The 72,089-nt window shown below is 40.5% G+C and overlaps 2 protein-coding genes across 2 annotated transcripts; both read left to right on the forward strand.

Annotated features, from left to right (window-relative positions):
- Nucleotides 1–2,669: 2,669 nt before the first annotated feature.
- MRPL3 (mitochondrial ribosomal protein L3) lies at nucleotides 2,670–48,611 on the forward strand. Its single transcript, XM_059663966.1, has 10 exons — nucleotides 2,670–2,917; nucleotides 3,951–4,135; nucleotides 5,330–5,421; nucleotides 8,839–8,937; nucleotides 19,376–19,475; nucleotides 23,479–23,539; nucleotides 38,239–38,347; nucleotides 43,900–43,977; nucleotides 44,201–44,278; nucleotides 48,207–48,611. The coding sequence occupies exons 1-10, from the start codon at nucleotides 2,826–2,828 to the stop codon at nucleotides 48,357–48,359; spliced, it is 1,047 nt and encodes a 348-aa protein (XP_059519949.1). The 5' UTR covers nucleotides 2,670–2,825; the 3' UTR covers nucleotides 48,360–48,611.
- LOC132215568 (large ribosomal subunit protein uL15-like) lies at nucleotides 41,438–41,939 on the forward strand. Its single transcript, XM_059663967.1, has one exon. The coding sequence runs from the start codon at nucleotides 41,457–41,459 to the stop codon at nucleotides 41,898–41,900; it is 444 nt and encodes a 147-aa protein (XP_059519950.1). The 5' UTR covers nucleotides 41,438–41,456; the 3' UTR covers nucleotides 41,901–41,939.
- Nucleotides 48,612–72,089: the final 23,478 nt, after the last annotated feature.

Raw genomic sequence — 72,089 nt, forward strand, 5'->3', positions numbered from 1 at the left:
AAGAATCATGGAATTGCAGTACAGTAAGCCCTCAATGTCAGCAATAGGTTCTGCAATTTTAAGGGAAATGACATATAACAAAACCAATTCTGCCGTAAGCTAACTGATATAAACAAGAGTTACGTTCCTACAGCATCTCATCAATGTTACAACAAATGAATGAAAGGACATTATTTGAGGACCTGCTGTACTAGAAAAGTGACTATGGACGTTACCTTTCTTCCAATGAGGAGCTGAAGTCCCACAGAGACAAAGTGGTATCAGGGTCCCAGGGTCTAAGCCAGTCTCTGAAGGATGATATCAGAAATAATGGGAGACTCGAGGTCATACCTGAGGATATAAAAATAGCCTTGGCTGGGTCCCTCAAGAATTGGGCCTGGTCTTTGTCAATTAGCAGCACACTGCAGTGACAAAATTGACTATAATGATACTTCCCAGTCCCATCTGGCATTCAGGAAACATGTGCTGTATAACAGATGATGCACATTTTGCTTTGATTCAGCTCAGCAGTGGTGCCTGATGAGGGTTTCATTGACTCAAGGTCCCCATTATGGACTAAGGGAGATTTAGCACTAGGGGCAAATGTTAGACTGAATGGTTGCCTCCTCCATCCTCATTGACCACTATGTGTCATATGTTTGCCAGTTTTCTTCTTTAACCATAAAGAAATTCTAATGCGAGGACAGTAACAGATTTTTCATAGAGAGCCAAAGAAACAAAATGGGTAACAGTACAAGCTCTCTGGTCACATGGCTGAGATTTAAATCTCAGCTCTACCACTTACTAGCAGAATGATCTTATTTAAGTTATGTAATATCTCTGTACTTATTTTCTCGATTGTAAAATTAAGATAATTATAGTATATCACATGGGGTTATTTAGTGGAAAAGTATACTACAAGAGTAAACATTAATCCTGTTAGTAATCAGACTGCAGGGTAATTTATAATGGAATGTCAGCATACTATTTCTAACAGATCATACCCAACCCACACCACTGGTACAAAATGACGAACAGTTCCTTCTTCTGAATGATTTCTGCTTTCCTACCAACATCATCCCCGGTCTTATTTTGTCCTTCTTTCCTCTAGAACACAATTATCGAGATGCCCAATTGCTGAACTGTTCTTGCTTTTTGATAGCCTTTATTTCAAAACAAGTCCCTGCTTCATGTCTGCCCACCTTAAAATCACCCAGAATAAGTCCAAATCTTATAACAAGTCCCTCCTTTAGATGTAGGCACGTCTTGCTGCAACAAGCTAATTAAACTTAACCTTGTTTGAGTTCAGGTGTGGTCCTGGCGGTCTTTCAGTGTTGAGCTGCCATAATACTGAGCACATACTATAGCGCACTATATGCATAAGAAATGTTGACTATTGGCAATAGTAGGCAAGTACTTTTTTACCCCAGCTTCTTCATGTAGCACACCTCATGACATGTTTGTTCAATGAAGGGCAATTTTTATGTAATTGGGAAACCAGTTAGCATGGCTAGAATGAAGAGATATGATTTTTTTTTCTCCAAGTTTCAAAGTGTTATTTAAAAGTCCCCGGGGTGACTGCAACAGCAATAGGTGAAATGGAAGAGCAAGCAAGGCAAAGGTTTTGAGCCTACTGAAGTCCAAGCAGTAGCCCCGAATTGACCATATTCTGGACCTTTTAAGCCAGGCTAGCCAGATAGCTGTAAAAAAAAGGGGGGTGTTAAAATAGCTAAAATTTTAAGTTCTTATTTCCAAATGTCTACAAATACCCATTTGACAAATTTCGAAACAGACTTTGGAGTGGAATGAATGCCTATGGCACACACAGGGTGATTAGGCTGGGTCTGGAAACAAAGACAGAACTTTGTACAGAAGGCCTATTAGCTACTTATTGTTGTTACAAATTACCCTACAACTTAGTGACTCAAAATAAGAGTAATCACTTATTCTCTTTGGCAGTATCTTCTGTCAGGTACCCTTAAGTTCCTTGGCTGGGTAGATCAGGCTCAAGCTCCTTCATGAGTTGCAGTCTATGAAGGGTTGCTGGGGCTGGAGGATCCACTTGCTAGATAGCTCACTCCTGGCTAGAAAGTTGGTCCCTGTCACATGGGCCTCTCTACAGGGCTGCTGGAGTGTCTGCAGGACATAACCGCTGGCTTTCCCCATAGGTAACAATCCACTGGACAAAGACAGAAGTAGCAATACCTTTTATGACCCAGCCCTGGAAGTCACACACCATCACCTTGGCCATATTCTATTGCTAACACATGCCAGCCCTGTTTCAGGGCCGGCTCTATCCACCTGCCCGATGTGCTATCTGGGACCAGCACCAAATTCCGAGTCTGCATTCCTTCATGCATCATATAAAAATAACAACTTCGTTTTAGCCTGTTTTGAACATAAACCAGTATAAGAAAATCAAGCTCTGCTTAATACAATACTTACTAAGACGGCATTATTTAGAAGTGATTTCACTTTCTTAAGAATCCTGCACCTAATCCGCCCCCCTCATTCTTCTAAAGCTTAAACTCCGAACATACTTTCCCCCCCAACCCCCTGGAGAGAAAATCAGTGCCTGGACTCCCCACACCAACTCCTATCCAAAGTAGGACTATTCCGGAGGCAGAACTTTAGTTCCGGGGGCTGACCCTGGTGCCCGGAGCGCATATCAGGACGGACCGGAAGGGGGCTCCTGCGGCAATTTCCGTCCCGGAGGGCAAAGGCAGGCAGCCGGCGCGGGACGGCTCCGGGAGGATTGCGGTGCACGCGCGACAGCAGCGTGGGGACTCCCTGAAAGCAGAGCGGCCCCCGAAAGTGTAGCGACCCGAGCCCTGTCCGGCTCCTCCATGCTTGGCTGGAGGCGGCTGGCTCTGGCCGGCTCCCAGGCGCTGCGCCGCGGCGCCGGGGGCCTGGATGCTGCCGGGCGCTTCGGGGACAAGTGAGTGCGGGCGAGAGACGTGGCGTGTGTGTGCGTGTGTGTGTGTGGCGAGGGGGTGATCCCTGCAAAACTACGACTTTGAACAATGACAAGGCCGGGCACAGAGGGTTCTGCCCTGGGAGGGAGAGGAAGGGGCTGTGTCCAGACCTGAAGTATAGAAGAGTAAGGAGCGTTTCTCCAAGGAAGCCCGTGAAAGGACCCAAGGGGTGGTTTTGGTTTTTGTGGGTTTTTAATGCCTATGAGCGACTGGCCGCGAGCATTACCAACAGCAATAATCGTATCATCTGCCAGTTAGTGGGCGTTTTCTGTGTCCGAGATGCTCTGTTAAGTATATGAGGCGCCTAGGCCGCACGTGAGCTCCATCAGCCTCTTTTACAGAAGCTATCATTCCGTTTTGCAGGTAAAACGGAGGCTTGAACAGGAGCAGGAACTTGTCCCTGGCCATTCGATTAATAAGTGCAAATTGGGATGCTAACCTGAATAATCTTATCAGGCTACAAAAGGAAGATAGGCTACAGAGAGCTTTTCTTTTCTGACACTCCGTGCAGGACGTACACACCTGCTTACAGACTCAGTCCCTGAGGGCCTTCCTGGTGTGTGCAGCGGGCCAGAGGCCATGTCTCCACACACCCAGCTTCTTCAGATTCTGAGCCTGGGCCATGCCCTTGCAGGGAAGAGAGGAGCTGATCAGAGGAAGATCGGCATCCCGTACTCTGCCACTTCTGCTGGGTGTGAAATACCAAGGTTCACGTGCAGATGGCTTCTCCCGTGTCTAGGTAGGACCGCTTTGTTAGAAAGCTATCTATTTACCCCAGGAGAGAAGACGGAGAACTTCTCCTCCAGGGTAACTCTTCACAGTTAAGACGGGAGCCCCATTGTGACCATCAGGAATGTCCGGAGAAAGAGGCGCCCAGAATCCAAGCCCTTCCCTAAGGCCCCGATGACACTCTCCAAAGCATGTGACCTCCCTTCGCTGTGTTAACTAGAGAAACTTCTGAGTTGTGGTTTGTTCTCTCAATTTTTGTTTTTACAGGACAGACCTCTGGCTTTTAGTTAGAAGTCTCCATGGCAAGAGCAGTACTTGGTGGGATGAGCACCTTTCTGAAGAAAACGTTTCTTTCGTTAAGCAGTTGGCCTCCGATGAAGATAAAGCCCAGTTAGCGAGTAAACTGTGTCCTCTGAAAGATGAACCGTGGCCTATACATCCTTGGGAACCAGGTGGGTATTGTGTATATGATGAGTTCTCCTCATTCCTTGGTGGCTGGCACTTTCAAAATTACAGTGACTGCTTGATAGACTTACCATCTCTTCCACTTATTGTTCATGTCTTAGGTGCGTCTGTTTCATTGTGGCTTGGTTTGCATGTTTACTGCCAGCATCCTTTTCCGCTGTCAGTGAATGTCTGGTATTAATCAAGACTCACTAAGAAAAGCTGGTTTGTATGTGAAATGAGACTCATTCTGCATACATTTTCTTGTTTTCTTCAGATTTAAAAAAAAAAGACTATAAAGATAAATCGGGAGAAAAATCTGGAAGAGTATGATCTAAGTTGTGTTACACAGATGTCTCCAGTTGGGATGCTCTAGCATTCCAGGCTTGCCACGGGCAACGCCAGCATCAGCTGTGTGAGCCTGGTAGCGTGCTAAGCCCACCTGTGGACAGACCAGGAAGAATAAGGCCTTCCTGTTGAGAAAGCGCTCTCTGGGTGGGGTCTGTTATAAACAGTTGAATTGTACAGTGGAGCAACTTTATCAATTTATGCAACAAATCTAAGTGTCACGGGGAAGGCCAACGTATTTTAGCAATATGACCACTTGTGTCATCCTTATGAACCCTGCTAACTCTTTGGAATTAGATGTTTTCTAATTACTGAGGTTTGATATTTATACTAGGAAAGCAAAGCATAATAAGGGATTTATCCTGCCCTCTATTAATACCACAATTTTAAAACCAGAATTAGCCCAGCCGGTGTGCTGAGTGGTTGAGTGTTGACCAATGAACCAGGAAGTTGCCAGTTTGATTCCCAGTCAGGGCACATGCCTGGGTTTTGGGTTGTTCCCCAGTAGGGGGCATGCTGGAGGCAGCCCATAGATGTTTCCCTCTCTCCCTAAAACCAGTAAAAACTTACTTTAAAAAAAAACCCACCATATATCCATTTAACTGTTTTCTTTTTTGTGTGTCTTTTCTTATATTTGTTCAGTATATGGAAATTTATTGAGTACCAATGTCTTATGTTAGGCATGGTTGAAGACGCTTACATCTATAAGGAACATTTGTGTTTTATTCTGTGAATATATTAGCATGTTTATTTGCCCGCTCCTTATTTTGAAACCATGATTTAGGAAATACTGTTGCATCACATTGGCAAAGTTGAAAAAGCTGTGTTAACCTTCATTTGTTTTGAATTGCCAGGTTCCTCTCGAGTAGGCCTTGTCGCGGTGAAGCTGGGCATGATGCCTTTCTGGACCAAAGATGGTCAAAAGCATGTGGCCACATTACTCCAGGTCAGACACAGCAGTGACAGTAGATCTGTATGTGTGCCAGGATCTATTTGTGCCAACCTAAATGGGCAACGTTTGTGTCCTGAACTATTTAACTGTGTGGTGAAGAACAGGTTAATGTTGAGTATAAATAAATGCTATTAAAGAACTTTACTTCTGATGGCTTTGGTGAATGTTCTCACTCTGGCCTGGGTGGTGGCCTTCTTAGTAATGGCATAGGGTAACTGGGACAGTAAACAAAATGAGATTGTAACCTCGCTTCTCACAGATCTAGTTTAATTTATAATCAGAAAAAGTCTCAGTTCCATCTTGTTTTCATTATGAAGTTCTTTCAGCTCCACAATAATTTTTATCTCTTTGCTAACTCAGAATGTTATACACCTGTTAGGGGAAGCAGCGTATTGTTCTCTGAGATAAAGTAAACTCCTCTATTGTTTAATAATGTGGGCCCTGGAACCAGAATATCTGAATTCAGGTCTTGGTTCTGCCACTTCTTTTTTTTTTTTTTTTTTTAAATATATTTTATTGATTTTTTACAGAGAGAAAGGGAGAGAGATAGAGAGTCAGAAACATCGATGAGAGAGAAACATCGATCAGCTGCCTCCTGCACATCTCCCACTGGGGATGTGCCCGCAACCCAGGTACATGCCCTTGACCGGAATCGAACCTGGGACCTCTCAGTCCGCAGGCCGACGCTCTATCCACTGAGCCAAACCGGTTTCGGCGGTTCTGCCCCTTCTTAACTGTGTTCTTTGAAGCACTGTGTCTCATCAAAAAAATATATACTACTTTTTAAATTAAATAATTATGACCTACCTGAAAAGGTTATTGTGAGGATTACACAAGATATAAATGTTAAGCACTTAAAATGTAAAACAGTATTAAATGTTGGCTGCTGTTGTCTTTCTCATGACAGTGGGGCCTTGACTTAGGAGTTTAATTCGTTCCGAGACCGAGCTCGCTAAGGAGCTCGTTAACTTAAATTACTCTGTCAACTCAATGCAGAAAATCGGCTGAGAGACAGCTGTTATCTCAGAAAACTGGTTAGTCGGGACACTCGTAAGTCAAGGCCCCACTGTAATATTATAAAAAGATCACTGGAAGTTAGGAGACCATCATTCCCCAAATCACTTGGATAACTCAGTTTATCTGTGAGGCCCAGCCTTAGACAACTGATTAGGCAGGTGGTGGTAATTAAATAAGAGCTCATTCACCTAAGTCAGTGGTTCTCAACCTCGGCTGCACATTAACCCTAATTAAGTTAATAACAGTGTACCTACCTATAAAGTTTAAGTTTAAAAAATTTGGCTGTCAAAAGAAATTTCAATCGTTGTACTGTTGATTTTTGGCTCTGTTGACTAATCAGTTTGCTGACCACTGGTCTAAACCATGTCAAACAGGTGCAGCTAGGGCAGTGGTTCTCAACCTTGGCTGCACATTAGAATCACCTGGGAATCTTTTTAAAATCCTGATTTCTGGGCCTCATCCTCTGGAAATTCTGTTTCTTTGTTACTAATGTTGTGGCCCCACCCCATAACAAAGAAACAGAATTTCCGGAGGATGAGGCCCAGAAATCAGGATTTTAAAAAGATTCCCAGGTGATTCTAATGTGTAGCCAAGGTTGAGAACCACTGGACTAAATGATCAAGGATAAGATTATAGTTTCTAGAACTCTAAGGAACTTTGGGAGCTTTCAGTAATGACTGGTGGATTGTAAATCGGGATGATCACTTCAGAAAATAATTTAGCCTTATGTAGTAAAGTTGAGATAAGTGAACCTTGTAATCTATTCCATTTGTGAGGGTTACTAGTAGATTTAAACAAGTATGCACCAAGAAAACTGTACAACAGTGTTAATAGCATATTGCTCTTAATACTCCAAAACTAGAAATAACCCAAATGTCCATCAGCAGTAGAATGGGTAAATCATTGTGTATTTGCATGATGCAATGCTGGATAGCAGTGAGCTACATCCAACAACGTGGAGGAACCTTACAAATGTAATCTTGAGTGAAAGAAGTAAGACATGGAAGACTACATTCAGTCTGATTCCATTTATATAAAGTTTAAAGCAGACAGCACTAAGCAACAGCATTATTATGTAGTACTTTCAAAGGTAGTAATTATAAAGAAAAGCAAGTAAAGGATTACCATAAATGTCAAGGGTAGTGGTTATTTCTTGGGCAGCGCATCTCAGTGTGACTGAGAATCACCTGGACTGTAGGTCCTGGAGGGCTTTTAAATCGGCGGTTGGCGACCGCTGGTTTAAGGAAACCTTTGGAGCAGCGGTCACCAACTGGTGGTCCACAGGGTATGAAAGGTTGGCGACCGCTTTCTGAATCACAGAGGTTCTGATTTAGCAGGTCTCTGCTGAGGCCTGAGCCTGCATTTCCACTAGGTTCTCAGGGGATGCTGATGAGAGCCACTGCTCTAGAAGTTTGAAAAAGAAAAAAAGGGTGGGAGTTGATTGGGAAGAGACACACAGGTTTTAGGGATTCTGCTTCTTGTCATTGGTAGTGGTTATGTTAAGGCACCTCTCACCAACACCAGAGAGGTGTTACCGGACAGCCCCCTGAGCCAGTGGGCGAGGGCTGTCCCCAACCTCGATCCTTGTTTCCTCATATAAATGAATTTATACGAGAGACCTTGACTGCTTTGTGAAAAGCCAATTTATTAAAGCATGCGCCGTTATTGAAAAAGCAAAGCAAACAAGCAAACCTCTACATCTGGCTTAGCGCAAATGAGCTCTCAGCTAACCTGAAGAGCAAATTGGGTGGGGATCCAAGGCTTTATATCCCTACTGCCTGTGGGCTTCAAAATTCCTCTGCTGACTATTTTGGTATAGATTAATTCTCAAGGGCCCTCTTTTTACTTTATTGTGTCCTTCCCAGAATTTATGAAAGGCTTTTGGCAACTTTTATCTTGCCAAGCCTTGAGACTGCTGGCTTCTCTGTTAGAGAGTAAAACTGCCATTTTTTCCTTTCTCCTTTCGCCCTTCCTTTCTGCATTCTCTCATTAGGAAGGTGTTTTTTGTTTTGTTTTGATTTGGTTTAATCATTTGCTCTTTGTTCTTGGCTGGAGAAAATAATGGTTTGTTAGTTACAAGCTGGCTGCAATTTGCCCACACTGTTTGGCCTTGTTTTAACTTTCCTGTCTCAGTTTCCCTATTCCTCCTGCCCTGGAATCCTATAACAGTTATGTGCATATTTTCTTTAAAAATACTTATTTTGTTATATATTTGTGTTTTATGCACTTTTTTAAGGGTGTTGTATTTGACACTTTTTTCAAAGGTTATCTGTATTTTAAGATTGTGATTGATATTAGAGAAATAATGAAATAAGTAACTTTAGTGACTGGTGTGTAATGTTGAAATGTATCTTGGCACAGACTTAGCTTTTTTTTTTATGTTTGTGTTTTTAGGTACAAGACTGTCATGTCCTACGATATACTCCAAAGGAAAACAATGATGGAAAAATGGCAGCCCTCACTGTAGGAGGAAAAACCGTATCCCGTTTTTATGTAAGGATGTATTTTCATTCCTAGAATAGTACATTTTTTAGTTTTAGACCTGAATCTTTAAGTTTTGAGCATATTCCATTGCCACAAACTTGTTTTGTCCATGAGATAAATGGTGGATGGGGGAGAGTCAGTCTAGTAGAGCCATTGAGCCCAGGAGTCTGAGATTGAGTTTGTTCCAGTATCTCTCCTCACTATCTGGAACAAGTAACTACCCTGTAAGCTGCAGTATTTGCCCATCTGTAAAATGGGGATGATAATACTGCTGACATAAGAGGTTTGTTATCAGGATTACACGAGAATTTTCAAATGTGCCTGGTATGTAACAGACAATAATCCTTTTTTGTTATTTTGTTGTTGTTTTTTAATGGTTTTCTTTCTAAATTGTTTCACCAACAGCATGTAAAAGTTAATTTTGTATATGTTATTATTTTTTTAATCCTGACCCGAGATATGTTTTTATTGATTTGAGAGAGAGAGTGTGAAAGAGAGAGGGGTTAGAGAGAGAGAGAGAGACATTTATGTGAAAGAAATATCGATTGGTTGCCTCCTGTACACACCTGACCAGGTATCAAACCCACAACCTGGGTGTGTGCCATGACTAGGAATCGAACCCTGGACCTTTCAGTGTACAGGACAATGCTTCAACCAACTGAGCCACCCTGGCCAGGGCAATTTTCTATAGAATGAGCTTTCAGTATTTGGGGAAAAGTTGTATACAAACCCACATCAGAATTTTTCAAGTGAAGCATCTTTTCCAAAAAGAATACTAATAGAATGCTGAGTATGTCGCTTAAATTTGAAAAGTCTTTGCACAATTAGTATCCTTAATTGGATGACTGAAAGCCGGGAATACCTTTCTAGAAATAGTGATGGTTTTTGCTAGTGGATACTGAAACTCCTTTAGGTTTACTGAAACATTGCTTATCTTAAGATAAACATTTTTCCATTGTAAATTGTTTATGAAATGAACATGGATGGAAATTAGGATACAACCTATACCATGCAACTGTCAAAACTAGCAAGTGCTTGTTGTGTGCCTCCTGTTTCATTGTCATAGGTAACGTCTATTAAGCACTTACTACATGCCAGGTACATAAGCATTAAGCCTTTATGCTTATTAAGTGATCTTTTCAGCTTCTGAGGCTAAAGAGAGTTAGTAATTCATTCAGGGCTACCCACTGGTAAGAGGTAGAGTGACAAGCAAACTCCAGAGCCTTACTTTCTTAACTGGGACTTGATGTTCACCCTCTGGGAGCACATAAGTGAATTGGGAAAATGGACACATAAGTCTGCCATCTCAGTATAGTATTATAAATGCAACAAGCACAGAATGTGGATGGCCACTTCTGGTTGACAGATCCTCTGAGGTTTCACAACTAGGAGACCAGAAAGGAAGATGTGTTAAAGGCACACCAGAGGGAATGGTCTCTGTAGAATGTGGAAGCGTGTGTGTGCTTGGAAAGAGAAGTGTGTTGTGTCTCAATCTTAGTGTGTGGGTGTGGGCCAGTGGGTGCAGCTGTCAGGGTAGAAGGCTAAGGAGTTTAGACTTCATCCTGTAGACTTCAAGGAGCGCTCCTAATTCTTTAACCAGGGTAGATTCGTATCATTTATTTAACAAGATAACAATTCGATAAGAATCTTTATGGAGGGAGGACATTTAGGAGGTTGGTGTAAGCACTAGGGGAGAGTTGATAAAGGCTTTTGAAGCAGGGCAGTTGGAGCTGGGATATGTGAAAGACTGAGTGAGAATGTGTGGTTAGAGGGCCAGGCACAGAGCAGTTTCTAACTAAGCAACTAGGTCAGTGCTTATGCTGTAACCTGGATCAGGGACAAAGAAAGGGAAACAAGAGGAGAGAGATGTTTGAAGTGTTGAGAGAAAACCTAAGTGGAGTTGTCTCATAAGGATTAGAGAAATTGGCTATTTTTTGCATATTGTGGTAGTATTGTCTATTTTTCATTAAAGCTTTAGAACTATTAATTCTTGACAGTTTATTGACTAATAATGTCGGGGTTCAAATAATTCCACAGTAATTAAAAGCACAATGAGGTATTTATTGAAATTTCTTTTTAAATGTTTGAATTTTTAGCTGTGACATGTCAGCCTTCATGTCAATCATGTGATAATTATTGGGTTTAATAGATTCCACTGTTTTCTAATTGATTGTATTGCTGTAATGACTAGCACCATCATCTTTATTTTTAGTACCAATTATTGTAAATTCACATCTTTAAGGGCTTTATATTTGTAAATCAAGCTTCATGTTGGGATAATCCATTCTGCTTCAACAAATCTGTGGGCATTACTTCCTCACAACTACGAAATAGTGGAAAAATGAGTGAACATAGGATCAGAAGAACCAGTTCTAACCCTGATCTCTGCCATTAGCTCTTTCTCTCCACCTTTTTTGAACATTCTTTTTTTTTTTTTTTAATATATTTTTTATTGATTTTTTACAGAGAGGAAGGGAGAGAGATAGAGAGTTAGAAACATCGATGAGAGAGAAACATCGATCAGCTGCCTCCTGCACATCTCCTACTGGGGATATGCTCGCAACCCAGGTACATGCCCTTGACCGGAATCGAACCTGGGACCTTTCAGTCCGCAGGCCAACGCTCTATCCACTGAGCCAAACCGGTTTCGGCAACATTCTTTTTCTTAACATCCATTTTCTTATCCATGAGAACAGGATATTGGCCTTGATGGTCTCTAAATTCTCTCCCAGTTCTAAGTCTCACATTGGCTTTCTAATAGTTTAGTTTTCAAGAAAAAAAACAAAAGTTCTAAAATAAGAAAAGTACTTGCCAGCTCAGTTTACTGTCTTACTTGGTGACGATGTCTTACAAATACAATTTTGTAATGTAGTACTAATAACTAAAATATTACAGAAATGCTTGTATCCCACAATACAAACTTTTAAAATAACTTACTTGTCTAGTATAGAGAGTGCTACAGAGGCCCTTCTTATTCTTCAAGATATAAATTTTCTAGATCTAGGAGACATGTATTAGTATATTAAGGAAAAAACTTTGTCTTTGAACAACCTCTCTTCAGAATGGTATGTGAAAGAAAAGTTTTAGAATTCTTGATAAGTAAAGCATTTTGATTCAGAAAGGGAAAAAAATTATAAACTAAAAGTATATAAACTTCTTGAATATTATAACCCTTAGGGAAATTGCAAGTAGATTGATTATAGGTTTTTAAAGAGAGATAAAGACCTATGAATATAAAGTATCAAATAGTTAAGCATTCTAAAATAAATTGATTGAATCAGTTTGTTTATAATACGGCTAAAGCTGTTGTTTTTTTTAAGCTGTAAAAGATTTATGCCTCCAAGAACTTCGAGTCACTTTGCTTTTGTTATTTTTGTGTCTTAATATACATAAAAGCTGATGTGATACGTAGTATTTTTGAATAAGGAAGTTAAGTAGCCTCAGAGTTGATTAAACCAATTCATCTCGGGAGCAGAGAAGCATTTTCCTTGTGAGAGGATAATTGCAGAAAACTTTGAAGTGGGGGTGGAAATGCAGTTTCATAGATGGGATTATCCAAGTGTGACACTGCTGTCAGTCTTTTAAATTGCCTTTGAAATTATTTATTTGGAAGTTTAAAAAAAATACACCTCTGTTCCACTGCTGCTGGTTTCAACTCAACTTGAGCATTTGGTTTTTCTCATGGCTGACACCTAACTAGTTTTATGATATTTTGATGTTTAAAAGGAAAAAATTGAAGTATTCAATTTTAGTGAATTAGGAAGATAATCAAGAAGTACATATTACATTTTTTCTTTTTATGTTGGAGTCTACAGTTATTTAGATAAAAATGTTTATCTTGTCTATTTTGTATTACTGGAAAAAGGACAGAATTTTTCTCAGAAGCCACCTGGCATACTTAAAAACTGATATTGATAAAATAGTATGCTTTCTAAATTGCCAGGTGGAATATGTGAACATTAAAAATAAAACTAAAGTCTGTTTTAAAATTTGATATATCTGAATCTGATTCATCAGGAAAATAATTTCAAGGAGCCACATCCTATCTAATAAAAGAGAAAAATGGTAATTGGCGTACGACGATACCCTTTTCATTGGCTAATCAGGGCTATATGCAAATTAACTGCCAACTAAGATTGGCAGTTAACTGCCAACAAGATGACGGTTAATTTGCATATGTAGGCACAATGCAGGGAGGCGAAAGGGAAAGCAGGAAGAAGCCCCCTGCCACTGACAGTGATCGGAAACCCAGGGGGGAGCTAAGAGCTGGGGGGCAGGGCAAAGGCGGCCCTGGGGCCGCCTTTGCCCTGCCCCCCAGCCATGATTGGAGAATCAGGCGCCTTTGCCGCCCTGGCCAGTGATAGCAGGAAGTAGGGGTGGAGCCAGCGATGGGAGCTGGGCACGGTCGAAGCTGGCAGTCCCGGGAGCTAGGGGTCCCTTGCCTGGGCCTAAAGCGGAGCCCACGATCGCGGGGCTGCTGCCGCTGCGGGTCCCCGCTGCCCGGGCCGGACGCCTCAGCCAGAGGCCTCAGGCCTGGTCAAGGGGCCGATCCGGTGATTGGTGATCGGAGGGTGATGAGGGTCAACTCCTCTGGCCGAGGCATCAGGCCTGGGTGGGGGGCGGAGCCGGGGATTGGGGGGATATGATGGTCCCCTTGCCCAGGCCTGAAGCCTGGGTCAGAGGCGTCAGGCTTGGGCGGGGGGTGGAGCAAGCGATCAGAGGGAGATGGGGGTCCCCTGCCCAGGCATGATTCCTGGGCCAGAGGCCTCAGGCCTGGGCGGGGGCCAGAGCCAGTGATCGGGGGGATATGGGGGTCCCCTGTCCAAGCCTGACACCTCTGTCAGAGGCGTCAGGCCTGGGCAAGGGGCCGATCAGGCGATCGGAGGGTGATGGGGGTCTACGCCTCTGGCCGAGGCGTCAGGCCTGGGCAAGGGGCCGATCCTGCGATTGGAGGGTGATGGGGGTCAATGCCTGAGGGCTCCCAGTATGTGAGAGGGGGCAGGCTGGGCTGAGGGACACTCCCCTCCCCACACACACCCAGTGCACGAATTTCGTGCACTGGTCCCCTAGTTTTTAAATGAAAGCCCTTGTGTTTGCTTTTGTTATGGAACAAGTGAGTGTGATTAAGATGAAAAGCCAGGCCTTGGGAAGAGTGGTGCTGCATATTACTCTTAGGTTCCCGTGAGTGGGAAGTGAAAGCATAAAGAATGACTGGATGAGTTTATGTTATCACTCTTTTGGAGAAAAGGGTGGCTTCTTAAGGAAACTGTGGGGCACAAAACAACCTTTCGTGGACATTGAAGCAGAGCTGCTCAGCATGTATTGCATGGTCCCACCTGAGGGCCCCAGGGAGATTCCCAGGAGTGTGGACTGATCCAAAAATTAAAGTTCTATGCTTACAGGCCAGTGCCACCCAATTTCATGTCCACGAAAGTCAACCCACTCAATAAGTTATAAAGGAGTACTAACAGTGCACATTTTAAATTGAAATAGCATGTACCTGAAGTTTGCTACATAATCAGGTAAGTCTGGCTATGCATATCTTCATTGCATTTGAGGGAAATGATGCTTTGTTTCAGTACATCATCAGTGTCATCTTGCTGGATAGAGTTTGTCAATTGCTGCTATTCTTGGTTTGGTTTTTTGTTTGTTTTATTACAAATTACTGTTGATTTGGTTTTAAAGTAGCTAAGTTTCTTATAGATCCTCAGAGTAAGTCATGATGTTTATTTTAGACTTGTAAGTTTTTAATAACTAGAAATGAAGATAGAAGCCACACACTGTCAGGCCACAAACACAGTAATGTTGTTTGCCAAGAATTAATGCAGCAGCAGGAAGAGTGAAAGGTAGGGTGTTTTGGAGAGACAAATCAGGATTTCACACCTAGACCGATGCTTGTCCTCTATCTTCTTAGTCTTTTTTAAAAAATATATTTTATTGATTTTTTACAGAGAGGAAGGGAGAGGGATAGAGAGTTAGAAACATCGATAAGAAACATCGATCAGCTGCCTCCTGCACACCCCCTACTGGGGATGTGCCCACAACCAAGGTACATGCCCTTGACTGGAATCGAACCTGGGACCTTTCAGTCCGCAGGCCGACGCTCTATCCACTGAGCCAAACCGGTTAGGGCATGTCTTCTGAGTCTTTTCACCATTCATTTCGCTCACTTTGCAGTGTCTAGTAGACAGCTACTGTCTAAAGTTACACACAAAAGTGAATAAAACAGCCCCTACGATCCAGGGACTCACAGACTAGCAGGCAGACAGATATGTAAGTTAAATAAATGGAGGGTCTAGAGATGGCAGAGATGAAAGAGCAGTCTGCTCTGACAAGGCTGCCAGGGAGGGATCCAGACAGGAAATGTCCTGCAGCTGGGACTAAACATATATGTAACAGGTTTTTAATGAGATTTGGAGGTACAAGGTGGGGAGGAAATTATAGGACCAGAGCCTGGCATAGGCAGACACAGGTAAGCATACATAGAATATTGTGGCCCATTGAGGGCCTGCTGGTGCTTCATTTATAATTAGAGGGGAAGTTGAGGGAACAGAAACAGCAGGAAGATGGATATACCTGTGTTAGCTATATTCTCATGAAAGAGGCACTCTTTATATCAGGAATATAAAGTGGTACAATTTTTGGGGGAAGTCTTACAGAAATCTATATCAACAGTTTTAATTTAAAAAAGACCCAGGACATTGTGATAAGGAAGTAAGATGTCCATAAAGTTATTTATTCAGGGATATTTAAAATAGCAGAAGAACAAAGGCAAGGTTGGAGGGGAAAGCAGCCAGCAGGAGCTGCAGACATAGCAACTGAAGTCTCTGCTCTCAAGAAGCTTACATTTTGATGGGGTTGGGGGTAAGATAGGGAGGCTGTTGCATAGAAGATAAAAAAAACAAAACAAAACCCTGTAAATCATGACAGATGGAGAGAAGTGCTTTGAGGACTAATAAAGTCTGGAGGGGTTGTGAGTGACAGAAAGTGGTGCTATTTTAGATAGGGAAGGTAAGTTGATGTTTGGATAGAGACCTGAATAAAGTGAGGGGACAAGTCATGCAAAAATCTGGCAGAAAAGCATTCCAGGCAGGGGGAACAGTATGTGCACAAAGGACCTGAGGCCATTGTTGAATGTGTTCTTGGATAGTAAGGAATGACGCAGGGTGAGCCAAGAGAAGAGCAGTAGATGAAGTCAGATTGTAGAGCACCTTGTAAACCATGGTAAGGACTTGGGACTTGATTCTGCATGAGATGGAAGCCGTTGCAGAAACATGAAATAGCTTGTGTTTTGAAAGGAACATGCCAGCCTGTGAATGGAGAACAGACCAGGGGTCAGGAGTGTGGAATTTTGGAGTCTAGTTTAAGAGTCTATTGAAATAATCCAAGCAAAAGATGGTTGGGTGGAGTGGGGGTGAGAAGTAGTTGATGTAGGCTATATTTTTAAATAAAGTCTACAGGAATTGCTGATGTAATTTATTGACATGGGATGTGAGAAGGAAAAGAGTCAAAAGTGACCACGAGATGTTTGGTCCAACACCAGAAGTATTGAGATTTGAAAGACAAGAGGAAAGCAGACTTGTTGAGGAAGGGGGGACTCAAGTTCAATTTTAGACCGGTTAAAATTGATGTTACTATATGGCATCAAAGTGAGACATTGAGTTGGCAGTTAGACATTGGAATTTGTAGTTCAGAGTAGAATTTGAGATTGAAGTTATAAATGTGGGGTCAGTAGGATATGAAGGAACCAAGAGAGTAGTGCCTGGAAGTCGAGTGAAAGTCTTTCAAGGAGAGATGTGACAGGGTCACCTGTGTCAAGCATTACTGCTGGAGCCAATAAAATGAGCATTGACCAGTGTATTTGACCACATGGAGACATTGGTGATCTTGACACTTTCCAATGAGTAGTAGGAGATGAAAGCACCTGATTAAAGTCAGTGTCAGAGAAAATAGACTGAGCAAGTCTTTCAGGGGTATGGTTGTAAGGGGGATCAGAATGATTACCTAAAGGAGACTGGCTAAGGAAAAGTTTTGTTTTAACGTATAAGTTATTATAATACTAGGGGCCCGGTGCACGAAATTTGTGCACTGGGTGTGTGTGTGGGGGGGGGGGGCGGGGGAGTGTCCCTCAGCCCAGCCTGCCCCCTCTCACATACCGGGAGCCCTCAGGCGTTGACCCCCATCACCCTCCAATCGCAGGATCGGCTCCTTGCCCAGGCCTGACGCCTCTGGCCCAGGCATCAGGCCTGGGCAGGGGACCCCCAGACCCCTCCGATTGCTGGCTCTGCCCCTTGCCCAGGCCTGATGCCTCGGCCAGAGGCATAGACCCCCATCACCCTCCGATCACCTGATCGGCCCCTTGCCCAGGCCTGACGCCTCCGCCAGAGGTGTCAGGCTTGGACAGGGGACTCCCATCTCCCCCCGATTACTGGCTCTGGCCCCCGCCCAGGCCTGAGGCCTCTGGCCCAGGAATCATGCCTGGGCAGGGGACCCCCATCTCCCTCTGATCGCTTGATCCACCCCCTGCCCAAGCCTGACGCCTCTGACCCAGGCTTCAGGCCTGGGCAAGGGGACCATCATATCCCCCCAATCCCCGGCTCCACCCCCAACCCAGGCCTGATGCCTCTGGCCCAGGCATCAGGCCTGGGCAGGGGACCCCCAGCCCCCCGCCCAGGCCTGATGCCTCGGCCAGAGGAGTTGACCCTCATCACCCTCCGATCACCAATCACCGGATCGGCCCCTTGCCCAGCCCTGAGGCCTCCGGCAGAGGTGTCAGGCCTGGGCAGGGGACCCCCAGCTCCCCGCGGTTGCAGGCTCTGCCCCTGCCCAGGCCTAACGCCTCTGGCCTAGGCGTCCGGCCCAGGCAGCGGGGACCTGCAGTGGCAGCGGGGGGCGCTGCGTTCACGCGGGCTCCACCCCTGCCCCTGCAGGACGCCTCTGGGTGAGGCGTCCGGCCCGGGCAGCGGGAACCCGCAGCTGCAGCGGCCCCGCGATTGTGGGCTTCGCTTTAGGCCCAGGCAAGGGACCCCTAGCTCCCGGGACTGCCAGCTTCGACCGTGCCCAGCTCCCATCGCTGGCTCCACCTCTACTTCCTGCTATCACTGGCCAGGGCGGAAAAGGCACCTGATTCTCTGATCATGGCTGGGGGGAAGGGCAAAGGCGGCCCCAGGGCCGCCTTTGCCCTGCCCCCCAGCTCTTAGCTCCCCCCTGGGTTTCCGATCACTGTCAGTGGCAGGGGGCTTCTTCCTGCTTTCCCTTTCGCCTCCCTGCATTGTGCCTACATATGCAAATTAACCGTCATCTTGTTGGCAGTTAACTGCCAATCTTAGTTGGCAGTTAATTTGCATATAGCCCTGATTAGCCAATGAAAAGGGTAGCGTCGTACGCCAATTACCATTTTTCTCTTTTATTAGTGTAGATTTTTGTATACCAGTAGGAACATTTCAGTAGCAAGGGGAAAATTAGTGTTTCAGAAGATGATGGGGACAGTTTCAGGAGTAAAGCTATTGAATAGATGGGAGAGGTTAGGAGTGAGTACACAGTGAAGGATATGGCTTCCAATAAGAGCATGGACAGTTCATCTGTCATTGTGATTCCCAGCCTTTTCACATCACAATCATGTGGAGTGCTTTAAAAAATACACACACACACACACACACACACACACTGATGCTTGGAATCCACATTAGACCCATGAGGCTGTAGTCTCCAAGCTGAAGCCCTGGGCATCGGCATTTTGTAAATGCTCCCCACATGCATCTTGGGCAACCTGGAGTGAGGTGACAGGTCAGTATATAATGGCTGGTGTAGACACTTGTATGGACTAGGCGATAAGTGTGAGGAAGTGCTCTTGATTCTTCTGTATTTTTTCAGTGAATCAAGAAGCAAGATCAGCTCAAAGGTGAGAGGAAGAGGGAACAGTGCTGGAGGATTTAAAAGGAGATGTGACATAGTTGCCCTGAAGAGTGTGAGGATATAACTAGGGGGGAGGGAAATGTAGGTTGGCCTGGCCACATTTAGGATTGACTTTGAAGTTTGTGGTCATACAGTTGAATGTGACCTACCATGTTTTCTTCTAGCTGCTTGGAAACAGGTACAGAGTAGACACAGTCCAATTTCCCAGTATGGGAGTTCTTGATACATAGAGTTCCCAGTGAAAATTCAAATATGAACACAACTCTGTTTCTTTCCCTACGGAACAAAGGTCTTTCCCCATGTACTGTATATGAGCTACACTCTGCACATGGTTGGATCCCACGTGTAATGGATTTTAGAGGAAAAATCTCACCTCCCCTCAGTGAGGGGATAGGGTGCTCTTTGTTCATTAGGGGAACAAGAGTGCTCTTTGGCTTGTTTTCTGGTGTGTTAATAACTGGGTTTTGACTTATACATTAAACCCCACCTTTAGTATTTACCGTGTTATTTATGTGTGCTGCTTTTCCTCTAGAAATCTACATCCAGATTGGAATTTTACCAAGAACTTGGATTGCCACCAAAACAGAAAATTAAAATCTTTCGTGTAACAGATAATGCTGTAATTAAGCCAGGTAATCTGAAGTTGGGGGAGGGGGAGTAAAAATACCCAAATCTGTGATTTGTTTAATGTCAGCCTTTTTAATAAAGCTGAATCCACAGTACAAAGTCCCAAACACTTATTTTTAAATATAAAAATGTATCTAATTTAATCACTAGGGATAAACAAATCTTTTTCTTTTTCTTTTTTTTTTCTTTTCAGTGAAAAGAACTTTAGAGAACTCCCTCTTTTCCATGAAAGAGGGAGGAATGCTTTTGTTTTTAATGTACAGAGAGTTTCACATTTGGAAAATTCTCAATAAATGCATTCACTCTTAAAATGTGAAACTTACTGTTTGTAGGCTGGCATTTTATTAAGTGGAGAATAGCTATACTTGCTGAGGTAGAAGATTTTGAAAAAAATGTAGCCTAGCTTGAAATTGGACAGTGACCAATTCATGGATTCCCCAATATTTCAAGTACCCCCCTGGTGCCATAACACTTTGACATACAGAATATTATTTTAAAATTTCAAAATATTTTACCCTATTCATGGAATGTCAAAAAGTGAGATTTGGCCCTGACCGGTTTAGCTCAGTGGATAGAGCGCCGGCCTGCAGACTGAAGGGTCCCAGGTTCGATTCCGGTCAAGGGCATGTACTTGATTGCGGGCACATCCCCAGTAGGGGGTGTGCAGGAGGCAGCTGATCGATGTTTCCCTCTCATCGATGTTTCTAACTGTCTATTCCTCTCCCTTCCTCTCTTTAAAAAAATCAATAAAATATATATTTTAAAAAAATATGATTATATTGGTTCATGTAATTAATAGAATTTGATGTCTTTAAACTTCAGAAGAGCTCTTTGATCTCTTGAACTTGAGTTCTAACAAGCATACAGTAAAAGGATGTTTTAAGATGTTTTTATTTTAATATGTGACCTGAATTTTTTGAAGTAAAATACAGTTGCAATGGACAATATTAATTGGAGTGACAGAAGGGCAGCCTTGATATAAATTAGAATTAAAAGATGTTTTGAAGTGCAAGGTTTGCAATTAAATGGAATTAAGCTAACAAGTATAAAAATTAAGTCCACATTAACTTTTGCTGTAGCTCAGACCATGTGGAATTGTTGGTTTTATGGATGAAAAATAGTCAAATCTGGGCAGTTCAGGTCTCTTAACTTCATAGAAATTCAATAATTTTTAATCTCCCTTTTTTCTTTTTTTAAATTTTATTTTGCAATTATAGTTTACATTCAATATTATTTTATATTAGTTTCAGGTGTACAACATAGTGGTTATAGACAATCATATACTTACTTTAAAATTTCAAAGTATTTTACCCTATTCATGGATTCCCCAATATTTCAAGTATCCCCCGGTACCATACATAGTTACAATATTTTTTACTATATTCCCTATGTATTTTACATCCCCATGCCTGTTTTGTGACCACCAATTTGTACTTGCTAATCCCTTCACCTTTTTCACCTAGACCCCCAACCCCCCTTCCCTCTAGCAACCATCATTCTGCTTTCTGCAACTATGAGTCTGTTTCTATTTTGCTTATTTTCTTTAGATTCCACATATAAGTGAAGTCATTTGGTATTTGTCTTTCTCTGTCTGACTTACTTCATTTCACATAGTACCCTCTAGGTCCATCCATGCTATTGCAAATTCCCCTATTTTTTCTTAATTCAAGGATTTTCCCTGCTTGTCCAAATCCAGCCTAGGCACTGCCTTAAAGGATACTACCCTCTGGAATCCTACAGCACTTTACTCCCTGTTTTAAGCAAGCAAACAAAAATTATCTTCCCATACATTCATTCTCTACTACATTGGTTCCAGCTTTTTAAAATTACTTAACTAAATTTTTTTTTAATTTACCTATATACTATATTAGTTTCAGGTGTACAATATAGTGATTCAATATTTTTATACCTTACAATGTGATTACCCCACTAATTCTAGTAATCATCTGTTACTGTTCAAACTTACCACAATGTTATTGACTATATTTCCTTTCACCTTTTTCACACAGCTCTCCACCCCCTTCTTTCTCATAGTCATCCCTGTGGTCTGTTTCTATGAGTCTGTTTTTGTTTTATTTGTTCATTTGTTTCTTTTATAGCTTCCACATGTAAGCAAAACCATATAATATTTGTCTTTCTCTGCCTGACTTACTTCACTTGGCATAATACCTTCTAGACCAGGGGTGGGGAACCTTATTTCTGCCAAGGGCCATTTGGATATTTATAACATCATTCATGGGCCATACAGAATTATCCACTTAAAAATTAGCCTGCTATATTTAGTCAAATTTAACTCACCTCTAATGCCTTGGCAGTGCCAGGCCAAATGATTTCACAGGCCTTATCTGGCATTCGGGCCAAATGTTCCCCACCCCTGCTCTAGACTCATTCATGTTGTTGCAAATGGCTGGATAATATTCTATTGTGTATATATACCAGGTGTGTGTGTGTGTGTGTGTGTGTGTGTGTGTGTGTGTGTGTGTATGTATCCTTTATTCATCTATTGATGGACACCTAGGCTGCTTTCATATCTTGGCTATTGTAAATAATGCTGGAATGAACATAGGGATGCATATACCTTTTTGAATTTGTGTTTTTATTTTCTTTTGATAACTATCCAGAAGTGGAATTGCTGGGTGGTATGGCATATCTATTTTTAGTTTTTTGCGTCTGTTTTCCATAGTGTCTCGACCAATTTGCAGTCCCACCAACAGTGCACAGGGTTCCTTTTTCACCACATCCTCACCAACACTTGTTATTTGTTGACTTTGGTAATAATAGGCATCCTGACTGGTGTGAGGTGGTATCTTACTATGGTTTTGATATACATTTCCTTGATGTACGGATGTTGAGCATCTTTTCATGTCTGTTGGCCAGCTGTTTATCTTCTTTGGAGAAGTATCTTTTCATGTCCTCTTATTTGATGATGTAATGTTGATTCATCACCTAGATAATACATTCTTTATAAAATTTAATTTATTGGGGTAACACTGGTTAACAAAATTATACAGTTATCAGGTACACAGTTGTACAACACATCATCAGTACACTGTATCGTGTGTTCACCATCCCAAGTCAAGTCTCCGTCCATAACCATTTAACCTCCCCTCATATGCTCCTCCACCTCTCTCAATCCCTACTTAGATAATAAATTCCTGAGGTCAGGAGCCATGTCTTATACTTTTGTATTTCTTACTTTGCATATTGTAAGTGCCCTATAAATATTTGGAGATAAAAGTGTTAATTCCAAATTTATATAAATAAAATATTGTGAAGGGCTTGGAGCTACAAGATTCCATAAAATAACACATTTCCCAAGTGCTTTTAAAGTAAGATTTTATTTAAATACAACTAGTTTTGGAAATATGAGTATATAAAATTAGTAGTATCTTTAGTAGCGGTTTTTTGCTATTCCTGATATCTGGCATATGCGAGAATATCTGTTTTATTGGAATAATGACCAGTCTACTGAGAATCTGATATATATGGGCTTTATAGGGATATTATACATACATACCATAAATATTACCCAGAGACCAATGGACCTGTGTTCAAATAATTCAAGTTTCTATTTTGGATCATTTATCTCTAGTGTGTAAAAAATGATTTGGTCTAGCCCCAACATTTTTTATCATTCTCTTTGTATATTTTTTCTGTGAAATAGATAATATACCTTAATTTAGTATATTGTTACCAAAATGACCAAGAATCATTCCTGTATTTGCCAGCAGCCAACACTGTGTTGTACAGGAATTGCCCACTTCAGGAAGGCACACTGTCAGCCAGTGTTGTCTATTGGCTCTCTCTAGCACCGCATCCCATGTAGTCAGTGTTGAATAGTTTTATTATCTTATAATTGGTGTTTCTGCAATAATTATAATTGCAGAAGAGAATCTCCTGCCATTTTTGAAATATGTTATCTACAAGGCTTCCTGGATGTAGTTTATGTTTAGTGAAGGTATTTCTGAGTAGACAGACTTCATGTTGATTTTTTGTCTTTTCATAAAGGCACTCCTCTTTATGCTGCTCACTTTCGCCCAGGACAGTATGTGGATGTCACAGCCAAAACGTAAGTGCACATAATGGGTTCTCTTTTCCTTTTGTTTTTCTCATCTATTAAAAAATAACAGAGCCCTAGCCGGTTTGGCTCAGTGAATAGAGCGTCGGCCTGTGGACTGAAGGGTCCCGGGTTCGATTCCAGCCAAGGGCACATGCCCAGGTTGTGGGCTCGATCCCCAGTAGGGGTAGTGCAGGAGGCAGCCGATCAATGATTCTCTCTCATCATTGATATTTCTCTCTCTCCCTCTCCCTTCCTCTCTGAAATCAATAAAGAAATATATTTTTAAAAATAAAAAAATAACAGAGCAAGTGAAAGAAATACAGCTTTTCAAGTTAGTAAATAAAGGATAAGTAATCATTATTCTCATTCATAATGCTAATCTTTCAATGTTACTGACTGTACTATACTAGTTTTGAATTAGTTGTATGTGAAGAGTTCACATCAGGTTACAGCTTTTAAACTCAGATGTATGCTTCCTGAAATGGGTCTAAGAGAAAGGTCACATTCCTTGGGTTCTTTGTGGGCTGGGCCTACTTCTGTTTTGAATACCAAAGGTTATGTGCAGTTTGATGGCGAACTATACATGAGTGGTGCTATGGAGTTCTTTTGTATAGTCTAGTAATTGATGCTTCTTTCCAATTCTAGGAAATAGTTAAATTGGAAACATTATATATCATCTGTGATACTGGTGTTGTGCTTAAGGTTCCCCTTAAATAACTATAAAACATTTTGTAACTGTGTTAAAAAACCTATTAGAATGTCTCTCAGTAGTAGATAAGTGAAACTTCTTCCATAAAAGCAAAAATTTTAATATGTTTAATTTGGTACAAATCAACACTGCATTGTCATTCTAAAAGAAATGCTGACTTTTGGGCTGGGCAGTGGTATTTTTGGCACTGTAGTTTTTTTCTATTTTACCAGCTATCAGATGGCTTAAGGTAAGTCCAGTATTGGCTAGATGATCTCCAGAAAACATTGAAATTTTATAGAAGTAATTTTTCAAAAATTAGTTGAGGTTACCTCACTATAGAATGAAATAATTGTGTTTATGTAGAAATTGTTCAATATAGGTTATTAGAATCTACATGACCTAGGCTAACAAAACTCCAAATATCAACTCTTGTCCATTCCTGTTTCTTGTTCTAATTTCATTTCATGTACCTCAGTTTTCTTTTTATCATTTGATAAAGTCTGCAGCCTGTGTTCCAGGAATATTCTGACTAGGAACCCTTTATTTATTTGTTGTTGACAGTATTACAGATACTGTCACCCCCCTGTAACCCCTTTATCCAGCCTCCCTCCCCCCCAGGCCATCACTGCACTATTGTCATGCTAACTAGGAGCTCTTTAAAAGTGAACAGTGGTCCACAGTGCTCTGAGATAGTGTTAAGATCACAGTGACTGAGCCAAAGTGGCTTTTATCAAAGGAAATCAGGTGAGTGTCAGCATCCGCTTCCTTAACATAGTCAGTTAGATTCATCTTCCTTTTCACACTATTATTGCCTACTTTCAAATGTGAGCCATTGCAAACAGCTGCAAGGTGCCTTTACCTTGGATGAGCCGTTTAGAAATGGAGTGGTCTATATTGGCGGTAGAGTGAGCCCTCTTTTTTGAGATTATGAACCTCTCCCTATTTTTCCCTGCTCCTTTATTGTTGTGGACTTAGACCTACTTACTGGGGCCTCTAAAAATCACTGGTTACTTGGTAACTTTGTTTATTCTGCCTTCTTTTGTCAAGAACTCAAATATTGGAACTGTAAAGCTTTGGTTTGGTCAGTTGAGAGATGTGTTTTCTGAATTAGATTATTCTACTTTTTTCATTTCTGAATTTATTATTACATATAAAGTGCCTCACAGTGATTCTCTAAATATAAACACAGTTAATAGTGTGTGAATTCCATTATGTATTTTATAGTATATATGGGATGTTTGAGAAGCCCTGTGAAATCAGAGACCTTTGTTAACAGATGCCTTATGACAGGATTTGTGACTAGCATGGATGAGAGAGAGCCTAGCTTTTCAGGTGCCTCTGTTCAGTCAGTGCTTTCATTTCATATGCTACTATTGGGTTTCCTTGCCTTCTTAAAAGTTATTTTAAAAACTGCAGTCTTCTCCTGAGTGTAAAGTGAAAGAGGAAGTTTGTTTTGTTTTGTGTTTTAAGACCATATACCTAGTCCAGCCAGTGTGGTCAGTGGTTGAGTGTTGACCCAGGCACCAAGAGGTCATCAGTTTGATTCCCAGTCAGGGCACATGCTCATGTTGTGGGCTAGAAACCCAGCATGGGGCGTGCAGGATGCAGCTGATTGATGTTGATGCATTAATTTTTCTATCTCTCTCTCCCTTTCCCTTCTTCTCTCTCTCAAATCAATAAACATTTTTCAAAAAGATCCTATACCTTGTAAACAAGATTATGTAAAGCCTTTTGCCAGCCTCAGAACTAGAAAGCTGATAAGAGCCGGAAGGATAACTAGCTCTGGGATCGATTAATTGATTGACTTTTAAATATATTTTTATTGATTTCAGAGAGGAAGGGAGAGGGAGAGAGAGGTGGAAGCATCAGTGATGAGAGAGACTCATTGACTGGCTGCCTCCTGCACGCTCCACACAGGAGATCAAGCCCACAACCCAGGCATTGTCCCCTGACCGGAATTGAATCTGGGACCCTTCAGTCTGCAGGCCAGTGCTCTAGCCACTGAACCAAACCGGCTGGGACATAGCCCTGGGATTTAAAGTAGTTGACATTTAACTCTGGAGAAGGGAAGACCTTCATTTGAGCAGATCCTCACAATTGTATGGGCAGCAATACAGTATTCTGTTTGACTTTCACCGTGTAACAGTTGGGAGGAGGGTTACTCCCACATATGTGTGCACTGCACTCTGGTGTGCATAGCTTTATGTGTGATACTGCTTGACATTAGAATGAAATGCACTTTATTTGACCTTTTGCTGAGTGTTTTTGATGACTAGAGCTCTTGTAGCTGGCATGTTATTACAGTCTCAAGATGCTTGTGAGTGCTTGTAAGTTTGTAGGACTCTGTCCTACTTAGGTGGAGCTGTTTTGAATTCCTTCTGGGTATATACAATCCTAGGTGCTGCTGCCTCTTTTCCTCTGACTTCACTGGGCTGTGGGATGGGTGTAGGTGTATATGCATTTGCTTGCTTTTATTTTTTCTTTAGAAATTCTTCTATCCTTTCCCTGATGCAACTCATTTTTTGGACAGTTTTCTTGGCTTGGAGTTTAAGTCCTTCACAGACAATGAGAATTTTTTTCTTGTTGACTGTAAATGGGACCATCATCTTTTGGGAGTAGGCTCTGGGTCCTCAGTCCATTACTGTGGCTCACTACTGGCAGAGATTAACTACCTCATCCTCCCTTTCCAGCCCCTGTTGGAAAATTTTGTAGCTTCTGGACTCCAGCTTCTTAATTATTAACCTGTTATAGTTAAAGAAACCAGAGAAAACATGTGTGCAGTGACATGGTTAGGTAAGATGGTGAAGGACATGGATTTACCGACTGGAGCATTGGTTCTCACACTTGAGGGCCTCAGAATCTCCAGGAGGGCTTGTTGAACACAGATGATAGATTCTAGTAGATCTGGGTAGTGCCTAAGAATATGCATTTCTAGTAAGTTTCCAGGTTATGGGAATGCTGCTAGTCCAGGGACCACTCTTTTGCAAATCACTAGACTGTAGAATAGTTAAGGGTTCACCAGGTAATGAGCCGCTAACCCAGCACAGAATCCTAGTACCTCCCTTTCCTTAACACTACTCAAATTATAACATATAAACATGTTTTAAAGCAACAAAGTTTAATCAATCCAGTTGCAAATAACATTGTCAATAAAACGTAGCCTCTTTATTACATTTTAATTAACATGAAACGATAAATTGGTCTCTTTAGTAATTGCCTTCATTATCTCCTTTCCATTAGAAAAGAGAAAAACTTCAAATCTTCAAATTAATCTCTAATTGAATTCATTTTTCTCATGTCATAATGATTATATTTAATTGTAAAATTTACATCTATATTTTGAGTATTTCAAGTCCTTTTTACTTTAATTTTAATTGCTGGATTAAACATATTTTAGAAATAGCTAAGAAAATTTAAAACAAAATAATACTAATTTAAGAAAATAGTGTTAGTAGAATCCATCTACTTCAAGAATGAAATTTCCTGCAAACATAGCAGCCTCTTCTTGAAGACTTCCTTAAAATTTTAAATGTTCCTCTTAATATTTATCTAAAAGGTCTAAGAATACAAATTCAATTTAGGTTATATGAGAAAGATTTTTTTCATCACATATATATATATATATATATATATATATATATATATATATATATAATTTGCATTCTAGCAAATTCACAATTTTATTATACTAATAGATAATTAAGCCCAGTCTTTGCAATATAGGAGTTTTCTGTAATTCATTCAAAATAAACCTTTAAGAGAGAGAGCATAATGATGTGTTTCCTACACCACCACCACCACAAATAACCTCCCCTCTGCCGCCCCTCACCACCCCCCCCCCCGTACCCATTTAAAGTTTATATTCTTATTCTGTAATGGTGACAATATTGCAGTTTAACTTCTGATAGATGTTGGTTTGGGATCTAATGTTCTCTCTTGTTCTCTCTCAATATTGAGGAAGAAATAGCTATAGATAATATGTAAATAGTGGGTGAGATGAGGTATGACTGATGATTCTATCCTCAACATAGAATGCTTATTAGCCCATGGTTTTCTGTTGAATCCTAGAGGTGCTCATAATATGTAGGTGTGTGTCTTCTTTTTAAAGAAATCAGGAAAGAATGAAAAAGTAAACAAAAGGAAAACTAAAAATGCATTCTGCATTGTTTTAAGGCAAAATATTAGGTCTTTGTCTCAAAAGACTTGAAGGACACAGACAGTGATGAATTGCATCCATAACAGTGGCCAAGGGGGCACTTTCCTGTTAGTTGTCTTATTGAGCTTTGAATTTATGACAGTGGTATTGTTGAAATTATTTCTTTTCTGGTTTTCTGGAATTTATTTAAATTTTTGAAGTCAGAAAACATCTTATTCGGCTACTTAAAAGATTTTACTTTCTAAATGAAAGATAACCTAAAAATCTTGTCTACAAGTCTGGACTAATTAAAACAATCCATATCTTTTCAAGTCTAATCTTACTACTTTAATAGCAATTTCTGGTATAATCTTAACACTGTAAAGGCATCAATGTCCTTTAAATTATCATTGCCCTTTGGCCTCAAAATATAAAAATAGGTGCGTACCTTGATAATGTCATCCCTGGTAGAAAGAAGAAAGAAGTGGGGAGATTGATAGATAGCACTTTCACACATTTACTGAGATTCAAATAGTTTTTGAATCTTTCATTAAGATATCAAAATATGTACTGAAATATTATTGCCCATCAAAGTCTTAAGGTGATTAAAAAGCCAGGTGACTGGTGTGACTTTCTGGTTAGAGCACCGGCCCACGCATTGAAAGGTCACAAGTTGACTCTGGTCTAGGGCATGTACCTGGGTTGCAGGTTTGATCCCCAGTCCCCCGATCTGGGCGTGTGCGGAAGACAACCAATTGATGGTGTGTGTAGTGTCTCTCTTCCTCCCTCTAAAAATCAATGGAAAAAATATCCTCGTGTGAGGATTAACAAACAAACAAAAAAGCCAGGTGGGATTTTAAAAGAGTAGATTCTTTAGGCTCAGTGCCCAGTCCACACTGTGGGAAGACTTCCCCTCTGGTTTACTCTTCTTCTGGCTGGTGAAGGGGAAAGCCAGGTATGTGCTGCTTCGAGATATAATTCCTGTCCAGCCCTGGACATTGCAGTTCTATTTCATTTTATAGTAAGTTACTTTGTTTACTACTTATTCAAAGCAGTAAATTTTTAAGCACATTAGTGAAATAATTTTCAAAATGAGTGATTAAATCATAGAGGGCAGTAATCTCAAAAAAAAATCATCCCTCTTAAATCAATTAAAGTGATTGACTGTTTCAAGATAAAGGCTAGAACCATGGCCATTGTTCTCAGTGGTTAGAGCTCTGGCCTATACACCAAAGGGTCTTGGGTTCGATTCCCAGTCAAGGCCACATACCTGGGTTGCAGATTCGATCCCCAGACCTGGTCAGGGCTCATGTGGGAGGCAACCAATCGATGTGTCTCTCTCACATAGATGTTTCTCTTTCTCCCCCCCACCCCTTCCACTCTTTCTAAAAACCACTGGAAAAAATATCCTTGGGTAAGGATTAAAAATTATTATTTTTTTTTTTAGATAAAGGCTAGAGTTTGGAGAGTGGTGTTTTAGGGTTATATTTTGTTGTTTGTTGCTTTAAAAAAATGTATAGTAGGCATCTATAATTCCCTCACTTTTAACTCTACAAAGCAGCTTTTTTTTTTTACTCAAAGTCATTAAAATTAAGGCCTAATGCTGGAAATCTAGAAAGGGGCTAAAGGCATGGGCTCTGCTTCTCTACAGAGACAGCTTGTCTCTGGGCAGCTGTGGCCTAGACAGCTTTCTTAACCTCTGTTGTCTTTTTTTAAAATTTCTTTTTTGAATTCTTTATTGTTTAAAGTATTACATATGTCTCCTTTTTTCCCCATTGACCTCTCCCCGGCCATTCCTACCTCCCCAGCACATGCCCTCACTCCTCTACTGTCTGTGTCCATGGGTTATGCTTATATGCACGCATACATGTCCTTTGGTTGATCTCTTGCCCCCCTCCCTCCCCTGCCTTCTCTCTGAGGTTGGACAGTATGTTCAGTGTTACCTTGTCTCTGGATCTATTTCTGTTCATCAGTTTATGTTGTTCATTATATTCCACAAATGAGATCATGTGATATTTATCTTTCTTTTTTTTATTATTTAAATATGTTTTATTGATTTTTTACAGAGAGGAAGGGAGAGATATAGAGAGTTAGAAACATCGATCAGCCGCCTCCCACACACCCCCTACTGGGGATGTGCCTGCAACCAAGGTACATGCCCTTGACCGGAATTGAACCTGGGACCTTTCAGTCCGCAGCCCAATGCTCTATCCACTGAGCCAGACCTGTTAGGGCTATATTTATCTTTCTCTGACTGGCTTATTTCACTTAGCATAATGCTCTCCAGGTCCATCCATGCTGTTGCAAATGGTAAGAATTCCTTCTTTTTTACAGCAGTGTAGCATTCCATTGTGTAGATGGAATTTTTTAATCCATTCACCTGCTGATGGGCACTTAGGCTGTTTCCAAATCTTAGCTATTATAAATTGTGCTGTTATGAACATAAGGGTGCATATATCCTTTCTGATTGGTGTTTCTGATTTCTTGGGATGTATTCCTAGAAGTGGGATCACTGGGTCAAATGGGAGTTCCATTTTCAGTTTTTTGAGGAAACTGCATACTGTTTTCCACAGTGGCTACACCAGTCTGCATTCCCACCAACAGTACATGAGGGTTCCTTTTTCTCCACATCCTTGCCAGCACTTGTCATTTGTTGATGATAGACATTCTGACAGGTGTGAGATGGTACCCCAATTGTCGTTTTGATTTTCATCTCTCTGATGATCAGTGACTTGGAGCATGTTTTCATATTATGTCTCTTGGCCTTCTGTATATCTTGTTTCGAAAAGTGTCTATGTTGTCTCATCTTTAACCTGTTTCATAGCCATGTTGTAAAGACTAACTGAGATAATAAACAGAAAGCTGTTAACTCAAGGCCTGGCACATAATAAATGCTTAAGAGAATTGTTGGCTCCTGCCACTATTATTGATATTACTAGTTTTTCATTTGTTTGAGATTTTAAATGAAAAAATAAGTATTTTCAATAGGAAATTTTTTAAATGATTAAATAACATTGAGTCATTAGGAATTAAATCGTGGTATTTTAAGGTTACGCACCGCTTGCTCCATCTAGAATTTATAGAATAATGATGATGCCCTTGAAATAGCTTCATGCCTCTCTGATTTGCTAGACAGTTTTATATTTTTGCTCTAATCTATTTCTCAACAGTTAGTATGACCTGGGTTGAAAGTATGACCAGATGCTTTCATTTACCAGGGATTTGACCTTAGGCAAGTAACTTAATTTCTCTGGATGTAGATTTTATTATCTTGAACATAAGGCTATGAGACTAAGCGGTTTCTAAGGTTCCTTTCAGTTCTAAAAATCTGCTTCTGAAAAATAATCCCTCAGTTTTCCAAGAGGCCTAATTCATTCTTATCTATATTAATGAAAAAAATAATACATAACCACAGATTCACAGCACATGGCAATATGGTTTTCTGGCCTACTGAAGAAAAGATATGTCTGAAGGCCTTCAGAAGACTGTTTAAGTCCTGTCATAACATTGCAGAATTGGTTATTTGAGTTTTCTCTTTTAAAAAGAGCTTGCTGAACTCAGGACAACAAATGAGCTCTGGATTTATTTAGGACAGCCAGGAAATGCTCCCTTTCATATGAGGACTCAAAGGAGTCACTGCACATTTGGCTCTTTGTACTACTGAATGAGCTAGATTTCATGTCAAAAAGCTATAAACCATGAAACAGTGCACTTTTAGCAGTTCCTTGTTGATAAAAATGTTCCCAGCTTTTGCTGGCAGTGTTACGGTTTTTAGGCAGAAACAGAATACCTGCATTTCAGATCTTGCTGTCACAAACTCATCTAAAGAGTAACAGCTATACAGATAGTTCATGCCAGCTTTTAACTATGTGTGGTGGACACAAAGCAATTGGAAAAGTCTGCCGTGACTTACTCATGGGCTCAGGACCTATACATCACTGATCAAATAGGCTTAGACAGCAACACTGGAGTAGAAGTCGACTCCCATAGTTTACAGGGATTCCGTGGCGATGCTTTACCCATTAATAGTGTGGAGATGAAAGTAGATGGGTAACATCTGGGTGAGTTGTTCAAATGCGGAGGCACTATAATTACAGATTAAAATGTGTATGTCATATTAGTTCATCATAAATTAAAAGCCAATCCTGATGGGTATAGTGAATTAGCTAATAGGGACTTTTATATACATGTAATTTATTTGACTAAAAATTGTCCTTTTGTGTTAACAGGAATTTTTATCTTGGGTGGTTTGAACAATGTGTTAGGTTATAGGCTACAAGATATTCTTTAGGTTGTTGGTTTGGACATTATGCTTGTACATTCAATACTACTTTTACACAATTAAAGATTTCATCTTACTCCAATCAGTGGTTCAGTTTTATAAAGAAGCCCAGTCTTGATTTTGACTAAGAACTGACATGAGTCGCTATTTTCCTGTGTTCAAATGTAATGTTTAACCAAAGAAGCTGGTACTAACCTTCTCACCCCCATCTCCATTTTTATTTATTATATACTAGAGGCCTGGTGCACGAAATCGTGCACGGGTGGGGTCCACTGGCGGTTGGCCGGCCTGCCCTGCCCCCTGGTTGAACTCCCGGTCGAGGGGACAATTTGCATATTAGCCTTTTATTATATAGGATAACAATTAAACCTGATCTTGGGGCATCCTTAGAGAAGTCAAGAGTCTCTCTTTCATTAAGTACTCAGTTATGGGTTTTCTGATAAATTATGTACAAGTCAACATTTTTACAGCATAAATCAGCTGAAGAGAAAAAGTGCAAGCTTAAATTGGAAATGGTTCAGATTGAAAAACATTTGCAGTGTGGACTTTGGTTTTTTTAAATGAAGAGATGAAGTACTTTACAGCTAATACAGCACGAGAAACACTTTGTTCTTTTTCATGGTAACATTGGAAAGATAGATATTGCAGCAGGAAGGGTGTTTGAGGTAGAGGGAACAGAATGAGCAAAGACATATAAGAGAGTGGCATATTTAGGGATTCACAGAGGAATCTGCTGTGACTAGATCTGTAATGGGCAGTGTTTGAAAAGGTAGGCTGGACCCAGTTATAAAAGACCTTATATGCCCCAACCTAAAGAAATTGCTAGGAAACATTTATGGTTGTTTAGTGTTATTCTATGTGTTTTTTTAGAGCAGGGAGCAGCTTGGAATTTCACTCTGGTAGTCAGGAGGAGGATATCTTGAAAAGAGGGTGATGTTCATTTCTGTTTCTGAAACATTGTAATTGAATGGCTGAGCTACTTCTGTTTAGCTACAGTCCAAACATCTATAGAATGGGCTGGTAGCAGAATTCTTGCCATAGGGCAAGGTTTGTGGAATTCCAGTTTATTAGTAATAGCTTCAGGGGTCAGCAGATTTTTTCTCAAGGGGCCAGATAGTAAATGTAGGCTTGCGAACATTATGGTCTCTGTTGCAGCTTCTCAGCTCTGTCGTTATAGCTCAGTGATGGTGAACCTATGACACGCGAACTCATTTAAGTCTTTGTTTTACTATGGTTACAAATATCAAAAAATTTCTATATGTGACACAAAGTTAGGGTTTTTCAAAATGCTGACACACCAAGCTCAAAAGGTTCGCCATCACTGTTCTTATCATAGGCAATAAGTAGAAAAATATACGTGGCTGTGTTATAATAAAACTTTCATTTACAAAAACAAGTTGCCAACCCCTGGTTATAACCATAGTGAGAAGAGGGTCAGAGGCAAGACTCTAAGATCTTCTTTTTATGTGCCTGTAAGGAGAAAGGCGTGTCTCAAAGAGCATTAGGGAAGCAGGAGAATAGGGAGGAAATGATGATTGGAGTGGTGGTGGGAGAGGGTGGTAAGGAGTGATAGAAGACAGTTCTTCTATTTTAAAAGAGGCCATAGAAATGTGAATACTGACTAGATATTTGATATTAAGGAATGGCTAATTTTTTTACATTGTGATGATGATAATGTGGTTTGTTCTTTAAAAGGATCCTTATCTTTTAGAGATCCATATTTGAAATATTTATGGGTGGAATGATATATCTGGAATTTATTTTAAAACTAGAGGCCAAGCCCTAACTGGTTTGGCTCAGTGGATAGAGCATCAGCCTGTGGACTGAAAGGTCCCAGGTTCGATTCCAGTCAAGGGCATGTACCTTGGTTGCGGGCACATCCCCAGTAGGAGGTGTGCAGGAGGCAATGATCGATGTTTCTCTCTCATCAATGTTTCTAACTCTCTATCCTTCTCCCTTTCTCTCTGTAAAAAAATCAATAAAGTATATTAAAAAAACAAAACTAGAGGCCCAGTGCATGAAATTTGTGCATGGGTAGGGTCCCTAGGCCTGGCTGGTGATCAGGGCTGATCAGGTTCCCTGCCTCCTCCTTCCCTCGCTCCCTCAGGGCCTCGCTGCCGCCCTCCATGTTCTGTGCCGCCCCCTGGTGGTCAGCACATGTCATAGTGAGTGAGCGAACTCCCAAGGGGACAATTTGCATATTAGCCTTTTATTATATAAAGGATAATCCATTGGAATTGTAGAGGAGGGAAATAGTTGAGACAAAATAGTCCTTGAGTTAAAAATTCTTTGTACTAGTCTTTCTGCTTTTGAATACGTTTTAAAACTTCCATAATAAAAAGTTATTTTAATAAAAGGCTTTGTGTTTAAGGATTAAGGGATTAACCTCAGAGTGAGTTCCAGAGAACACTTGGAGAGAAAAAGATTGCAGGTGATGGATGAGAGGGAGAAGCAGTGTGCTTCCTAAGAAAGAGGAGAAAGGAATGCAGTGGAGAGAGAAGATAGAAGAAGCCAGGGGCAGGGAAAGACTCAGTGATGAGAATTTTGGAGGAAGTTCTCAGAGGACTCAGAATGGATGGACTTGGGAGCACTCCTCATCTCATAGTCATTTTGTTTTATCTCTATATATAACTGTATCCTGAACCATGAAATCGAAGTCATTTTCCCACAAACAGGGGAAATACTGGTGGGTTTTTATTAAAACCTCTGTCTATGGTAGACATTTAGGCATTTGCCACAATATGGCATGGGAATGAAATTCACCTGGTAGTAATTTCTAGCGATTTATAGAATGCAGTTAGAAACATTAAATTATGCATTCTCTTCTGCAAGATTCTTAGTCATACCTTTAAGTTCCTTTTCTCCTTTTCTTAACACCATCTACTTACTAGTAAACTTTTATGAAAGGTATGCCCATTATACAACATTTGTAAACTGAAGGGCAAAATAAAAAACTAATCATCTTTTTTCCTAAGGCACAGCTATTGCCAGTAACAACAGAATTACTGACTTCTCTAGGTTGGGCACTAGGACGTATGCTAAGGAAATAGGCCAAGAACAGAGCAATCAAGTCTAAATTTAAATTGTTTCTGAGTTTTTTTGTGATTTCTTGGTTTAACAAGTATAAATGCTCTAAATAAAATTTTTTGTTTTTCTATTTTTCATGTTTCACTAAATTTGGAACTCTTAACGTGTTCTTTTTTATTTGAATTTTCCTTGATTTTTCTGCTGTCATTAAAGATTGCGTAAGAAAAGGTGTGGGAGTGAAGCATGTGTGTGCTTTGTGTTGTGTATCATTTGTGGTAAAATGGTTTATTTTATTTGACCTGTGAAAACCTTATATTTGAAATGTGTGTGGGTATGCTAAGTATAGATAAGTTCATTTCGTTTGTTTTGTTCTCAAGTTGGGTGACAACTGAGAGAAACAAAAGAATAGGTACCTGTACCACCCATGGATCAACAGGTGCACTCTATTCTCCATCATCTGAATTAAGCCAATAATTTGTCATGTCATTGTGTTTTGTCCTTTTGTTTAAAAGTTATTTATTGAAGAGGTTCCCATTGTACACAGTATAACAACATGGTGTACTCTAGAGCTAGATTAAAAACAATCTGTAATTAGCTGACAGATAATTAGCACTTTCAGGATACCATTTTCATCTTATTTACTCTCAAATTGAGCTGAATATCTTATGTAATTTACCTAGCATGTGTGTTATTGGGCAGGGTCATGCTCTCTTTTTAACTAAGAGATGAATCAGTTTGAGAACTCAGAAGGCACCAGCAAACTTTCTACCAAGAATGGTTAGTGTTAGAATGTGGTATTTTTAAAACATGTTCATTTTAGATTTTGTGTTGCCACTCCACTCCCGTTTTTTCTTTGCCAAACAATAGGATAGATTCAAATGACTCTTTAGGTATTTTTTATTTTTCAATATGTTCTAAAATCTAGTGTTAAATGGAAATACTTGTTAAGTTGCTAAGGCAGAATTTCAGTAAAATAATTCATTATCATAGCTTTTCTTCTTAAATGTTAATCTTGTAATTTTTAAATCTATATGAAACTTCCATTTTAGCTTTTGTATCAGGAATAAGAATTATTTTGAGTTTTTGAGGCAGAAAAGAATTATGTATACACAAGTGATGTGTCCAGTTGATTATGAAGAAAGTGGTGTAAGCTGCAGTTAAATTATTCATATACAAATAACTTTGGACCTGATAATGTTCAGCTGTTAAGTTCTGTACATAGTTCTTATGTTAAATTCTTGATTTATCTATAACAAACTATTGTACGGGCTTACTTCAATTCATTGCTCTCTGATAATTCTTTGTTAAATACACAGCAAAGTGCTTGTGGATATAAGGTGGTTTTCATAACCTTTTGCTTTTTTGTAAATGGCCTGAACTATTCACTGTCTATTTAATAACAGCTAGCTTTGTTAGGGTTAGGATACACGACTTTAAAATATATTGACATATTATCTAATGAAAGCTGGAAAAGATGTTCATCTTAACAGTCTATAAAAATATGTCCACTACAGCTTACAATTTATTCAGGCCCTTTTATTTTACGATTTGTACTGATAGAAACGGACATCATAACGCTTTGAATCATAGTGTTGTTCACTTTCCACCTGCATGGCAGAATGTTTCTCTAGTTATGGACTTTGAAAGTAGAATGGTTTTGTTTAAAAAAGTGAAATATTACACTTTAAGAAATTGTAACTGATTTTGTCATTAGCTTCCTATTTAAACCTTGAAACCAATATCCCTCTGGTATCTTCTAATAGTAAAACATTCAGCTTTTAGGGTATTATTATTTAATGTTCTGTTGTATTAGTTTCCTTTTGCTGCATAACACATTGCCCTAAATCATAACAGTTTAAAACAACAAATATTTATACTTCACAGCTTGTGGTCAGGAATCCAGTAAACTTAGCCGAATTCCTCCGGCTGAGGGGTCTCCCAGGCTGCAGTCATCTCAGTGTTCGACTTGGGGAGACTTGCCGCCAAGCCTTCGGGCCACTATTGTGGGCTGGACATCCTTGCCTCTGACTCTGTAGAATAGCTTACAGCGTGGCAGTGTGCTTCCTTCAGAGCCTATCAAGCAAGAGATAACCTAATGTCAGAGGTGGCATCTCATCGATTTTGCCATCGTTTATTCCTTAGAAGTGAGTTGCTAGGTCCACCCAGACTCAAGAAGAGGTGAGAACTTGAGGGTTTGGGTACCAGGAAGTGTGTGGATCTTAATGGTCTGCCATATCTCTTGTGAGTACTTTGGAACTTCTAGAAATATGCCACTCTTACTATGTTGTTTCATAGGCTTATGATGATTAAACTCCCCGTTCAGATTGAACTCCCTTTGCTTAGCTTGCTCTTGTCTCACAATCTTGAATTAATCATGTTATATAAAATTTCAGGAAGGGATTCAAACCAGGTCAGACATTAAAGAATTTTCATTTGCGGTTTTGCTTGTATAGCCTTTTCTAGTTATTTAGATAAGAAGTTTTGTTAAAACTCTAAGGAACTATCAAGAAATTGTACAGTTGGGTGTAGTATGCTCTGTTCATTGTGCAAATTCTGATGTTTATTTTGCTCAGCATTGGTAAAGGTTTTCAAGGCGTCATGAAACGATGGGGATTTAAAGGCCAGCCTGCTACTCATGGTCAAACGAAAACTCACAGGAGACCTGGAGCTATTTCAACTGGTGTAAGTATAACTTAGTGGTATTCTTTTTAATGTTACGATAGTGCATATAATGCTTTAGTCTGACCTTGGGAATCAAGCCACATAATGTTAATCTTACTCAAGGTGGGTCCTGGTCTTACTTACTTTCCAGAGGCCGACTTGAATTATTTAGTTGTTGCCTACAGTCAGTATTCTAAATATTTTCCTGCCTACTTTCTCATTCCCATCTCTGACTCCCCTCCTACACTCTGAAGTCAGTTGCAAGAAATTAGGGATTAGAATGCCTTTTCATCTGGTTCCTTCAGAGACTTATTTTTCCTTAAATGGCAGTTTAAGGATTGTCAAGGATAATATAATGGTGTAAGAGAAGAAATGGTGAAGGACTTTGTATTGCTAATTCAGTTCTACTCTCCCAGAGATACAGCATAAAGTGCTGGGGGGGAATGAGGGGCATAATTTATTGGAGCGTCATAATAATGCAAGTTTAATCTCTAAAGCTTGATATATATGTATGTCAGTATTAAATGGAAGTATCTCTACTTCTTTCATAAGAGGAACACAGATTAAAACCACTCTTGAGTTACTAAATTCTTATGTGGCTTTGATTTTTGCCAATGTGTTAGTAAGAATATAGGGCAGTGATGGCGAACCTGTGACACGCGAACTCATTTTTTTGGTTGATTTTTCTTTGTTAAATGGCATTTAAATATATAAAATAAATATCAAAAATATAAGCCTGTGTTTTACTATGGTTGCAAATATCAAAAAATTTCTATATGTGACACAGAGTTAAGTTAGGGTTTTTCAAAATGCTGGCACGCCGAGCTCATAAGGTTCGCCATTGCTGATATAGGGGAACAGGTTCTTATGCATTGCTGGTGGGGATACAAACTAGTGCATCTTTTGTTGGGGATAAAATATAGTATAATATGACAATATCGAATAGAACTACACAGCAATGCTACTTCTAGGTAGTATTTACCCTAAAGATACTCATTTTTATAAAATTAGTTATTGCAACATTATAACTACAAGCATAAATGTCCATACCTGGGAGTTGGGATGAATAAAGTATGGTACATCTGCTCAATAGAATACTATGCAGCTGAAAAAAAGAATGAGGTGAATTCCAGGATATAAGGAAATGCGTGTTACCTGGTTATTTTTGCAAAAAGGAAGGACCTAAAAGATAACCCAGAAACTGAGATTGGTTACCTACAAGAGATGGGTGGGAACAGTATGGAAGGGCTCAAAAGTGGTAAGAGAGAGACTTCCACGGATATACTTTTTTGTTAAATTTTTATAGTTGAAACCATGTTAATGTTTTATGTATTCAAAATAAAATACAAAGAAAGGGGGATCCATAATGGAATATAATTAGAAGATGAGCCTAACTGTTTGAAATGAGTAACAACCTCACCAAACAGGTGGGGAGAGTAACTCAAATAACTTTTGAACACAGTATTTGGCTATATGTCCTGAGTCTAAATTAAAAAGGTACTGTGCATAGGTTTTGAATTCTAATTATGTTTATTTGCAATGGTATTAGGTAGCTATTCTGAAATAATTTTCTGTGAATTGTAAGGTTGAGTAGATAGGTAAATATATTGGTAATGGAAGCCACGTTTCTCACTGTTAGAAAAGGGTATTAAGTTATGGAAAGGAAGGAAATTAAAATAACTCTATAGTGTTGAATTCCAGCTGTAGGTATCAGTATACACTGAGTAGCCAGATTATTATGACCACCCCATCAGTACAATGAAGTGAATTAGTTATGCAAATAATAAAACCTTGAGAGTATTTGCTTAGGAAGTTTTCAATATTCAGTATTTTTGGAAGTGTCAATGAAGTACTGATGGGGTGGTCATAATAATCTGGCCAGTGTATATTTACTATATGTTTATGTAAACAAAGGAATGGGTATAAATATACGTACATTTTAGCTACTGAAAGGGCCTAAAAGCAAAGATATTCCATAGCAATGAACACAACTAGAGCCTAGATCTTGGTTTCTAAACACCAGCTTGTTCAAGAAATCAAGGAAGTGCTTTTAAAATGGTACTTGAAAGGACCCAGGATCCAGCTACAATTAGCTCCCACTTGCAAAAAAATGGGACAGTTTGATTTGAAAACTTAAAAAAAATGAAAAACTTAAGATCAATGAGTTCACACTGATACAAATAGATTAATAAATGGGAGAAAAGGGACTACTCTTCCTTACACTATAATCTCAGCTAATAAGTGTGGATGGGATGTTAGAGTTAGAATTTTACTTTGATGGCCATTAGAGGAATTAGCAATGGAGGCTAAAACAAGTGGTGAAAGCTTGATGGACCTTAGATGCTGACATAATCCCACAACAAGTTGCCTATTAATTACAAAGGGGAAAATAATATCCGTAGAGTGAATTAACTGAGTGAACACATTCTTAACTAACTGATCAATGTTATAATCACCAGTAATTGAACAAACCAACACAATATGCCTCCTGAACGGATTCCAGGAAAAGAACACATCATCACTTCTGTGGTGATTCCCATTGAAAATGCATCACCCGAATCTAATCGCAGGGAAACATTAGACAAACCCCGAGTGATATTCCACAAAGTGATTGGCTTGTAGCCTTCAAAAATGTCAAGGTCATGAAAGACAAGGAAAGGCTGAGGAGCTGCTCCAGATTTAAGGAGACTAAAGAAACATAACTGTGTAATTCTGAAGTGGATCTGGACTTGGGGGGAAATAGCGGTAAAGAACATTATTGGGGCAGTTGACAAAATTAGGTCATGTATTAAATTTTGAGTTTCATAATTGTATTGTGGTTATGTAACAGAATTAGGAAGTAGACACTGAAATACTTACAGGCAAAGGAGCATCATGTCTGCCACCAAATTACATATGATATAGGAGATGTGCATACATATAGAGTGGGTGGTAAAGCAGGTGGGCAACCTGTAAACAGTTGGTAAATTTGGGTAGAGTATGAGAGCTCTTTGTGTTATAAGTATGAAATTATGTAGTTATAAATTATATAAAATAGTTATGAAAATGAGGTTTATCATCAACATAAATTTAAGACCTTAAAAATCTATAAAAAAAAAATAGAAGTCGCTCTTGCAACTCGGCCGCCAACATGCCATCCAGACTGAGGAAGACCCGCAAACTTCGGGGCCACGTGAGCCACGGCCACGGCCGCATCGGCAAGCACAGGAAGCACCCGGGGGGCCGCGGGAATGCTGGCGGCCTGCATCATCACAGGATCAACTTCGACAAATATCACCCAGGTTACTTTGGGAAAGTTGGTATGAGGCATTACCACTTGAAGAGGAACCAGAGCTTCTGCCCAACTGTCAACCTTGATAAACTGTGGACCCCGGTCAGTGAGCAGACACGGGTGAATGCTGCCAAAAGCAAGACTGGAGTGTCTCCCATCATTGATGTGGTGCGATCGGGCTCCTACAAAGCTCTGGGGAAGGGAAAGCTCCCAAAGCAGCCTGTCATTGTGAAGGCCAAGCTCTTCAGCAGAAGAGCCGAGAAGATTAAGGGTGTTGGTGGGGCCTGTATCCTGGTAGCCTGAAGCTACATGGAGGGGAGTTCACTAAAATGTCCAAGTACTTTTGAAAAAAAAAAAAAAATAGAAGTCTTCATGATCTTGCGTTTGGCAAAGCCTTATATCTGACACCAAAAGTACAAGTAACCGAAGATATAAATTAGATTTCATCGAAAGTTCAAACTTTGGGCTGCATAGAGCTCCATCAAGAAAACGAAAAGACAACTCACAGAATGGAAGGAAGTATTTGCAAATCATATCTGCTACGACTTGTATCCAGAATATATAAAGAACTCTTACAACTCAATAGTAAAAAAAATAACCCAATTAAATGTAGGCAAAGGACTTGGATAGACATTCTCCCAAAGGAGCTATACAAATGGTCAGTAAGCACATGAAGAGATGCTTAACATCCTAGGCTATTAAATTAATGTAAATAAATCCAAACCACAGTGAGATATTACTTAACACTCACTGGAATTACTATAATTCAAAAGGCAGATAATAACAAATGTTGGCAAGGGTGTGGATAAATTGGGACCCTTATACATTGTTAATAGGAATGTAAAAATGTTGCGGCAGTTGCTAAAAATGTTAAGTGTAAAATAAGACCCCACAATTCCACTCTTTGGTATATATACCTCAAAAGAAATGAAAAAATGCACACAAAAACCTGTGCATGAATAGTCATAGCAACATTATGCATAATAGCCAAAAAATAGGAACAACCCAGAGGGTCATCAATTGGTGAATGATTAAAAAGTGGTTATTCACACAATATTATTTAGCAATAAAATGGAAAGAAGTTTTGATATATGCTATAACACGGCGGAGCCTTAAAAACGTTATGCTAAGTGAAAGAAGCCAAGCACAGTAGACTGTAAATTGCATGATTCCATTTATGTGAAACGTCCATCCTAGGCAAATCTGCAGAGATGAAAGTAGATTAGAGGTTTGTACAGGGCTGAGGGAGTGACCACTAATGGGTATGAAGTTTTAGTTTGGGATTTATGAAAATGTCCTAAGATTGGTTGTAGCAATACACAACTCTGAATGTACTAAAAATATTAAACTGCCCTTTAAAAGGGTGAAATGTGTGGTATGAGTTATAATAAAGCTCTTTTAAAAATTAGGCATGTAGAAGACTATTCTTATAGCTCAACTTAATTATTTGTCATGAACTATGCTGTTCTGTGTTTGTAAATACTTTCATTAGGGATTAGCTAGCGACTGCCTTTATAATCTTAAGAGTTAGGGTATACTTCTAAGCAGAGTAAATTTAATTGGGGAGGGCAGATCTTTTTTTAGTAATGTAATGTTAAGCAAGGTGCTTATCACTGAGTGTATTTATAGAATAAATATGGAATAAATAAGAGTGATACTTAGTCTATAATATTCAGAATTGTCTTTTAATCTGTGTTATCTCTTAATGAATTACTTCCCCTGGACTTCTGTTATGAGAGTAGTGATGCAAAAGTTTTTCTATTTCAAGAATTCATGTGTCCTGAGAACCTTTCCCATTTTAGATGGAATTCAGATTTGCTTCTTTAGATGTAAAATTATTATCAGACCAAAATAGAGATTGTGGGAAGCTGTTTGATTTATGTGAATCGGAGATAACCAGGGCTGGACAAGCAAACTCAGTATTCCGATAACGAACTGTCCTTTAATCATTCTGGTGAAGGAAGGTAACATGAAAAGCAAGGGAGGGGGAGTAGGACCATTCCAGCAGCAGTGGTGCGGATGGAGTGCATTACATGGGCTAATCCAGATTCTTGAAAGCAGGCCGGCACTTACTTGTTCCTTTGGTGGTGTGACGTGTTTGTATGTTCAAAACGGGTGAATACTGCCAAAAGCAAGACTGGAGTTGCTCCCATCATTGATGTGGTGCGATCGGGCTACTACAAAGAATGGGGGAGGGGATTAAACATTTTAATAATTCCTATCTTAGTTTACATTTTGTTTTAATCAGAACTGTTTTAAATTGAGAATATTTAGAAGTGCTAATTTTGGTTCTCTCATTTAGGATGTCGCCAGAGTCTGGCCTGGAACTAAAATGCCTGGGAAAATGGGAAACAGAGATAGGACAGAATTTGGACTGAAAGTGAGTTTCTGAAGTGGCTCTTTTTAGGAATGGTTAAATTAATGCCCTAATGCAAAGGCACCAGAGTATGGACTTAATGTGTGTCTGTTTAATTGTTGTTTGTTCAGTTTAATGTTTAAACAGTATGATTGTTCTAATAGGTTTTACAGTTATGGAGGGGTGGAGGATACGTGAACTGTGTGTGTTATAAATTCTCAAAGTATGATTTCATTTATGGCTTTAGGTGTGGAGAATAAATACAAAGCACAATATAATCTATGTAAATGGCTCTGTACCTGGACATAAAAATTGCTTAGTAAAGGTATGTATAGCTGTCTTTATTTTCCATTGTTCATTTATATGAATATGAAAAACAGCCCCTAATTTTCAAGCTACATGAGTTCTCTGTTAAATTTTTTTGTTTTGTTTTGTTTTTAGTAGCAACTAAATGCAAAAATTGCAGAGAACAACCTATTGTGTATGTCTGTGGAAAGGGTGGGACCATGAAGCAGAGGCTCTTTAGAAATATAAAAAGGAGACTAGGATACTCTTGCCAAAATGTGAATGTGCCTGTCGTTCCCAAAAAGGACTTCTTAGTTTAAGAGTACTTTGACACCGGAACCAGAAAACTGGAGGTGGAAATTAAATGAGAGAGTCCAGAAGAAAGGTGATTAAAGGTAGACATTTTAAAGAGATTCTGTTGTTGTTATTACTAGCATTGCTCTGATTGTACTCTTAAGTATTTTCCCTGAAAATATGCATGCTCATTTTTATGTTCAACATATGATGGAAAAGAAGAAAATAAACATGTTGTACATGATAGATTTGAAGAAAAAACTCAGACTCTCAGAGACGTATTTTCATAAATAAAATACAAATTAAATATTCTGCCTGGAATTGTGAGCCATGGTAATACAAAGTGATAAATCACTCGAATTTTGAACCTCCCATTCTGAAAATAAATTTGTAATAGAAGTTATATCAGCTATTCCTAGAAATATAGTTTTCATTAATTTTCCAACAACAACAAAAATAGGTTGAAACTTAAACCTCAGATTTTTCATATTGTGTCTCTTTGTGTGCTTTTTAAAATAGGTTCCGTTACTAGAATAAGGTACAATATTTGTTTTAATCTTAGAGTAATTAAAATTCCCTTCCTGGCACTCTTCACTTTTTGACCGGATTATTCTCTTGTTTCTTTTGTAAGATTGCAGGTGCTTAGGCTTAAGTAGGTTTCCAAACCCAAGTGATCTATTCTCCAAGTGACTACAGTGACAACTGGTTGAAGCCAGCAAGTTGTCATTGTATTTCTCATAACATTTTGGCTTCATAATTCAATGTATCCCTACCTCTGCAATCCAGATTTATTACGTTGTGCATATCACAACCCAATAAAAGAGAGGAAAGTGATTATTTTCCATAATAAAATTACACTGGATAGCAGGTGGATTTTTTAATGTTGCCAACTCCTTAAATCCCCATTTGCTGCATACACGATTCTAGACTGGCTTTCCAGCTGAACCCTACTACTGCTGCTGTGACTTCTAAGGTACCCCCTCAGCATCTTCTCAGATGCTTCTTAGTAACTATTGGGGATGAATAGGTCAACTGTCTTGAAAAACCATAATCTATGTAGTAATTTTCTGATCTGGTTGTTATAAACAGCAACATTTATTACTCAGACTTTTCATCCACTTGATAAAAAATTGCTTTCAAAAATTCAGTCAGCTCTCTAATGGATGGTGGCCTGCTGTCACTGAAGAAAGACAGACAGAAGGTCCACCAAAGGCAATTTCTTTTTCTTTTTTATATATTTTATTGATTTTTACAGAGAGGAAGGGAGAGGGACAGAGAGTCAGAAACATCGATCAGCTGCCTCCTGCACACTCCCAACTGGGGATGTGCCCGCAAAATCGAACCTGGGACCCTTGAGTCCGCAGGCTGACGCTCTATCCCCTGAATCAAACCGGTTAGGGCCCAAAGGCAATTTCTAAAGAGGAGTCCAAATATATTTTGAGGAACTTAGAGCAGCAGAGAAATGTCTAGTCCACTTTGAACTGCTAACACACTAGTGAATGCATTTTTCACAGACATGTTTTGATTTTAAAAAGAACTCATCTTGAAAAAATAAAGTCTTTGCATTATGGTACCGAAACAGCTTTTGTAATCTAAAATGTGTGCTTCAAACATTAAGGTGTAAGTTTGAAGGAGTATTTTGTGGGCTTGTGTTTAAATGTCCAGAAGTTTGATACATCTTTTAAAAACATTCAGCCCACTTTTTCTGTTCTCCCAGGTGATTGCATAGCAGGTAAGTCCTTGCCTGTGGAGAATGAGCGCTCCTGGCTGGACAGGCAGCCTCACGAACATCCACTGACTCCATGGGAGCTTTTGCTCTCAGAGTACAGGGCTGCCAATATCTTTAATTCTAAAATTAGTAAAGACAGTCGTTGGAATGACCAACCTGTTTCATTAATGTAAGCACAAAATTCATATGAGTCCTGTACCTTTGGACTGTAAACTTCCAGCCCTCAATTTTAAAGCTGCTGTCATCTTTTATGTTTCAAATCAATGAATTACATATAGTACTGTAGCTTTTACAGTTAGAATATTTAAGCAGTGCTTTTTTTGTCTGAAATTTTCCTCAGCTATAACACATTTACAAAAATGTAAAAGTAACAAGAACTCACTCTGTTACGGGCAAGAGGCTTACCTGTTATGCATTCACCTGGGAGAATAAAAAAAGTGGGCTGAATGTTTTCAAACGATGTACTCTTTGTAATACTTTAAGCAATAAAACAAAATTTTAAAAAAAAAGATGTACCAAACTGCTGACATTTAAACACAAGCCCACAAAATACTCCTTGAAACCTTTAAATCATCTGTTAGTAAATGTTTGCATTTATCAAATTAGCACAGAGAGTTTTATTGTTGGTTTTACTGTCTACTTACTCAGGTTTTATTTCCAATTCTAAATTCTGAAATAGATTAAATTGGTAAGAATATGACCTCTTTTTAGTCCAAGTTAAAGTTCTGGGGGGGTGGGGGGGAATGGGTAAAGTGAGTTTATTTTCTTCTGGGTGCCTTACTGATAATTTTTTACAACAGTTTTAATGAGAGATTAAAATAGATATGTTTTTCTGTACTTAGCTGTTCCTAGCAGGTGTGTACTTATTTCATCCAAATTATTCATTCATTCATTCTTTTTTTTTTTTTTTTTTACAGTTTGGCATTTAAATATATTTTTATTGATTTTGGAGAGAAAGAAAGAAGGGGGTGGGGAGAGAAACAGCAATGATGAGAGAGAACCATTGATTGGTTATGTCCTGCATGCCCCCTCCCCAGGGGTCAAGCCTGTAACCCGGGCATGTGCCCTGAGCAGAAATCGAACCATGACCTCCTGGTTCATAGGTCTATGCTCAACCACTAAGCCACTCCTGCCAGGCCAAATTATTCATTTCTTATTGCCAAAATAATTATGGCTTATTTTACTCTGTGTGTATAATTATATGTAATTTTTTTATTCCTCTCTGAATGAAGGCTGTAGAAGTCAGAAGCTTTAAAGAACCCAGTGATGTTTTCCAAAAATAAAACCCATCATTTTAGATTATGTCAACATATGTAGTATCCCTTAGTTTGTGAATTCACAGATTAGAATATTTTTAGAACATAAAGAATTAATAGCAATATTATAAAGACTTACGAATTTATTATTGTTTTCTGCTAAATACTATTCTGTTCTTAGCTTCCAAATGAGAATGCTACTTGTTAAATGTAAGCTGATTTCCTTAAAACTTGATAGTTTTATTATGTGTTCTAGAATTAAGACTAATAAAAATACTAGGTAAACTATTTTTAATCTGAGCTCAAAAAATCTGTTATAAAATAATAAAAATAGACAATATGAGTAGATGAAATCATTAAGAAGTTGATAGTAATTAATACCTTTTAGGTATATAGTCTATATCAATCCTTATATTTGAAATATCCATTTGGATATAACTGATATTTAATATAATTTATCCTGTTGGGCAGTTCTAGAAATTTTTCTTCTTATGGAAGATTATATCATTGGATTAATTAAACTTATTCAAATAAAACGAATACATTGATTTCCTTTTACTTCATATAGATATAATAACAGTTGCATTCACATTAGAAAATATAGGAACATATTCTTTGATTATGAATAATAAAACAGGCTAACTTAATTGGTAGCACTCATTAATAAAATCTTTGTTTCCTCCCTCCAGATCAAAGATTCTAAACTACCTGCATATAAGGATTTCTGCAAAAATCTACCATTCCCTACATATTTTCCTGATGGAGATGACGAGGAACTACCAGAAAATTTATATGATGAAAATGTGTGTCTGCCCAGTGCACCTTCTATTACATTTGCCTAACCCCTTTGGGCATGGCAGAACCTCACCCTCACATATTTTATTAGCTTTGATAAGCCAGAACAATAACATAGCCAGGAATTATATTTTGCTTTCTTGGTCAAAACAATATCACACTTGTCACCTTTGTCAAGGGCAATAATATGTCATTCATCCCCCAGTGGAATTTTTTAAAATTAACACATTAAATAAATCAATTAAGTAGATTGACTATGCCAAATTTAGATGGACTGGCAGTGTGCATATTAAAATCTTTGTAATTTGTGGATTTCATTTTTTCAAGTTATCTTAAGATGTTCATAAATTTAACTTTTATTAAAGATTTGTTTTTGTGAAATCATGGTTATGGATAACAATGGCAAAGCATATGGGGACTATGGTATAACCTATTTGGATAATAAAATCCATTTCCTAAAATTCATTTTTATCAGACTTTTATATTTTAGAGTCCTGAAGAGGGAAAGCAAGTGAGGCTTTTATTTAAATTACAGAAATATGCATGTTATACTTAAAGGCCTGTCGAAGACAATCGTAAATTATGGGACTTATTTACACTGGAGAGCAATAGTTATTTTTTAGTTTGGTCACTCAGCTATAAAATAAGTATAACCACTTTTCCTTGATGCCTTTTTAAAAGGATTTGAAATGGCCTGGGATTGTACGTTCAACAAACTTTTATTAACACATTTTGTACCGCTCAGGAGTTTTCTCGTGTTTCGCGCACCATCTGTTAGGACCGACCGCTCACGAGTGTTCTCGTTTTTCACGCCCATGGAAAAAGGAGCGAATCTAGATACTTATGTAAATTTTGTTTGGTCCCTCTTCATAGAGGAAAATGTTTTACGCAGTACCATACGTTAAAGTACTAGGAACTTTAATTGTTTATGTAAATAAAAATGTTATAATTATTGAAAAACACCTAAAGTGCATTATGATGATTTAAATAACGTGCAGTTTGCCCAAAAACGTGCAGTCCCTGGCGTATGTCTTAGAGATTTCTATGCGGTACGCAATGTGTTAAGCACCTATTACTGAAAATGTTAGTGGCCCCTGGGTTTCACTTCATTTTATGAAATTAAAATGTGCTTCCTAATGGCTACTTCCGACAAATAAGCTTAACAATGTAAGGATTAGCAGGCCTCATTTTACTACTAAATTTACTCTGGACCAGGTTACTGAGGCCCCACAGCATTCATTTTAACTCCAGATGTTTTCTGAGACTTGATTCATATGGCAACCCAAGAGACTTATTAGCCACAGTGTTAGGTCTCCACATGATTTCCTGATAACTGATGGATTTATTAAAAGTTCCCACAGTATTTTTCTACCCTACTAAATTTCTCTCATTATTTTAAATCCAAATGTAACCATGTCTTTTCTAAAGTTTTTATTTGCACTAATGTCATTCTATTAAAGATTTGTGGAAATTGATAGGAAATCCAAGCAATAAAATAGTAAAGTAAGGGGGAAATATCTAGGAAGATGTAAATCAAAATAGGTGGAGGGTTGGGAAGGAATGATGCCAAGACAATATAGATGAGCAGGCCATAGTATGCAGTTGTTATGCTTGGTTTGGCTCTGAGCTACCTGGTACCAAAGTAAAACAACATTGAACTGTTACATATTTAGCTTTAATCGTAAGCTCTTCAAGAGGAATCATTTTAAACTGGAGTAAGTCTTGTTTTCCATACCATTTTTTTTTTAAAAAAAAACCTAAATAACTTATCAACCTAGAAATTCCTGAACTTGTTAAAAGATATCTCAAGCAAACGTCATACTCAAAGGTAAAATGTAAAACACATTCTTCTCAGAGATCAAACAAGGATACCCTTTACTAGTTCTACTCAATGATGTTCTTGGAGGTCCTAGCCAATGTGTAAGACACAAAAACAGAATGTAAATATTGGAAAATGAGAACAGATCTTACTATTTGTAAAAAACATGATCTACATAGAAGATCAAGGACAATTAACTGATCAGCTACCAGAACCAATGAAGAAAGTTCAAAAAAGTGACTGAGTACAAGCTTAATATACAGAACTATAATAGCAGAATGTAATTGGGAAATTTTATGGGATGAAAATGGATACCATCTACAATAGCAATTTTTTAAAAAGGTTACCTGGACAAAAGCCCAAGTTTGCCAGCGTCAATGGAGAGCAATATTATGGTTGTGGATGAGAAGACAATAGTGCAAAGAATTCAGTCCTGTTTTTAAAATCTCAACAGACCTACCATAGAATTGTTCAAACTGACTCTAAAATTTATGTAAATTTAAAAGTGTCGAAAACTTAAAATTAGGTGTGACCCAAATGCTTAGGGACTTAGGCTTACTTAACTTAGAAATTCAGAATATTGCATGCCTTAATTCTTTAGTTAGCTACATTTGATCAAAAGATTTTAGTGAACTTGTAGATGTGTCAAGTTTGCTGAGAAAGTGATGGGAAGCAGCTGTTGTCTTAGTAACACAAAGTTATTACTGGGAAAACATAATCTTGGCATTACAGCGTTTGAATATAGCCCAATGGCAGAATCAGAGTGAGGATAATTCAGCAGCCATTTGCCCAGGGCATGGGTTTTGAAGGCAGGGAACCTTCTAGAGCAGCGCTTCTCAACCTGCGGGTCTCGACCCCTTTGGCGGTCGAACGACCCTTTCACAGGGGGCGCCTAAGACCATCCTGCATATCAGATATTTACATTACGATTCATAACAGTAGCAACATTACAGTTATAAGGTAGCAAGGAAAATAATTTTATGGTTGGGTCACAACATGAGGAACTGTATTGAAAGGGCCAGAAGGTTGAGAACCACTGTTCTAGAGAGCCTGCCCCGAACCCACCACCATCTGTCTATCTCTAGAGTCTGCAAGTGGAGTGTAGATGTGCATTTGGGTTTTAAAGAAAAAATGATCACCTTTTAGGGTTATGAGAGTGAGTGCTGACTTTCAGGGCCAGACTGCAAAGCATCTACTCCCACCCTCCACCATCAACACCCCCCTCCCCCCCACACACACACACATTGTCCACTGCCAGCACCTGCTTTTGCAAACTTTTCAGTGGCCCAGAAGAAGTGTTCCACTGAGCCAGTGAAAGAGGAGGATGCTTCTCTGCAGCAATGGAATACATAGCCAGTGTGCCTGGTCCAACACCACGCAAAACACACGTGCTTTGCTAAGAACCTTGTTCACTATTTCTGGCTACAGCAGCTGTCATTAAATGTTCAACTTGGGAAAAATGGAACTCTGCCTACGATGGATAGAGGAGCATGTGGTCTGGACAGTGGCTCGCTCACCTGTTTGGAGCCCATGCAACACTAGTGACCGACTCCTGAGCAGTGTTGGTCCGTGGGCAGATGAGGCAATTCAGTTCTCAGCCAAGGAGCCCACTTAGGTCCTGGTTTGGGCTTGAACTTGACTTATTACTTTAGATTTTGTCTTGAAATGGGAAACCTTTTTGTAACTAAACTTCATTCAAATTAGATATTTTTTCCAGCCTTAGTTTATACCAGCTATTGGTTATAAAATAGATAAATATGGGGCCTTATATGAATTCTGTAGGCCTCAGGAAGGACAACTGGCCGAGGCATGCCTGCTTTAGGAGTTACTAAGTCTTGCTTGTCCTTCCTTCACAGGGCCCTTAGCTTACTTACTGGGGTGGCCGAAGCTGAAAGGCTAGTGTTGGTCAGTGGGCCCTGACACAGTGGGTGAATCGGGGTGATGCCAAGCTGTCACAAACACTAAAATTTCAAAACATGTCTTGCACATATAAGGATGCAATTTGCAAGTAGATTAAATATTTCAGAGTCAGCCAATAGTGCTTTCTGTAATGCTGAGATACAGACCTACTTTTCAACCTTTCCCTAGGGATGTAATATAAGGATGACTTTACAGCTTATTTCCAAACGTGAATTTGTGGATGGACCGTGACCATGTCTCCGGATGTATGAGGAACTGTGTTTGTATGTAAAGGGTGTTATGATACACAAGTTAAAGTAGTAGTTCAGGGGTCCTGCTATTGCAGGATAAATCCCACCAGTCTGTGGAAACACTTGTTCTACATTAAGAAACCTGTTCGTTTTTAGTTATCAAAGAACCCTCCTTTGAGAAAAGGACCGCGGTCCCAAGTCACTGCCCACAGAGACCATTGCAGTGTCAGTGAAACCCGCTGGCGGGAAGAGCAGCACGCAGCCTGCTGACACTGGACCTGCTGTTGAACCTCTGGGGTGAATGCCCTCGTGAATGCCCTCAAACACCTGCCCGGTTCCTCGTTCTTGTAGGAAAAAAATGCCATGGCATGCTTAGCTGGCATGGCTCAGTGGTGGAGCATCGACCTATGAACCAAGAGGTCATGGTTAGATTCCCGGTCAGGGCATATGCTGGGGTTGCAGGCTCGATCCCCAGTGTGGGGTGTGCAGGAGGCAGCCGATCAATGATTCTCTCTCGTCGTTGATGTTTCTCCCTCTCTCAAATCAATAAAAATATATTAAGAAGAAAAAAAAAGAATGCCAGGCTGCATGTGGCATGAGCCTTTCGAGGCAGTCTACCTGCATTAGGACGTCCTGGCTGCTGTGTTTGCTTTTCCACAGCTGAGTTTCTTGCAGTTATTGATTCTAAAAATGCTTGTTGCTGCCTGTTTTGCCCTAAGGTCTCTGCTTTGGAGGCTCTCCCCACTCCTGCAGGAAGTGTGGCAGGGGGAATGCACTTGTCCTGCTGTCTTGTTTCCATGGTTTTAGAGTCGAGCACTTCAGCGACAGGGAGGGCATGGTGCCCATACCAACCAGTGTTTGTGAACTGCTTACTCAAGAGAACATTTCAATGCAGACAAGAAGTAGGTCCCTCACTATGAGGCCCCCTGAGGCAAACGACCTAAGGCAGTGGTCGGCAAACTCATTAGTCCACAGAGCCAAATGTCAACAGTACAACGATTGAAATTTCTTTTGAGAGCCAAATTTTTTAAACTTAAACTATATAGGTAGGTACATTGTTTCTAACTTAATTAGGGTATTCCTAAGGCTTAGGAAGAGCCACACTCAAGGGGCCAAAGAGCCGCATGTGGCTCGCGAGCCGCAGTGTGCCGACCACGGACCTACGGAGCTTTACAGTCACTTCGGAGCTACCTGGTTTCTATACAGGAAGTAGTTCTTCACGCGAGTTTACTTGACTAATGATGGATAACGTTTCTGCTGCTTTCAGGAGTTTTCTATGAGGCTGACTTTACTGTAGCAACAGACATTCTTCAATTTCCAGTTTTACTGCTCTATTTGCTATAAAGCCTCATCTGCCAGCTTCCAGTAATAATTCCTGCCAGACCAGGTGGGAACTTGGCCCCAGAAATAACAGCGTTGTCTCAGAGCATGCCTAACAAGACAAATGACGGCTGCCACCCACATTCTGCCTCCAGCCATTGCCTAAGAGTCCCTGAAATTAGAGGACCCAATTAAAGTGCCATCGTGCCCCCCGGAAGACAGCCAGAATCCTGAGTGAGCAGGCTGCCAGCCTCCATCTCATCTGCTTTTCTACTTTTAAATGTTTCCAAAGAACTTAACAGCAGTCCCTGTCACACACTGGTTTTCAATATTTTTTAGATTAATGAGGTGGCCTATTCAAGTTAGATGAGCCAAATTAATCTCAATGAATGCAGCCCGACACCATAAAAGCAAATAAATGATTTTAACTCAGCCGGCCAAAGAATCTTTTTGGCATGGGAGGTGAATAATTGTTTCTTTCTGGCATCTGGAAGAGTGAAAGTAACGGTGTGATCTTGATTCTTCTCAAAGCAGACTGTCTGAGCATCGAGTATGTGTCAGGGCATTTGGAAAGCGTGTTGTTGTTCTTAAAGATAAGATATCCATCAAGTCCCTACACTGCACTGAGGTTGCCTTATTTGAGGAGGAACGAACTAAACACTCCATCACAAAAGCCCTGACAAAGACGCATGGACGGCTATGTAATGGGACTGGATCAGAATGCACAACAAGTGGGCATCCAAGATAAATGTTCTTACCTAAAACTGCGTTTATATGATGAAGCGAAGATGGCATCGGATGCTGGCGGACTGTCCATTTTTTCTGCTGACTGCAGACACTGCAGCAACACTGCGATGCTCCTCACGGAGGAGCACTGGCCTTTCCCATCTGCTAATAACCACCAGCCTGCTGCGGGATATCACTGTAAACGACGAGCCGAGGTGACTGTCCACAGTGCAAACGGGTATTTGGAAAAAGGAATCAAAGCAGAGGAAGCAAAGAATGAAAACTGATAAAACAGAAAGTGCGTAAGGAAAGATCTATGAAACTTAGACTTTCCTACCTATAAAATGAGGACAGGCAGTACCTCTTCCTGCCTCGCGTGGCTCATGTCTCTCGCCAGTAACAGATGACGACGCATCTGCCCCAGGCAGAAGTTGTGACTTAATGATCCAGTGCAAGAGGCAGCCAATCAGTGATTCTCTCTCATCGTTGGTTAGACACACTTCCCATAAAAAGAGAGGCTGGGCGCTCCATGGCCTGGGAGCCACTGACACTCATGTTTATGATGAGGCCCACCCGACCAGGGGACCCAGGAAGGGACCCTGTCAGGCACAGGCAGTTCTCACAGTGGTTCACTTAGGCACGTCCGACCTTCACCTAACACAGGCCTTCCCAACCTTGGCTGCACTTTGGAACCACACGGGTAGCTTTCAAAGTCCTAGTTCAGACTGATGGATGCCAGAGGGCAGGATGACTTTCCTACATCCCTCAGCACAACAACCTGGGGTTCATGGTTATCTTTGAGGAGCAACATAAAGTACGGACACATTTGTTTTCCTCTATTACAACAGGACTGGGATTTAACCTCATATACAAATATATATCGAATTGTCTTAGGTTGCTTTAGAAATATGTTGCTCTAGGCCAGTGATGGCGAACCTTTTGAGCTCGGCGTGTCAGCATTTTGAAAAGCCCTAACTTAACTCTGGTGCCGTGTCACATATAGAAATTTTTTGATATTTGCAACCATAGTAAAACAAAGATTTATATTTTTGATATTTATTTTATATATTTAAATGCCATTTAACAAAGAAAAATCAACCAAAAAAATGAGTTCGCGTGTCACCTCTGACATGTGTGTCATAGGTTCGCCATCACTGCCCTAGGCCCTCAGCTCAATGCTAAAAATCACGAGAAACAAGCTGTTGATTTTAGCTTGTCTGAAGTTTTCAGAGTTTGATGTCAGAATTTATTGTGTTTATTTCTCTTGTCCTGCACCCGCAGCAAGAATCAAAGGTTTAGGGAAAGCCCAGTCGGCATGACTCAGTAGTTGAGTGTCGACCTATGAACCAGGAGGTCACGTTCAATTCTTGGTCAGGGAATATGCTCAGGTTGCAGGCTCAATCACCAGGGTGGGGTGTGCAAGAGGCAGCCAATCAGTGATTCTCTCTCATCATTGATATTTCTATCACTTCCTCTCCCTCTCCCTCTCTGAAATCAATAAAAATAAAAATTTTAAAAAGGTTTAGGGAAAATTACTGAGACAAAAAATGGAAACATTCTATTGATTTGCTTAGTTTTTTTATGCAAATTGGGATAGATCAAGACTCTGTTCTTGTGGCTGCATGCTTTAGAACAACTCTAGAGAAGCTGGCATGGAAAGAGAGGGTCTGAGGTGTAGGGTGAAGTTGCACCAGCAGGTTCCTGAGAGTTAACTTATAATCAGGAAATCCTTTCTGTCAGGCCTCATCAGGGCCCTTCTCCCTTATGAAGGTAACAACTACATAGCATTTATTGGCCACCACTAAGTGTCAGATGTTTTACACAGTCACCCATCTAACCGTCAACCACCCTTCCAGGTACTTGTTAGCATCTCCTTACAGATGAGAAAATTAGGACTCAGAGATTATGTCACATTTCCTAAGTTAATATCTATCTGAGCTGAGCCAAGAACTGAAGGTTGCCTCTGGACTCTACGCTGAATTCTGGCAGAACCCCAGCATCCAGTCACCCAAGTTTCCTAACCATGTGATGGGCACCACTGAAGAAGCCCTCTCTTCAACTGTGGGGAGATAGGGCTCCCTTTTTCCCTAGCTCAGTGGTTCTCAACCTTGGCTGCACATTAGAATCACCTGGGAACCTTTTTAAAATCCTGATTTCTGGGCCTCATCCTCCAGAAATTCTATTTCTTTGTTACTAATGTGGCCCCACCCCATAATAAAGAAACAGAATTTCCGGAGGATGAGGCCCAGAAATCAGGATTTTAAAAAGATTCCCAGGTGATTCTAATGTGCAGCCAAGGTTGAGAACCACTGCCCTAGCTGCACCTGTTGACATGGTTTAGACCAGTGGTCGGCAATGTCATTAGTCAACAGAGCCAAAGATCAACAGTGCAACGATTGAAATTTCTTTTGAGAGCCAAATTTTTAAAACTTAAACTATATAGATAGGTACATTGTTACTAAATTAAGATACTTCTAAGGATTAGGAAGAGCCACACTCAAGTGGCCAAAAAGCCGCATGTGGCTCGCGAGCCACAGTTTGCCAACCACGGGTTTAGACAAAAGAATAGGTGTGTATTGCATGCCTTAAGTTCTCCACTTCTCATCTCTTCTCTCATCACCTAAGATGGGAAGACTGGTTTGCCTGAGTGAGGCTTGGTGAGAATGGGTAGGAGTGAGTATGAGAGGAAGAGCTAGCTGCTCTTGAGTGTGGGGTCTTTTATCAATGGACAGGAACTTTGGTTGATGCTACTTCTATTTACATGAGAGCAAAATTGCTCTATTATCAGGGATAGCTTCACCATCCTCAAAGAAGAAGAGGATTGAGTATGTATTTGAAGGGTTTGGGTGCTGATGAAGGTTAATCTAAAGTAAGAATGTCAAACTATTCCAAAAACTCCAAGAAGAGGGAACACTTCCAAGCTATTTTTATGAGGCCCGCATTATCCAAATTCCAACACCATATAAAAACATTACAAAGAGAACTACAGTCCAATATCTCTGAGAACACAGATGGTAAAATCCTCAACAAAATATTAGCAAATCAGATCTAGCAATATATTAAGCAGATGATACATCATGACCAAGTGGGATTTATTCCAGGGATGCAAGGCTGGTACAATATTTGCAAATCAATAAAGGTGATAAACAAATTGAAAGACAAAAATCACATAATCATATCAATAGACACAGAAAAAGCACTTGACAAAATCCAACACCCATTTTTGATAAAAACTCTCAGCAAAGTGGGAATAGAGGGAGCATATCTCAACATAATAAAGGCCATACATGACAAGCCTCCAGTGAACATCATACTAAATGGACAAAAACAAAAACCAATTCCTCTAAGAACAGGAATTATTTTCAGATGACATGATACTTATACATAGAAAGCCCTAAAGACTCCACCAAAAAACTACTAGAATTAATAAATGACTTTGGCAATGTAGCAGGATACAAAACCAACACCCAAAAATCAATGGCTTTTTATACACCAATAATGAATTCTCACAAAGAGAAACTAAACAAACAATCCCATTTACCATTGCAACAACAACAATAAAAAAAAATAAGATACTTAGGAATAAATTTAACTAAGGAATAAACTTGTACTCAGAAAACTACAGGATGTTGAAAAAAAGAGATAAAGATATAAATGTGTTCATAGATTGGTAGAATTAACATCATTAAAATGTCCACACTACCCATGGCAATCTACAGATTCAATGCAATCCCTATTAAAATACCAACAGCATATTTCACAGATCTAGAATCCTTCAAAAAGTTATATGGAGCCAAAAAAAAAAAAAAACCCCAAATGGCCACAGTGATCTTGAGAAAGAAGATCAAAGTTAGAGAAATCGCAATACCAGATATCAAGTTATACTACAAAGCCACCATAATCAAAACAGTCTGGTATTGGCACAAGAACAGACATATAGATCAATGGAACAGAACAAAGACCCAGGAAATCGACCCAAGCCATTATGCTCAATTAATATTTGACAAAGGCGGCAAAAACATATAATGGAGTCAAAAGTCTCTTCAATAAATGGTGTTGGGAAAATTGGACAGATACATGCAAAAAAAATGAAACTAGACCACCAACTTATACCATACACAAGAATAAACACAAAATAGATAAAAGACGTAAATGTAAGTTGGGAAACCATAAAAATCCTAGAAGAAATCATAGACAGCAAAATGTCAGACATCTCTCATAGCAATATGTTTACAGATACATCTCCCAGGGCAAAGGAAACTGAGGAGAAAATAAACAAAGGGGACTATATGAAAATAAAAAGCTTCTGCACAGCAAAAGAAACCATCCACAAAACGAAAAGGGAGCCCACTGCAAGGGAGCACATATTTGGCAATGATACATCTGATAAAGGGTTAATATCCAAAATATATAAAGAACTTATACAACTTAACTAAATAAAGGCAAACAATCCAATTTAAAAATGGGTAAAGGACCTAAATGGGCAAAGAGGGCATACGGATGGCCAAGAGACATGAAAATATGCTCTGAGTTACTGATCATCAGAGAGATGCAAATTAAAATGACAATGAGGTATCACCTCACTCCTGTCACAATGGCTACCATCAACAAATCAACAAATGACAAGTGCTGGCAAGGATGTGGAGAAAACGGAACCAGAGTACGCTGCTGGTGGGAATGCAGACTGGTGCAGACACTGTGGAAAACAGTATGGAGTTTCCTTAAAAAAATTAAATATGGAACTGCCATTTGACCCAGTGATCCCACTTCTGGGAATTATCCTAAGAAACCCAAAACACCAATCAGAAAGAATGTATGCACCCCTATGTTCATAACAGTGCAATTTATAATAGCTAAGATCTGGAAACAGCCCAAGTGCCCATCAGTAGATGAGTGGATAAAAAAAGCTGTGGTACATTTGTACCATGGAACACTATGGAGCAGCAAAGAGAAGGACCTCTTACCCTTTGAGACAGCATGGAGGGACCTGGAGAGTATCACGTTAAGCAAAATAAGCCAGTCAAAGAAAGACAAGTATCATATAATGTCACTCATATGTGAAATCTAATGAACAAAAACTGATGAACAAAATAGATCCAGAGGCATAGAACCATGGAACAGACTGCAGAACCTCAAAGGGAAGGCAGAGAAGGGTAGGTGAGTGGGAAGTGATCAACCAAAGAACTTGTATGCATATGTGCATAACCCATGGACAGACAATAGGATGGTGGAGGCCTGGGGTGGGGGAGGGCTAGGAGGAGCCAATGGGGGAAGAAGGGAGACATATATAATACTTTGAATAAAGATTTTTTTTAAAAAAAAAACAAAACTAAAATGATAATAATTAAAAAATTAAAGGATGGAAGCTTCTGCCCTTTCATTCCAGGTTGCAAGTCAAGACAGTCATATTACCCTCTCAGCCAACTCAAAAACATTGTTTTGATCCGAGCATAGGTCTTAAGCCTAACTAATAAATATTGATTAGACCTACAAATAATGTCAGGCAGTAAAACAGTATGAGATTAAAAAAAAAAAATCCTGAGGTTCCAAAATATCAAGGAGGTCATACCAGTTAACACTGCTGAACTAACTTTTTTTAAAAAATAAGCATTGATTCAAAATTTAATTGACTAGAGAACTCTTGCAACTTTTTCAGGCCAATGTTCCAATTTTCTCTTCATCTAATGAGATGGTAAGGAGCCTTGGACAGTCCAGACAGGCACTCTGGGCCTCTGCGTGCTCCCTAATGGATGGGAGGCCCATGAAGAATGTCTATGGATTAGGCATATCTCCTATTTATTTGATAAGTTAGATTGCTCTAATTCAGCGGTTCTCAACCTGTAGGTCGCGACCATCGGAAAACACATATAGCATATCAGATATTTACATTATGATTCATAACAGTAGCAAAATTACAGTTATGAAGTAGCAACGAAAATAATTTTATGGTTGGGGGTCACCACAACATGAGGAACTGTATTAAAGGGTCGCGGCATTAGGAAGGTTGAGAGCCACTGCTCTAATTTATCAAACACAGAAGGTCAATTATCAGGCCAACGTTAAGACATCTTCTAGAGATTCTAGAAGAATTAGCCAGAAAAGTGTCTGAGCTTTTGGGAATCTGGGTACCCCCAAGGCATGGAGATTCATAATTTCTTATGTGCTGGTCTCTGTGTGGAATTATTTGCCTGGCCAGTGTAGGGGCCCTTTTTGTTATCTCCTGAGCTCTTTGCTGATGCTATGCTGAACCAGAGCTAGTTTCCTGTTCTCACTGAAATAGACGCATTCATAAAACCTGCTAAATGAGTAAATAAAAATTAGGAAAAAATCTTTATGGATCAATCATTCAGTTTGATTTTAAGAGGACACCAAAGAAAAGAAGTTATGGATTTTTAAAACTTAAACAAGATGTTACTTTGTATTATAAAAGTAATATTTATCAATTTAGAAAAAGAGCAAAATGCTTCACGACCCCACCTTGCCGTGACTAAGGCTGTTGCCACGTATACTAAGACCTGTAAAATAAAAGGCATTTACTGCACATGCTATTTCAGAGGCTTTCCCCCCCATTGATAACGTATCTTTTAGGGTCCTAAAGTTTGGGTTTTGGTGTGTGTCTATGTTGTTGCTTTGCAATTGGAAACAATCCTATGATGAACGTTTTTATAGCTAAATCTTTGTGGATGTCATTAATGATCTTCTTCAGTAAATTACTGGCAGTGAAATGACTGGATCAGAGGATATATAACACTAAATGGACCCTCAGGAAGACCGTCCCAAGTTAAATGTGTTCAAAATCTCCTCAGGGAAAACCATCTGGTCCCCTCCTCCCTGACGGGAGGTGTGCATGGGCTGCTGCCTCAGGAAGTCACCCACTGACCAGCAGTTTCTCCCCTGATTCCAACCAGAGATGTTGTTCTCATCCTTTCCTTTCCAAGTTCCAGAGGGGGCAATGACTACCCTTCCTTATTTCCCTTTTCTCCCTCCCTTCCTGAGACTGGATTTATCATCCCAGTGAGCCAAGCAAGGCCCCTTCCCACAATCTAGGAATTTTCAGAATCTCTGGGAAGGACGAAAGCCCTGAGTGAAGCTATTAGGCCACCGCGTGGAAAGCAGGAAGGAATGCAGGAGCACATACCGCTCCAGCTCGTGGGTATCGGGTGTGTCCAAGTATCCCCATCAGGCGATGTCCAGAACCCCAGGAGGAGCGTGCCATGGCCTGGCAAGGGAGGAAGGAGGCCGGCTTCACCTGGCCTGCTGGTGGAGTGGTGTTTGAGCTGGCAGCATCGGAATGGTTTTAATACTCGGCAGCCATAGCTGTGTGTGTCTCCCCTAAAACATCTCTGCGAGGACAGAAGAGGGCAGGTGTTGTCACAACCCCTGCTGCTGAGCACATTGCCCACATTCCTTATCCAGGGGACTGCAATGTGAGGAAGATCTGTGTCTTTCCTGTCAAAAGAGTATAATTCCTTGCCTGGCTGGCATGGCTCAGTGGTTGAGTGTCAACCTATGAACCAGGAGGTCACGGTTCAATTCCCAGTCAGGGCACATGCCCAGGTTGTGGGCTGGATCCCCAGTGGGGGGCATGCAGGAGGCAACCAATCAATGATTTGCTCTCATCATTGATGCTTCTATCTTTCTCTCCATCTCTCTTCCTCTCTGAAATCAATAAAAAAAAAAAATTTTAAAAAGAGTATAATTCTTTGAATCGGTAAAGGAAGGTATGTAATCATTAATGTGTCTCTACCTTGACTCCTCAAAAACAGAAGAAAAGCAAACCAACTACTCTTAGCCTGGTTTCTGGAATAATTACCTCTTCTCAATCCATCTTTCCATGTTGCATGGCAATTAAGAGTTAGGTCTCTATTTTCAAGTGCACACAGTCTTACTGTGTATGTGCCTTTTCTTATAAGGATGCCACCTTGTAAAGAGAAGGAAAGAAGGCTGGGAGGAAGGAAGGGAAGGGGATCAACGGGAAGATGTCATGAGTGGCTAACTTGAAACTGAACTGTGAATCTTAGGTTTCATTTTCATTTACTTAAATATTGGAAATAATTTATTCCCTTCCATTTATCCAGAACAAGATGGACAATAAATACAGATTAAATTCTTGTTTTCTGAAGACTTAAGCTCAGGAATTAAAAGAACACCCAGGGTCGTGTGTCCCAGATACTGTGGGAGGAATGGGAGGAGGGGGTGGAAGGAAGGAAAGAGGAGGACAAATAAGTGATGGCCTGGGAACATCTCTGTAAAGCACAGAGACAGCCCACGTGACTAGGTCACCGCTGAGCGTGACACGGGCCCCTTTACCCCATGAGGTGGGTAGTGCTGGCTTTGGGGGCTCCGGCCTAATCTGACAGAGCAGCAAGTGATCTGGGCCACATCCCGGGAGCTGACTGCCTCCTGAAAGGTGCTGAGAGGCTGATAAAAGCTAAAGCTCTTCTCAGACCCATTCATTGTCGTCGACAGTGGTGCCCAATGATCGCAATTGCCTGCTGCAGAGCCCAGCAAGCCGAGATCTGAATCCCTTCAAGTGACGCCATCGGAAGCGCCTGTCCTTCCCAGGCAGTTCCGTCCTTTGGGGCAGATGTAGAGAGTGAGGCTCTCAGGAGAAGTTTCCAGATTTTAAACTGTATTTTTCTCAAGAAAAAAATATTTTTTTAATGGTGAAATATACTCTCTTTTTTCTGCCTCATGTGCTCTTATTTAGCAGTACCTTCTGGGCTGTACATTTAACATATGAACTAATCCTGTAACATTTTATTGAAGCTCACCCTTGAGCTATTAAGAATTTTTCAGCCCTAACCTGTTTGGATCAGTGGATAAGAGCATCGGCCTGCAGACTGAAAGGTCCCAGGGTCGATTCCGGTCAAGGGCATGTACCTGGGTTGCGGGCACATCCCCAGTAGGAGATGTGCAGGAGGCAGCTGATCGATGTTTCTGTCTCATCAATGTTTCTAACTCTCTATCCCTCTCCCTTCCTCTCTGTAAAAAATCAATAAAATATATTTTTTTAAAAAAAGAATTTTTCAGCCAATGCCATGCTGTATTAAGCAGGGCTGCCAATCTCTACCCTAAAACCACTTACTTCAAACTCTAATGGGCTGCACCATGGTCAAGACTTTTGAAATCTGATAGACAAGTTTATGATTATTCCATCCCACTTTATTAGACTTGAACCCTATAACCCTTCATTTTCTATGAACTCCCAGGGGCAGGGCCTTTGGTTTATTCATTTCCGTGTCCCCGTGGCTGGCAGGGCTTTGCAGGTGACATGGGAAGGCCTCCAAAGGGAATATACAACACGGGAATGGAATGAGCATATTGAAGATTTGATTTATATTTCCTCCTACCCATTTAATTTTCTACTTTTCTCTAGACTGGCTTCTCCTCTGTGTTTCCATGACACATCGAATCTCCAGAAGGTTATTTGGTAAGGGAATGAAATGAACATATTGAAGAATCTTTTTTTTTTTTTGGCTTTCCATTTCCTTGGTTATTTGATTTGCTTTCCACTTGGTTGATGCCAGCACAATAGTGACATTCTTATAAAGGTTTAAAATCATCCGAGAATCCCACAGAGCAACAGCACATCTGTGTACCCTATGCCTCTTATATATACTCATTATAAATATTGCTGATCAAATTAAAACTGGAATGGAGAGCATACTTGTTCCTGATGAAAAGACTCCATATCATAAAGTTGCCGCCCTCCAACCTCTTTTCCAGTCACCACCTTCAGAACCATCTCAGCCATCCTTGGCCTGAGATCAGCCAACACCGGTTTTGGAGCTTAACTCATTGCTGAGGAACCCTGAACTCTCAAATTCATCGGACTTATTCCACGGCAGTCCCATCACAATGCCACCAGAGTCGAAGGAAAACAGAGAGGAGAAAAGGTATGGGGAATACAATTGTATAAAAATGGTTCTAAAATTCATCCAGAATTACAAACTGCAGGAAAGCCCCAAAGAAACTCTAAAGATAATGAGTAATGGGGCGAAGACTTATCTTTCCAGACTCTAAGCCAGAGACACGGCTTTAAGAATGAACAAAGCCCAAGGGGTACTCACACAAGAATAAGTAGATTAAAAATAGAACAAATGCAAAAAGATTGGCTTACAAGTCAGTTGATTCATGTTAAACCACTTGAAAACACAGGAATCTCTGAGTCCATACAATAATAAGTATAAACAAGTGAGAGAGAAGGGAGGAGCACTGCTTGCAATAGAATTTTGAATGCCAACTGATAAATGTGGCAGCCAAGCTAGAGTTAGAAAACCATCATTTGTAACCATCACGCTAGAGCAGCCGTGGGCAAACTACGGCCCGAGGGACGGATCCGGCCCGTTTGAAATGAATAAAACTAAAAAAAAAAAAGACCGTATCCTTTTATGTAATGATGTTTACTTTGAATGTATATTAGTTCACACAAACACTCCATCCATGCTTTTGTTCCGGCCCTCCGGTCCAGTTTAAGAACCCACTGTGGCCCTCGAGTCAAAAAGTTTGCCCACCCCTGCGCAGCTAGATTGTTTCAGACGAGAATCACCCCCTGGGTCCTGGAGCAGCATATTCACCTGGTCTTAAAGCGTTTCCCTGCAGACGGCTTGCTAGTTGAAAGGGGAAAATACCAACTCTACAGTGATTCCCAGGTGATCAAAATTACCACCACCCATGAGGGACAGATGAGCATCATACTGAGGACTTACATAACAGCCCCGCTGGAAGGCATAACCTGAATCCAACCAAGGAATGTTCAGTAATGACCCCCCTCCAAATTAGTCCCCCTCCAAAAAAGGAACCAATTCTTCAAAATATATCACATGCATAAGAGACAAAAAATACCTGAGTGTATGTACCAGAATAAAAGCAATTAAAGAAACACGACAACTAACTATAGTGCCTGATCCTAGCCTGGGCCATGTGTTGAAGGGGGAAATGTCAGAGAGGCCATTACTGGGATCATTGGTAAAACTGGAATGTGCACTTGAAAGTATCGTGTCAATGTTAAATTTACTTAAATTGCTAACCCCACTGTGCTCTATGGAAGAGAAATTCTCCTTTCTCGTAATGCACATCCAAGTATCCAGAGGGAAAGAGCCACGGGGAATTCACCTTGTTCTCAAATGTTCAGGAGAAAGTATTTATATGGGAGAGAGAGAGAGAGAGAGAGAGAGAGAGAGAGAGAGAGAGAGATAGATAGATATGATAGATAGATGATAGATGGATAGATAGATAGATGATAGATAGAAATGGTAGGTTAAGTAGACAAATTAAAAATGGGGACAAATGTTAGCAATAGATGAATCTGGGTAAAAGGTATATGGATGTTCTTATATTATTGCAATTTCTCTGTAAATTTAAATTTATTCCCAAATGAAAAGAATACACACAGTTATGTTCCGTTTATATGAAGTTCAAGAATAAACAAAAACTACTCTATGACCAGAATAGAAACGCAGGTCTCCCCACAGAGCGGGGAGGGGACACTGACGGGCAGGAGCCAGCTGAGGCGTTGGAAACGCCGCACGTCTTGATCTAGGTAATGGCTACGTGAGTGTGTTTGTATGTAAACATTCATCAACTCGGCCACTTAAAGTTTGTGCACTTACAGAATTACACCTCAATGATCAATTCCATTTTTTTCATTAATTGTGAGTTGAGAGCAAGTTGTGTATGAAAGGGAGGGAATGGGAAGGGAGGGACGTGACGAGGGGGTAATAAAATGGTACCAAGAGAAACACATCACAATTTGCCCCAGCATTTTCACAAATAAAACAGCTAAACTCTTCTACATTACCACAGAACTATGCGCCAAACAGAATGATACAACTTACCCATGGCTGCTGATATATGTGCTCCTAACCATAACTTCAAAACATGTAACGCAGGACAAAGAGAATGGCACGGGGAGACCACAAACCCGTGGCAGTGGCCTCGCGGTCCCCTGGATCTGTCTCTTGCTTCTACAGTGTTTGGACCGAACAGACCCAGGAATGCCCCTTCTTCCAGCCTCCAGCCACCCCCATCCCCTTTTCCAGTGACCACCTTCAGAACCTTCTCTGCCATCCTTGCCGAACCGGTTTGGCTCAATGGATAGAGCGTCAGCCTGCGGACTGAAGGGTCCCAGGTTCGATTCCGGTCAAGGGCATGTACCTTGGTTGCGGGCACAATCCCCGTAAGGGGCGTGCAGGAGGCAGCTGATCGATTTCTCTCATTGATGTTTCTAACTCTCTATCCCTCTCCCTTCTTCTCTGTAAAAAACCAATAAAATATATTTTTTAAAAAAAAAAGAACCTTCTCTGCCATCCTCGGCCTGAGACCAGCCAATACCGTTTGGGGAGCTTAATTCCTTATTGACGAGCTCCCCAATTCGCCAGAATTACTCCACCGAGGTGGAGGCTGCCGTCTTCACCTGTCCAGCTTGTGTCTGCGGCCTCCCTCACCTACCTCTCTGGGCGTCTGCTTCCACCAGGACAACGTGGCTCTGCAGGGCGTTGGCCACTTCTTCCGAGGGCTGGCGGGGCTGAGCGTCTCTTGAATATACAAAACCAGCAAGGTGGCTGCACCCTTTTCCGGATGTGCAGAAGCCTCCCCGAAGGAGTAGAGTGAAACTCAGGACACCAGGGAGCTGCCAGGCCTTGAAGAGGAACCTGAGCCAGGCCCTTTTAGATCTGCGCGCCCTAGGCTCTGCCCGCACTGACTTCCTGAAGAACCACTTCCTGGCTGAGCAGGTGAAACTCATCAAGAAGATGGGGGGCACCTGACTCACCTCCACAGGCTGGCGGGTCCCAGGCTCGGCTGGGCGAGGATCTCTTCGAAAGGCTCACCCTCAAGCACAAGCAGCTTTGGATCCCAGAGGCCTTGGCGGGCCCCTCTGCATCCCTCTGATGTCTGGCTGCTCCCTGAGCCTCTCCCTGAAACCACCAGCCCCCCTCCCAGGCCTTAGAGCAAATGAAAACAATAAAGCTTTTTGCAGCCAAAAAAAAAAAAAAAAAAATCACAAATCCATGATTATAGTAGGAAATTTTTAACATATCACTACCAGGTATATTAAACCGCTAGATGAAGCAGACAAAAACCAATGAGGACCTAGAAGATTTGAGGAAGACAATTAGAAAGTGTAATCTAATGTATATTTAAAGAGCCATTACTTCCTGCCAGCACAAAACTCCCTCTGGACTCTTCCAGGCGTTAATTAATATTTTACTCTTTCTGGAACATTCATTCCAGCCTTATCCTAGATGAGGCTCCAATCATTTCTGCCTTTATTGCATCAGTGACAATAATAATAGCTAAGATTTATTGAGCCAAGAGCTAATTACTTTAGGCCGAGGGCTAATGAGTTTAACTGTCACTTAATTTTATCTTCACAATAACTCTCTAAGGTGGTACTTTCCAAAATAGGAGCTACTGGCCGTGTGTGACTCTCGAACGTTTGAAATGTGGCTGGTTGGAACAGCACGGTGGTGTGGAGGTAAAATACACGCTTGAGTTGTAAGTGCCAAGCACTAGATTGATGACATGTTGACAGACAATTTCATACGCCACCAGCAGCGCACAAGCCTCAAGCCTCCTCTGTGACCCTGATGGAGCAAGACAAAAGCAGGATCACTCCGAAAGTGTATCTGAGCACAAGCAAAACAAGAACACCATCCAAACCATGAAACGACCAAATGCCGACCAGCTGATACCGGGGACTGCTTCTTCATCAATTACAGCTTTTGTCAATTACAGCTTTGCTCCTCTCGCTCCTGAGGGATACAAATTGTTACGGTAAAACTGAACCGCTTCTGCTTTCAGGCAACACCCAATGCAGACCAAAACCACACGTCTTTGCATTCTCTCCCAAATCACCTAACACAAGCTCAAATCCTGCTACGGCACCCTCTCTCTGGATCGCCTCATGGCTCCTTGTGAAGTGCTCTTTCCTAAGCTGCAGCAAGTGACTAAATCAACTTTGTTCAACTACTATGTATTTCTGATGGTCTTTGGCTAGAGCAATGGTTCTCAACCTTGGCTGCACATTAGAATCACCTGGGAATCTTTTTAAAATCCCGATTTCTGGGCCTCATCCTCCAGTAATTCTGTTTCTTTGCTATGGGGTGGGGCCACAACATTAGTAACAAAGAAACAGAATTTCCAGAGGATGAGGCCCAGAAATCGGGATTTTAAAAAGATTCCCAGGTGATTCTAATGTGCAGCCAAGGTTGAGAACCACTGGGCTAGAGGGCATTGAGAAGCCCATTTAACAGATAAGAAGACAGAGGCACAGAAAGGCAAAGTAACTCACTTAAGGTCACACAGGATACTGGGCTACAATCTGTGATCTGCAACCCGACCACATATCAGATTCTCTGGAGATGGGACCCAATTATTCGTATGTAATAAAAGCTTCCCACAACCTAGAGGGTATGATGCTGAGTGAAATAACTCAAGACAGAAAGACATAGACCATGTGATTTCACTTATACATGGAATCTACTGTAAAAAGCCAAATCAACAAACAAAACAGAAGCAGACTCATAAACATAACAAACTGTGGTTGCCAGATGGGAGGGAGTGGTTTGAGGGACTCGGTGAAAAAGGTAAAGGGATTTAGAAGTACAAATTGGTAGTTACAGAATAGTCACAGGGACATATATACAGCACAGGAATATAGTCAATAACATTGTAATGACTATGTACGGTGCTGGGTGGGTACCAGAATTATTGGGGGATCTCTGTAAATTATATAAATGTCTAACCACTGTACACCTGGAATTAATATAAAATAATATTGTCAACTGTAATTAAAAATTTAAAAAACAAAAAAGCTTCCCATCGTGATAGCCAGCCGGGGTTGAGGGCCATTGGCCAGGTGACGATGCCTGCTGACCACCTGGGGATCTTGCTCACCTGCGGAGTCTGAGTCAGCGCTCTGGGTGGAGCCCACGGTTCTCCATTTCGAACAGGATCCCAGGCGATGCGCATGCTGCTGGTCCAGATCATTGTGTGAATAACAGAGTGGCAGGTTCCTCACAATTCCAAAACGCTGGCTTTCCAGAAAAGTGCTTTGTTTCTCTATTTATAAAACAAACAAAAAAACCCAAAAATGTAATTTAGTTACTGAGCACCTCTAATTCACCAAGCACCGCGGGAGGCACTGGGAATCCAGCAGGAAACAGACAGAGAATGTTTCTGCCCACCAGAGCCCGCTCTCTAGGGACTGAGGGGAGTGTCAGGTCAGGCTCAAGCTGGGAGTCTAGGGACCCTGGACCAGCGCTTTGTGCTTCCACACCAGCCTGGTGACCTTGGTGATGGTTGGGACCCTGGCATCTTCCTTTGAGCATCAACACTGTATTATTTTCCTCCTAAAGAGTATGAATTTGGGAACCATATATTTATTTCAGATACATTCATTTGCTAAAACAACTGTAATGTGTTGGGCAACCTCATATATTCAAGGTTATGAAAACAGAAAATGTGTGTTGTTAGTTTTAAAAATCACAGCAACTGTAATACAATTTAAAAGTAAACTCTTCAGCATCCATGATAATCCCTCCCCAAAGATGATCACAGTTTTAAAGTAGGTCAGTTTCTGGGACTGTGTCTCTAGACTGTACCTATAATAAGTGAAGTGCAAATGTTTCCATTGCTCTTGCATTTAAATGGTTTTGACATGAAAGTTTAATTAGTCTTCAAAAGGCATCCTCTGTCTGCTGCTGGGAGCCTGGGGAATCTGTAAGCCCGGCCTTTTTTTTTTTTTTTCCTCTCCGGAATGTCAGAGCAGCAGAGCTAGTTTATTGAAAGCTAGAATTCTCTTTCTCTTCATGTCTGGTCAGTGGTGGAGGGTGATCAAGAGAAATGCAGTCCCTGACACCCAGGAGCTGGCGTGGTACGTGTCCCCCTGGGGAAGGTAACACTGGCACAGAACTCAGCAGTGACCTTGGTAGATGAAGAAAAGACAAGACCACCCTGCATCCATGTCTGAATACGGACAAAACATTGTCCAGACCACAGAAGTGACCAAACACCCCTTACCCTGGCTCAGATGAGTGACTGCTGGTTCTTTGTCCTCAGCTGACTCTTCCCTCTTTCTTAATAGAGGTATTAAGGCACTCAATCATAGAATTATCCTGGCACTCAAGATGGAGTTGTTGACTAGAACTCCAAATTCTTTTTTTTTGTTACTCCTTGCCTGAGGTTATTTTTCCATTGGCTTTTAGAGAGAGTGGAAGAGAGAGGGAAAGACAGAGAGAAACATCAATGTGAGCGAAACACATCGATTAGTTGCCTCTTGCATGAACTCCAACCAAGGCGGGGGCCAGGGAGGAGCCTGCAACCAAGGTACGTGCTCGTGATCGGAATCGAACCCGGGACCCTTTGGTCTGCAGGCCAACAGTCTACCCACTGCGCCAAACCAGCTAGGGCCTTGATTTCACACACCATCTTCTCCAACCACTATTTTCTCTTCTTCTGGTTCATATGCTTCATCTCAGATGCCTTGATTTTGCTGAAGCAAACCTGGGCTTTTCATCTTCTCCAGGCCTGGCCTCGGCAGCTGAATGTTGCTGGTGAAAATCACAGTCAGGCTGATAACTTCACTTCAAGTTCATGAGCAGGGGTGATGGTAGACTGCTCACGTGTTCAGGCTCGGGGACAGATCCTGGTGGTGACATTCAACAGCATTAAGATCCAGGGACAGATGCCCTATCCGGTTTGGCTCAGTGGATAGAGTGTTGGCCTGCAGACTGAAGGGTATCTGGTTTGATTCTGGTCAGTGCATGTACCTTGGTTACCAGCTCAATTCTCAGCCCGGGTTGGGGCATGTGCAGGAGGCAACCAATCAATGTGTCTCTCTCACATCGATGTTTCTCTCTCTCTGTGTCTCTCTCCCTCCCACCCACTCTCTTTAGAAATCAATGGAAAAATATCCTTGGATGAGGATTAAAGAAATCTAGGGAAGGAAAGAAGAGTTTGAAAAAGAACTAAGAGGCCTAAGGGAGAAAACAAGGAGCTAAGAAGAGTCAGCTGCAGGGGTGGGAGGTCATCTTCAGAATTGGCTTCCAGTGGGATAAAGTGGCATTTTAAATGCCCGGGATAGAAAGGAACAAATTCCTTTGGGGTCATGATCCTTTACTCCCCATCCCCCAAGATCTGAGTTATCCTATTCATAAGCCCTTTTATAATATTTTAGAAAAAGGTTTATTTAACTAAAAAGCACTACAGATTAGCTTAGTTCTGCCATTTGCATGAAGAGGTAGAGAACCCCATAATGGCCTAATGTCTGAATAATCCGCCATCATTACCACCACACACCAAGCTAGAACCACGCGGCCAAGTTGCTCCCAAATTCTCATCCCACAGAAACTGAGAGATATAAATTATTACTATTGTTTTAAGCCACTAAGCTTTGGGATGATTTGTTATACAACAATAGAAAATCAATACATTGTTTTCTATAGCAGAATTCTTAAGTAAAATTTCATTTGGAGAACTCTTGCTTAAAACAAAACAGTGCAAACAAAAAAATTTTTATAATCATCGAGTCCAACTTTCTTCATTCACTGATGAGAAACAGAAGCAAGAGAGGTCAAGACAGTGATATAACCAAGTCACGGCAGAGCCCAAACCAGCACACAACTGAGTGCTATTTCCTCCCATGCCATCCAAGGGCTCAGACACTCAGGGGAGAAAGTATTCAGAGTTTGGTTGAGAGAGAAGACTGGCTTATCCAACCCGGTTATTAAAGCAGGCACCAAAACATTTGTGAGTGA

Source organism: Myotis daubentonii, chromosome 14 (genome assembly GCF_963259705.1).
Source record: "Myotis daubentonii chromosome 14, mMyoDau2.1, whole genome shotgun sequence".
NCBI classification, from domain to species: Eukaryota; Metazoa; Chordata; class Mammalia; order Chiroptera; family Vespertilionidae; genus Myotis; species Myotis daubentonii.

What these genes read in the sequence shown, in the direction of transcription:
- MRPL3 (XM_059663966.1), top strand. Translation starts at nt 2,826, where the DNA reads ATGCTTGGCTGGAGGCGGCTGGCTCTGGCCGGCTCCCAGGCGCTGCGC. An exon ending in GCCGGGCGCTTCGGGGACAA is followed by an intron (nt 2,918 to 3,950) that starts GTGAGTGCGGGC and finishes TTGTTTTTACAG; the next exon opens with GACAGACCTCTGGCTTTTAG. An exon ending in ATGTGGCCACATTACTCCAG is followed by an intron (nt 5,422 to 8,838) that starts GTCAGACACAGC and finishes TTGTGTTTTTAG; the next exon opens with GTACAAGACTGTCATGTCCT.
- LOC132215568 (XM_059663967.1), top strand. Translation starts at nt 41,457, where the DNA reads ATGCCATCCAGACTGAGGAAGACCCGCAAACTTCGGGGCCACGTGAGC.